The sequence below is a fragment of the Spinacia oleracea genome, chromosome 2 (genome assembly GCF_020520425.1).
Source record: "Spinacia oleracea cultivar Varoflay chromosome 2, BTI_SOV_V1, whole genome shotgun sequence".
NCBI lineage: Eukaryota > Viridiplantae > Streptophyta > Magnoliopsida > Caryophyllales > Amaranthaceae > Spinacia > Spinacia oleracea.
In genome coordinates, this window is record NC_079488.1 from 38,905,598 (window position 1) to 38,977,686 (window position 72,089).

Here is a 72,089-nt window from a genome sequence, read left to right on the forward strand (position 1 = left end):
CCTGTGGATTGGAACATAAGTGTGAGCCACAACCTGTATCTAATACCCAAGAAGTTGAATTAGCAAGTATACAGTCTATAACGAAAATACCTGAAGATGGAACGACTGTTCCGTTCTTCTGATCTTCCTTTAGCTTCAAGCAATCTCTCTTCCAATGCCCCTTCTTCTTGCAGTAGAAGCATTCGGATTCAGAAGTGGGTTGACTGACCTTCCTCTTTACAGATTTGGCGCCAGTTTTCTTAGTTGGGCTGGCCTTGTTGCCACCTTTCTTAGCATTCCTCTTCTTTCCAGATTTCTCGAACTTGCCCCCACGCACCATAAGCACATCCTGCTTATCACTTTTGAGCGTCTTTTCAGCGGTCTTCAGCATACCGTGAAGCTCAGTGAGCGTTTTGTCCAGACTATTTATACTGTAGTTCAGTTTGAACTAATCATACCCGCTATGAAGAGAATGGAGGATGGTGTCTATAACCATTTCCTGAGAAAATTGCTGATCCAGCCGACTCATATTCTCAATGAGTCCAATCATTTTGAGAACATGTGGACTTACGGGCTCGCCTTTCTTAAGCTTGGTCTCAAGAATTTGCCTATGAGTCTCGAATCTTTCGACTCGAGCCAGATCTTGGAACATGTTCTTCAACTCACTGATGATTGTGAAAGCATCTGAGTTGATGAACGTTTTCTGCAGATCTGCACTCATGGTGGCGAGCATTAGACATTTCACATCCTTGTTGGCATCAATCCAACGATTGAGGGCTGCCTGAGTGACCCCGTCGCCTGCGGCTTCGGGCATCGCCTCTTCTAGGACATACTCATTTTCTTCCTGCATAAGAACTATTTGCAAGTTCCTTTGCCAGTCAAGGAAGTTTTTCCCGTTCAACTTCTCCTTTTCGAGAATTGATCGAATGTTGAATGAATTGTTGTTTGCCATATTTAAAACTACAATTGAAAAGACTAAACAAATAAATAACCATTCACAGTTTCTCTTAATAAACTTAAATTCTAGCATACATGCATAATTCAATGTTCATTAAGCATTTTATTCAAGTTATGTGTTCCGGCAGGTGTGAATAAAATGATTCCAAGATCCTAAAATCATTGAAGAACTAAGCACAGTTTGTCGACTTAGTCCTAAAACATCTTAGGTAAGCAAAAGCCTTTTGCTAATAGTCTAAAAACTATTCTTGGTTGATAGGTACGTCTAAGAACTTATTAGGTAAACCTATCGATTTTGCCACGACATAAAAGGACTCCTTACTTATATCGTTGAGTTTCACCAAAACTAACATGTACTCACAATTATTTGTGTACCTTGCCCCTTTAGGACCAATAAGTAACACCTCGCTGAGCGAAAACTATTACTAGATTGATGTAAAGGATATCCAAGCAAGTGTATATTTTGGCATGGCACCTTTTAACTCAATTTTTAAGTTTGGAACTTAAGGCTCTTACTATGTTGGTTAGATTTTAAGTGAACTAAAATCCTTAATCATGCAACATAATCAAGCTTTTGATCTCGTGCATTTTAAGACATATTTAAAAGCAATAAATAACTTAAAACATGCATAAGATAAATGTGATCTAGTATGGCCCGACTTCATCTTGAAGTTTTAACTTCAAAGTCCGTCTTGAAAATCTCCGTGGGAGGCACCATTTTCTTCATATAGGATAAGCTATAATTAAAAACTAATTACAACTATTTGATGGTACGCAGACCATATTTGAATTGAAAAACAACTTTGGTACTTTAGACCAATTACATTCAAATTAATGGTACGCAGACCATATTTTCTATCCTATTTGGGCCATATTAGTCACTTCATAACCTGCAATACAGTACATATACAATATATACCATTCACCCATTCATTATCATGAATGGCCCACATAGCTGGTTAATAAAACACATTATGCATCACATAAACATTTGCAGCAATTAATCAAGGGCACCAATAATCTACAAATTATTCAGTCCTTATTAATTCTAATCAAGTTGTTTTAACCTTAAGGATTTGTAGACCTAATCAAGAGTTTATGAATAAAAAGGGCTCCCACTTAAACCAATAAATTCATATGCTTTACTAATTTTAAACATAAAAATGTATTTCTAGTCTAACCGGAAACATACAAATTTAATTAAAATTTAAAGCTCATATAAATTTATAATTGAATCCAAAAAGTTTAATTTAATTTCAGTCGTATTTAAATTAATTCATGATTTTAATTTTAGTAAAATAATTAGAATAAATAAAATTTATTATAATTACAATATTCAAAATTAAAATCCAAGAAAATAATTTAAATTATTAATTTTAAAATTAATTAAAATTACGTAAACTGAAAATTTCAAATTAAAATTTCAAAACGATCTAATCGCTACGCAACAATCCCACGCAACGCACGCCCATGGGCCACACGCACACAGCCATCGCTGGCCATGTGCGCGCAGCCCATGCGCTGCGTCGCATCGCTGCTGCTCACCATGGCAAGGCATCACGCGAGCTGGTGCTCGCTGCGCGCGCAAGCGCTCGACGCAACAAGCATGCTGCCGCAGCCCATCGTTGGGCGCAGCGCTCGTCGCACGTCGCAACAAGCAAGTTGCTCGCCATCGCTGGGCGCAGCGCTCGTCGCACGTCGCAACAAGCACGCTGCACGCCATCGCTGGGCACAGCGCTCGTCGCACGTCGCAACAAGCATGCTGCACGCCATCGCTGGGCGCAGCGCTCGTCGCACGCACACTAGCGCTCGCTGTGCATGAGGCTCCGCATGCTTGCGCGAGGCAGTGCGCGCTGTGGCGCAGCTCGCTTGCTGCCCACACGCGACTGCTCGTGCCTTGCTCTCGCCCTCGCCCATTCGCCCATCGCACACAGCCCACGACGCAAGGCAGGGCTGCTGCCTTGTGCTCGTGCACCATGGCCTTGCTCATTGCATTCGTACCGCATGGGCGACGAGCTCCCTTGCTCGTCGTCACATGCCCGCACTATACAACACCCCTTAAGGGTAACACGTAGCGTCCATTGCTTTGTGCGTGCAAGTTATATGAGCGAATCGCATAAAAATTTAAAATTTATATTCAAAATTAATGACAAATTAATAAATAATATTAATTTCATAATTTTAGGGCGAAAAATCGAAAATTTATTATTTAATTGATTTCCGATTAACATGGATTCAAGTCTAGGTCATAAAAATTTAAAATTTAACATAAATTTACAATTTTTATGGTGGTTTTTAATCATAGGTGTCTAATTAAATTATAACTAATTATGAAAATCAAATTAATTCTAAATTATTCCAATTTTCAACAAATTAATCATAATTACAAATTAGATTGCATAATTAACAAGGCTAGGCATTCAAACTTGTTAAACATATACACTAGGTCAATCAAAAATTCAAGATTTATCAACAAGAATCGCAAATATTTAATTTAACATCTTAAATTTACGAAATTTTGCATTCGAAAAACTAAAACCTCCGAAAAGTCATAGTTAGGCTTCGAATTTGAGAATTCTGGGTTCGGCCGAAAAAGATTATTTTTGTCAAAATTTTAGAATGCCTTTTACATGCGGAATGGACACAAAAATCACTCGATTTGGATGAGTAACGAAGAAACTGCCGAAAAACTGCGTATGTATAATTAAATAAACGCAATTTGCAATTAATTAACAATTACGAAAATTAATCACCCCTTTTAATTCTTGCAAATTTGTAATATTTAACCATGTTCATGCAATTTAGATTATGAAAATAATAAGAGGCTCGTGATACCACTGTTAGGTTATGATACATATGACAATTCATAAATCATGCGGAAAAACCATAAAGCAAAGAAAGCATATTATTTACACATAATCATTTAGCATAGTTTAGATGCATACACTTTGTTGCGTGCCTTCCCTAGCTGCGCCCGAACCGAACAAGAACAAGTCTTTAGGACTCCAAGTGTCGTCCCTCCGTAGATAGTCCACAGCACGTCCGAATCCGCCTTAAGCTTGACCAACTAGGATCGCCCTTAAGGTACTTAGAATTTTCGGCTAATGTAGGCAATTGTATGACTGAATTTTTGCTCTCAAAAATCACTTTGAATACTTGAATACTCTATGCAAAATAATGACCCTAGGCCTTTATTTATAGAGGTATGGAAAGGGAATTGTAATCCTATTAGGATACGAATTAATTAAACTAGAATCCTAATAGAATTCTTATTTAATTAATTCATCCTTTTAGGTTTAGGAATTTAATCATATGTCGAAACCTTATAGCTTTAGGATTCGTATAGCACACAAACACACACACGCACGCACGGCAGCCCACGAGGGGCGCCATGCGCGCGCACGCAGCCCGCGAGCTCGCAGCCCATTGCCACGAGGCCCACACGCTGCCGCACCGTTGGCGCGCGCTGGGCCTGCCTTGCGGTGGGCCTGGCGCAGCCTTGGCTGGTGCGTTGTGGCGCGCTGGCTTGCTGGGCGATGGCCCGGCTTCGTGCTGGGCCTTCGTCTGGCAGGCCTCGTCCGATGCTAATTCGTACGATACGCTTCCGATTAATTTCCCGATTCCGGAATTCATTTCCGATACGAACAATATTTAATATTTCCGATTCCGGAATTAATTTCCGTTTGAACAAATATTTAATATTTCCGTTTCCGGAATTATTTTCCGATTCCGATAATATTTCCGATTCTGACAATATTTCCGTTTCCGGCAATATTTCCGATTCCGGCAATATTTCCATTTCCGATAATATTTTCCGATACGTACCATGTTTCCGTTTCCGGCAACATCTACGACTTGGATAATATTTATATTTCCGATACGATCCATATTTCCGTTTCCGGCAATATCATCGTTTCCGGAGCATTAATTTCTTGCCTGTGACGATCTCAGCTCCCACTGAAACCAAGATCCGTCGATTCCGAATATCCATAGATGGAGTATTTAATGCCATTAAATACTTGATCCGTTTACGTACTATTTGTGTGACCCTACGGGTTCAGTCAAGAGTAAGCTGTGGATTAATATCATTAATTCCACTTGAACTGAAGCGGCCTCTAGCTAGGCATTCAGCTCACTTGATCTCACTGAATTATTAACTTGTTAATTAATACTGAACCGCACTTATTAGACTTAACATAGAATGCATACTTGGACCAAGGGCATTATTTCCTTCAGACACTTGGAGTCCTAAAGACTTGTTCTTGTTCGGTTCGGGCGCAGCAAGGGAGGGCACGCTACAAAGAGTATGCATCCTAATTATGCTAATTGTTATGTGGCAATTAATTTGGAATCGTGGCATTTATGGTTTTCCCGCATGATTTATATTCGTTTATATGTATCATAACCTAACAGTGGTATCACGAGCCTCTATTTAATTCCAAAATAATTGCTTAACATGGTTAAAATTTTACAAATTTGCAAAGAATTAAAAGGGGTGATTAATTTTCGTAATTGTTAATTAATTGCAAATTGCGTTTATTTAATTATATGTACGCAGTTTTTCGGCAGTTTCTTCGTTACTCAACGAAATCGAGTGATTTTGTATCAATTCCGCATGTAAAAGGCATTCTAAAATTTTGACAAAAAAACTTTTTTTCGGCCGAACGTAGAATTCCCAAATTCGAAGCCTAACTATGACTTTTCGGAGGTTTTAGTTTTTCGAACGCAAAAGTTTGTAATTTTAAGATGTTAAATTAAATATTTGCTATTCTTGTTGTTAAAACTTGAATTTTTGATTGACCTACTGTATATGTTTAACAAATTTGAATGCCTAAGCTTGTTAATTATACAACCTAATTTGTAATATTAATTAATTTGTTGAAATTCGAATGATTTAGAATTTGATTTGATTTTCATAATTAATTGACGATTTAATTAGGTATCCATGATTAAAAAACACCATAAAAATTGTTAATTTATGATAAATTTTGAATTTTTATGACCTAGATTTGAATCCATGATAATCGGAAATTAATTTTGAATTTTCGACTTTTCGCCCTAAAATTATGAAATTAATATGTTTTAGGATTTTTTGGTATTTACTACCTTAAAAATACACCACTTTTGTATTTACTACCTTATGAAAATTTTATTTTAAATTACTACCTTTAAGTTCCATTTTTTTTGTATTCACTACCATTTTATAATTTTCTCATTTTAAAATTGAGATATCTCTTTCGTTTCTTAATCATTTTAAGTGATTCAAAGCCCATTCTTCTCATTTATATGTAAGGATTCCATAGGGATCTTACCTTTTAACATTTCGTAAAAGTTTAAACAAATTAAATATTATTTTTAAAATTTTAAATTATTTATGAATTATCAAACGAATTTATTTGAAATGACATTCTCAATGAAATCCCTATAGAAAAAGGAAAATAATGAACTTCGAATCACTTTAAACGATGAAGAAACGAAAGAGATATCTTAATTTTAAAATGAGAAAACTGTAAAGTGGTAGTAAATAAAAAAAATCTGGAAGTTTAAGATAGTAATTTAAAATAAAAATTTCATAAGGTAGTAAATACAAAAGTGGTGTATTTTAAAGGTAGTAAATACCAAAATTTCCTATGTTTTATTAATTTGTCATTAATTTTGAATTAAAAAGTTTTAATTTTTATGAAATTCGCTCATAAAAGTTGCCCGCACAAAGCAATGGACGCTACGTGTTACCTTTAAGGGGTGTTGTATACTGTGGGCACGCGACGACGAGAAAGGGAGCTCGTCGCCCGTGCGGTACGAATGCAGCGAGAAACAAAGCGTGGAGCACACGCGAGGCAATGATGCCTGGGCGTGTGTGCTGCGCGCATGGGCGATGGGCGATGAAGCGTGGCACAGCATGACAAGGCGCGCGCACGCGAGAGCGAGAGCCGGGTCGCCCAGCGAGCGCTGGCTCACCATCGAGTGATTGCTCGCGCCCAGCGAGTGATGCCTCGCCAAGGCAGCTGCTGCGAAGCGAGCGAGCATGCTGCGCGCAAGCGTGGCTTGACTTGCTGCGTTTGCGCGTGGCTGCTGCTGCTCGTGCCATGGCTTGAAGGAAATATGTCCTTCACCCAAGGTGCATTAAGTCTAATACCAAGGTTCAGATTAATTGCGAACAATTAATTCAGTGAGATCAAGTGATCAGAACAGCTAGCTGGAGCAATGCTTCCGATCAGTGAGTTCTAATGGATATTGAACTCACAACTTACTCTTGACTGAACCTACAAGGTCACACCAATGACATGTAACAGATCTTTGTCGGAATCGTATATCGTATCGCGAATATTCGTAAGCTGGGCGACACGAATAAATCGTATCGTACGACGGTGATTCGTCGTATACGAAACGATAAATAATATATCGGAAATATATTAAATCGCGAATACGAATGGCATCGGAGTTGCCGGCCCGTCGAGCCAAGCATGTAAGCGTGCAAGGCCCAACGAGCCAGCAAGTTCGCGAGCAAGCAAGGCAAGCCCATTGGGCGCGAGCACGCAACAGCACGCATAGCACAGCAGCAGCGAGGAGCGAGCAAGGCCCACGGCCCAGCTGCTCGGCGCGCGCGCTGTGGGCTTCGGCCTGCAGTGTGTCGCTGGGCGCGGGCGTGTGTGTGTCCGTTGCTTGGCTCGCACGGCTTGCTAGCCGGCCTTGCTTCTTGCTTGGTCGGTTAGTAAGGTTAATGATATAACCTTACAAGCTAGTTTCCAACACACAACACAATTCATACACTCAAACCCTAGAGACACAGAGAACCCTAATTCTCTCTGTGCCTCCAAAGTGAGTTCTTCCCAAAAGCAAAGTATCTTGATCAATTGTCTAAGCTACGATTATCAAGACGGATCTGACGTGTCGGTGAACCAAGTAGAGGAACGACAAGTGGAGTTCTTTATTCGTGTTCGTTGACGGATTAACGTGGAAAACACGCTTCGAATGTAAGTTTGTTTAATCTGTGCTTTATACATGTTTCCTGACTTTGGGGATTGTTCCGCACATGTTATTATGTTTAACTGTATTCCCCTACAGTGGTATCAGAGCCTTATGTATTCAAAGCATGAATTAGCATGATTATTATTGTTTTTGCATTGTCGAAATTTTTGGAATTTTTGTTGATTTTTCGGAATTTTTTCGAATAATGGGATTAATTGCGAAATTGGCAGTTCCGAAATCAAAAATATTCGCGTTTTCGATTTTTAAAACCCTAATCTGATGGAAAACGATTTTCTAAGATCAACTCATGAGAATAGAATTGCGAAAACAGGCCTCGAAGTATCGTTTTTTGGGCGTTTGTGTTAATTTTTCATTAAAAATTAAAAGTGTCCGACAGTAATTCAATTAAAAGGTCGACCTAAACTACTCGGAATTGCTTGAAATTTTGACACAATGTTGCTGGGTACATGCTTGATCAATGGTAAAACTTTCAACGCTAATTGAATTTTCCAATAAGTATAAACCCTAACTTTGCCTTTCCCCAATTCGTAAAATTTGCAACGCTAATTGAATTTTAATTAATTTTGGTTTAATAATTCGGTTAATTGGGGAAGGGGGTATAATTTCATGGGTCAGTGGCTAATTTTAAAAATTATTGGATTAAAATTTTGAATGGTTTCGTTAATTTTAATCGCACTTAAACCAAATTATTAATAATCTGAAATTTAATTGTTATATGAACGATATAAAGTTTCGGATTTATTAATTAAAAGTTCAAACTTTAAAGTTGATTCGATCATTCTTGAAAGTTTGAATATTGTTAGCCCTAGATTTATTAATTTTACGAAATTGGATTGTCGTTAAAGTTTATTAAATCGTTAAAAATCGTTGTTTTTCGAAAATTAAATCGTAACTTTTTTTGAAAAAAAAATTAATACAAGTTCGTGAATTAAATTTAATTTTAATTAAGTTGGTCCGTTTTACGAACCAAAAACACGAACATGGGCATGATGGAAGTATGGCTCGTCGAGCCATACGAGGCCATTGTGCTCGCCAAGCCGTGCGACATGGGCAGCAGCAGCGATGCTGTGTGCCTCGTGCGCGCTAGGCAAGGAAGGGGCAGGCGAGGGAGCTTGCGGGGCTGCGACGAAGCAAGGGCAAGCCTTGCAACGTCCAGCACACTCGATGCACAACACACGCAACGCAGGGGCAGCATGGCTCGACGGGATATTTAATTTAATTTAATTTAATATTTTATTTGCATTAATTTGGGCTAACGGGATATTTAATTTAATATTTTATTTGCTTGGGTAGGGCCGCGAGTTTTAATTTAATATTTCATAATTAATTATCCGGAATAATTATTGGTTTGAGTAGGAGCCACTAAATGAAATTAAAATGAAATAATTATTTTAATTATTTCGTAGGGCGCATTATTTTAATTAAATTCAATTTTAATTAGAATAAAGTCTAAGGATTAATAATTTTGAAATTGATTAATCTTTTAGGACGCGTTTATGTGAACGTGAATTTTAATTAATTCACGTAAATACTTGCATATTAACATGGGCAATTCGTTTTAGCATACGAATGGGTGAATGCGTAGAATATATATTTTATGCAATGCAGGTACTCCATGTGACTAGTATGGCCAATTTAGGATAGTTAAATACGGTCTGCGCACCGTTCTATCTTTGAATGTAAAGTTTTAAATATGGTCTGCGTACCATGGAAATTTTGATGTAATTTTATTATTTTCAAGTATTTCTAAGTTTAGAACTTTAAGTTAGCATTTGAACGAAGATTCAAGACGATGCCAAGCTAACAAGGAGGTGATGAAGATTGGATGCTTCAAGACAAAAATTTTGGGCCATACTAGATCACCAATTATTTATGCAATTTAATATATATATATTATGCGTGAATGTATGAATGTATGTATGCTTTGCATGAACAGGTTGTTTCCTATGAATCGATTAGTTTTAAGTTCACTAAATAATCGAACCAACATAGAAACAACTAGGTCCAAGTAATATTGAGTTTTAAAAATTGCCTTCCAAATCAACACTTACAAAAATCTAGGGATCTAAGATAGTAGGTTTACGCTAAAGGGAGGTGCTATTTTAGTTGACTTAGGTGGTAAGGCGTCCTAAAGGAGCACGTTGATTGTGGTTACAACTCAAACAACAATGGCATTAAGTTGTGGCGGACAAATTATGGCATTAATTTATTAACCAAGAGTAATTTGGAGATTACTAGCAATAGGTTTTGCTTACCTAAAATCTTAAACTACATAAGACATGCTAAAGCTGCTTAAGGATTTAGGACTTTTGGGGTCTTGGAATCGTTTCATTCATTTTGGACCATGTTTTTACTTTTGCATGAATGAAATGTTTTAATAGCTTTAATGATTGCATGTTTTTGCTTTTATTTCAAAGTTATTGAATTATATGAATGGTTATTTATTGCAAATTCTTTTCGATTGTAGTAATCAAAAATGGCCGCAAACAATAACACTTTCAACTTGCGTTCAATTCTCGACAAAGAGATGTTGAATGGCAACAATTTCCTCGACTGGCAAAGGAACTTACAAATAGTTCTTATGCATGAGGAAAAAGAATATGTCCTTGAGGAAGAGTTACCGGAAGGGGTTGGGCCGGAGGTAACTCAAGCTGCCCTTAATCGTTGGATTCAGGCCAACAGGGATGTCAAATGTGTGATGCTTGCATCCATGAGTCCTGAACTTCAGAAAATGTTCATTAACTCGGATGCTTACCAAATCATCTCGGAGTTGAAGAACATGTTTCAGGACCAAGCCAGAATCGAAAGATTCGAGACTCAGAGGTTGATCCTTGAGACTAAGCTCAAGAAAGGAGAACCAGTGAGCCCACATGTTCTTAAAATGATTGGACTCTTTGAGAACATGAGAGCTCTAGATTCTGATGTCTCAAATGAAATGGCTATTGACATCATTCTCCATTCGCTTCATAATGGCTATGATCAGTTCAAGTTGAATTACAACATGAACAGCATGGAGAAATCTCTTACTGAGCTTCACGGTATGCTGAAAACTGCTGAAAAGACGCTCAAGCAAGAGAATAAGCATGATATGCTTATGGTGCGTAAGGGCAAGAACTTCAAGAAATCAGGCGAGAACAAGGGCAAGAAGGGTAAGGGCAAGGCTTCGCTCTCATCCAAGTCCAATGGCGCCGGTTTTGGTAAACAGAAAAGGGCAACTCGTTCTCTTGCCGACTCTGAATGCTTCTACTGCAAGAAGAAGGGGCATTGGAAGAGAGATTGCTTGAAGAAGAAGGAAGATGAGAAGAACGGGAACGTTGCTTCTACTTCAGGTATGTATGTTATACATTGTAATCTTGCTAATTCTACTTCTTGGGTATTAGATACTGGTTGTGGCTCACACTTATGTTCCAATTCACAGGGACTAAGGAGAAGTAGAAAGCTTGATAAAGGCGAGATGGATCTACGCGTGAGAAATGGAGCACGGATTGCTGCATTAGCCGTAGGATCTTATTTTATTTCTTTGCCTAGTGGGTTTGTTTTGGAACTTGAAAACTGTTACTATGTTCCTAGTATCACCAGAAACATCATTTCCGTTTCAAGTTTGGATTCTAATGACAATAATTGTTCTTTTTCTTTGAATGGAATGTTTTATGGTTCAGCACAACAAGAAAACGGTCTTTATGTGCTAGATACGAGCAAACACATTTATAACATAAATACCAAAAAAGGCTAAAACTGGTGATTCGGATCCCACATTTCTGTGGCATTGTCGATTAGGCCATATAAACATAAAGCGCATGGAATTACTTCAACGGAATGGAATTCTAGAATCATTCGACTTAGAGAATATTGATCAATGCGAATCTTGTTTACTTGGCAAAATGACAAAGCAACCTTTCTCAAAGGTGGGAGAAAGAGCAAGCGAACTTCTAGGGCTAATACATACGGACGTATGTGGGCCTATGAGTACGAAAGCTAGAGGTGAGTTCAGCTATTTCATAACGTTTACGGACGACTTCAGTAGATATGGCTATATTTACTTAATGAAGCACAAGTCTGAATCGTTTGAGAAATTCCGAGAATTTCAAAATGAAGTAGAGAATCAACATGGCAAGAAAATCAAAGCTCTAAGATCAGATCGAGGAGGTGAATATCTTAGCCACGAGTTTGATGACCATCTAAAAGAATGCGGTATTCTTTCTGAATTGACTGCTCCGTGGACACCTCAATGGAATGGAGTGTCGGAATGGAGAAATAGGACCTTACTCGATATGGTCAGGTCAATGATGGGTCAGGCCGAACTTCCTTTACAGTTCTGGGGACATGCGTTGCAAACTGCAGCACTCACACTGATCGTGCTCCGTCAAAAGCTGTTGAAAAGACTTCATACGAATTATGGACTGGGAAACTTCCAAAGTTGTCTTTTCTGAAGATTTGGGGTTGCGAAGCATATGTCAAGCGATTAATTTCGGACAAGCTACAACCTAAATCTGACAAATGTTTCTTCGTTGGGTATCCAAAAGAAACTATGGGGTATTACTTCTACAACAAGGTATTCGTTGCTCGTGACGGTGTCTTTTTGGAAAGAAATCCTATTTCCAAATTGACAAGTGGGAGAATAATAGACCTCGAAGAGATTCGAGACGAACAACGAACTCAGAACTCTTTAGAAGCAGTTCAAGTTGATGAACCTCCAAGGTCTTTAGAAGAGCTAGTAGGAGTAGTTCCTCAAAACGTTGTTGCCCCTCGTAGGTCAAATAGAACTATTTTTCAGCCGGACAGATGGATAGGCGTCCTCTTGACTGAAAACTTAGACGTTCTCATATTGGATAGTGATGAACCTTTGACTTACAAGCAAGCTATGACGAGCCCAAGCTCCATTAAATGGTTAGAGGCCATGCAATCTGAAATAGGCTCCATGTCTGAAAATCAAGTCTGGGATTTGGTTGATTTGCCGGATGGGTTCACACCTATCGGATGCAAATGGGTCTTCAAGTTGAAGAAAGACAAAGATGGAATTGTATACATATACAAGGCTAGATTGGTAGCAAAAGGTTACAGGCAAGTTCACGGCGTTGACTACGATGAAACCTTTTCTCCAGTCGCGATGCTTAAGTCTATTCGGATAATCCTTGCGATTGCCGCTTTTCATGACTATGAAATATGGCAAATGGATGTCAAAACTGCCTTCTTGAATGGTGTTCTTGAAGAGACTGTGTTCATGACACAGCCGGAGGGTTTTATCGATCAAAAGAACCAAGGAAAGGTATGCAAGCTTAAGAAGTCCATCTACGGACTAAAGCAGGCATCAAGGAGCTAGTTGGAATAAACGATTTGATGAAGCAGTCAATAAGTTTGGCTTCATCAAGAATCAGGACGAATCTTGTGTATACAAGAAGGTCAGTGGGAGTAAAATTGCATTCCTAGTTTTGTATGTTGACGACATACTACTTATTGGAAACGACATTCCTATGTTGGAGTCTGTAAAGACTTGGCTCGGGAAGTGTTTCTCAATGAAGAACTTAGGAGAGGCACAGTACATATTGGGCATCAAGATCTATAGGGATAGATCTAAGAGGATGATTGGACTAAGCCAAATAACTTACATTGACAAAGTGCTAGCTAGTTTCAATATGATGGAAGCCAAGAGAGGCCATCTACCCATGTCACATGGCGTATATCTAAGCAAGAATTAGTGTCCCAAAACATCTGATGAGCGTAGAAAGATGAGTGGAATTCCATACGCTTCGGCTATTGGATCCATCATGTATGCTATGATTTGTACAAGGCCGGATGTTTCGTTCGCACTCAGTGCAACGAGCAGGTACCAGTCAGAATCAGGTGAGGCGCATTGGACTGCTGCCAAGAACATCCTAAAGTACCTGAAAAGGACTAAGGATCAGTTTCTGGTTTATGGTGGTACAGATGAGTTGATTGTTAAGGGCTATACGGACGCAAGCTTTCAAACCGACAGAGATGATTTCAGATCACAGTCTGTGTTTGTGTTCTGCCTCAACGGCGGAGCAGTAAGCTGGAAAAGTGCTAAGCAAAGCACTATTGCGAATTCTACAGCTGAAGTCGATCGAGTACATTGCTGCCTCAGAAGCAGCAAAGGAAGCTGTTTGGATTCGCACACAATCATATATTTCGCTACACATAACTAACATTACATCATGAGGCAAAAATAATATGTCATGTAGTTTATGATAGGCTTCTATGGGTAGTATTTGCGCCTGGCTTGGTACTGCTTCTATCGCAGATCCAACACATGCCCCGATCGAGGTAGTGCCTTCAACAGACGAATTTCGCCCAAGACGCCAATCACGATGTAAGCCAAGGGGGCATGCACCAATGAGAGGGACCTAATGGGCGAGCGATTGGGTTTGGGACAGGTGTACTACTGGCAAAAGTGCCGAGTGGACAACATTCGAAGCGTATGCACCCCCCGGTTGGCGATGGGTATCCTTAGTCCTAACTCCCTGAGGGAGCCAAGATTCGTTATGCGGTTCTGCCCGTTCACATTAATATGCTGATTTTCAGGTCGTCCCAACTTGATGGGGAAATAAACGCAGGGTAGGATCGTTTCACCCTTCGGCTATTTTGATTACCTACAAGCACGAGTATTTCCTTCACTATCCCCAGTGGAGTCGCCATTGTCCCCAGTGGAGTCGCCACTGTGAGGGGGTCGAAAAAGCACGAGGCTAATGCGTGACCTCGTCCCTCGTGGGTGTGACGTTTCTTTTTGTCAAATCAAGTGTAATTGGATTTCCTGTGAGTTTACACCCAATTGACTAGTAATATAGGAGCCGCCATTCAGTTTTTAACGACAATGAGAAAAACTGACAAAACCCGGTTATCGTGACATAAAGGGAGTGCAATTATGTTTGGCCACGACGGCCGTAGGTTCCCTTGTGATCCCTGGTGTGGGGATCTCTCAACATACACCCGCAAGGTAGAGATTGAGGGTTCGGGGGACCGTAACTACCGAGAGGAGTACTCGCTCTTCGATAACTCCAGAGGCAGGATATCCTTACTAGCTCAGCATAAATAATTGAAGGGACATGCGTTAACTATTAAACTAATCTAAGTTGATTTTAACAATATGCAACATATAATACTAGATCGAGCGCGATTATCTGATTTAGATTGTATTAAGGGACCTAGCATGATAATCCAATTTCCTAAAAATGTTATCTTTATTAGGCGTGATTGAACAATCAGATTTAATTAGTTTAACAGTTCATAAAAAAAGGGCGAGGAAAGCAATTAAACCATAGAAAAGGGACACATTACGACGCACCCTTGAGAGGTGCGTCACGGTTCTCAGAAAACTAACCACTTTGACTTTGCTATTTCTCCTTTTATTTAACGAATCTCAAATTACGGGACAGGATCCGTTCTGTTCGATTTTTGCATCGATTGCGACAGAACGCGTGATCAATTTCGAAGCGTGAGGCTTAGGCTTAGGGGTTTAGAGACAATACTCAGAATAATAATTGTGTGTTGTGTTCCTTTCACGTCGAACTTGGGGCTATATTTATAGAAAAGAGTTCGTGGAAAGATAGAATTGTAGAACTCTAATCCACGAAGAATTAGGAGAGAACACGTCCCAGGTATTTTCAGCGCCCAGAGCCAGGCGTTGAAAAATAGGGTCTGGTCCGTTTCTTTGTCAGATTCGGACTCTTACAATCCGGAGTGTATGAGACTTAATCGAGTCTTTTAGAGCGTATGAATTTTATGATGAAATGCATCTGGGCCCGTTACGAACTCTAGGCTCGTTAGGATTTTAATTAATACGTAACTCTTATTTTCAAATCATATTAGGAACAGGATTCTCTCGCAATTTCTATCTCATTTAGGATTTATGTTGGAGTGCAACACCTAATTCTGACATGTTTCTATCTTTTATGACTTGCCACTTTTAACAACTACCCATTACGGCAGTTACTATTTTTAGCAGGTTTCCATAAATAGCAGGTTTCTATAAATAGTAGGTTTCGGGTGAAATGAAAAGGGTGATTGAGATTCGTTATTTTATAGGAGATGCGTTATCAAGTGGAGATTTATGTTCTCATCATCGAACCTTCCCTTTCGGGAACGGGGACAAAAGTAGGTGTCTACAATACCACTGTTAGGTTATGATACATATAAACGAATATAAATCATGCGGAAAAACCATAAAAGCCAGGATTCCAAATTAATTGCCACATAATAATTAGCATAATTATGATGCATACTCTTTGTAGCGTGCCCTCCCTTGCTGCGCCTGAACCGAACAAGAACAAGTCTTTAAGACTCCAAGTGTCGTCTCTCCGTAGAAAGTCCACAGCACGGCCGGATCCGCCTTAAGATTGACTAACTATAATCGCCCTTAAGGTTCTAATATTTTCGGCAATATGGGCAAATAATGTGACTGAATTTTCTGCTCAAAATTCTCACCTTTAGAATACTTAAAAACTCGTTATAATTTATGAGCAACTATCTCATATTTATAGGCTATGGAAAAAGTAATCGAATCCTACTAGGATACGAATTAATTAAATAGAATCCTATCAGAACTCTTATTAATTAATTTATCCTTTTAGGATTAGGAATTTAATCATCAAACGAATACTATAGGTTTTAGGTTTCGTATATGAACACAAACACACACGCACGCACAGCAGCCCACGAGGGGCGCCATGCGCGCGCGTGCTCAGAGCCCGAGCAGCGACGCAGCCCACGCAGCCACGAAGCCCATGCGAGCTACCGCAGCCCACGAAGCTGCCTGCAGCCTTGGGCGCGCGCTGGGCCTGCCTTGTGGTGGGCTTGGCGCAGCCTTGGGCTGTTTGTGTGTGGTGCGCTATTGCTTGCTGGACGCGGGCCTGGCTTCGTGTTGGGCCTTCGTCTAGCAAGCTCGTCCGATGCTAATTCGTACGACGCGCTTCCGATTAATTTCCCGATTCCGGAATTCATTTCCGATACGAACAATATTTAACATTTCCGATTCCGGAATTAATTTCCGTCTCGAACAAATATTTAATATTTCTGTTTCCGGAATTATTTTCCGATTCCGATTATATTTCTGATTCCGACAATATTTCCGTTTCCGGCAATATTTCAGATTCCGGCAATATTTCCATTTCCGATAATATTTTCCGATACGTACCATGTTTCCGTTTCCGGCAACATCTACGACATGGATAATATTTATATTTCCGATACGATCCATATTTCCGTTTCCGGCAATATAATCGTTTCGGGAGTATTCATTTATTTGCCTTGGACGATCTCAGCTCCCACTGAAACCAAGATCCGTCGATTCCGAATATTCATAGATGGAGTATTTAATGCCATGAAATACTTGATCCGTTTACGTACTATTTGTGTGACCCTACGGGTTCAGTCAAGAGTAAGATGTGGATTAATATCATTAATTCACTTGAACTGAAGCGGCCTCTAGCTAGGCATACAGTTCACTTGATCTCACTGAATTATTAACTTGTATAATAATACTGAACCGCATTTATTAGACTTACCATTAAATGAAAACTTGGACCAAGGACATTATTTCCTTCAAATGCAAGTTATGACATGACATATTCCGAGTCGACTATTAGGTTGAGTGCATGTTCTTTTAAACACACGAGTGTTGTGAGTTTGGGAGGGCATTGTTCACATACATATTGGGAGGAGAGCGAACGGGTACATCTTTTACCCGCCACATAAATGAGTGAAGAGTGTGTGAGCACTAGTCTTGAATTCCATTGTGCACTTGTGGTTTGCTCTGTGTGACGATTGTTAGGGAGGATTTATGGTCGAATAGATTTGATTGGTTGACATTGATGCATGCTTGTTGAATTTTACCTTGAATCGTATCCATTGTTTTAACATGTGTTTGGGGTGAGTTGATTTATGTATTCATCGATGATTTCTTTTCTTAGGGACAAGCAAAGATCTAGCTTGGGGGAGTTTGATATGTTCATATTTTATAGTGTTTTTACCCCCGTCCCTTAGTACTTTTTGATCTCAAATGAGCTCTTCGGAGCGATTTTTAGTACTAATGTGCTCCTTGTAGTGTGTTTGTAGTTTCAGGTTCATCATTGTAGGAATTAGCATATTTTTGTGCATTTCCTACTCATTTGAATCAATACAAGAGATTATGTACTTATGAGAGCGCAAACATTGAGTTGGAAGAATTTTCAAGCAAAGCGAATAGTGAAAGAAGTAGAAAACTGAATCCCGTCCACTATTTTGATCATAACTCAAGTTATACAACTCCAAATGCAGCGATTCAAATCGGGTTGGATTCTAGACTTGAAGTTCTTTCCAACAAGTGGTCACTCGCCTAATTCCGACTTATAACGAAGGAGATATGGTATTTTTAAGATACGGGATCGTGTAGTTTGACGAGCAGATCGCCCGATCGGCCGGCCCATTGCCCGATCGGGCGACGACAACCCCTGGGCGCGGTTTTTAGCTTATGTATTCGGTTTTTTCTTCTACTTTTGGGCAAGACTATAAATATATCCCTTAGACATCTTATTTTTAGCATCTTATTTTTTTAGACTCTTACTTTATTACTTAGTTTTATTCTCTCTCTAAACTTTTGTTAATTACCTTTTATTCAATTCAAGTTTCAAGCTTTAAATTTCTATCATTTGTTCTTCAATTTGGTATTTCTTATTCCTCTCTTTCGTTATTCAATTTTAATTATGTTTTCATTAATCATGTTTGCTTTGTTTAAATTAAAATTAAATACGTGTGAGTAGTCAATTTTCTAGGGCTTTGGGGATCCATGAATTAATATAAAGGGATGATTGAATGTTGTTTATTGTTGGTATTGTAGTTAATTCCTATTGATTGGTTTCATTTACTATGCAATTAGATTTGCGCAGGTTTAATTGTATTAGTCAAGCAATATCAAGTTAAGATTCGAGAGATGCAATTTGATGTTTAGGCTTGTTTCAATAGGTAGAATTAGAATTAATACGTAGCGAGAGCCCGTTAATTCTAAGTCTATGATTAGTATCGATTCGAGAGAGCATGCTAGTCTGATTAACTGCTTTATTGATTATTATTGATTGTTTATCATCCTGGATGGTTGTTCATTTGTGAACCTATGCCCTAGACCTTTAAATTCTGATTTATTCCTATTTTATTATCGTCGTAGTTTTAATATCAAAACCAACCAAAATCTTGTTCGCAGTAGTCTAGACCTTAGATTTAGTAATAGAAAGAACACATGTTTCCCTGTGGATTCGATCCCTACTTCCCTTACTATCTTGTTAGTGAACTTAGGTTTATTTTTGATTAAGTGATACGACTTGAGCCTGTCAGTCTTTAATTGCGCAAAATTCTAAACTGTGGTGTGTATAGATTGTCATAGCATCTCATTTTCTGCTTCCCTATTCAACTTCATAACCTTTGTCCAATTTAAAATTTAAGACTAATAGTAACATTAATATGTATATATTTTCTAGTACATAGTGTCCTTTAATATATATATAGTATCGTATGTGTCATTTGTGGAGTTCGAGTTCTTTTTTTTTAAATCATATATTCCATACTTTTTGTTTTACAGCAAGATCTTCAAGATAAGGTGTAGGCCTGCAAAATTGATTGAACTTATTTCTTGTTTATCTGAGAACCAGAAAAAGGCTGTTGTTGACATTGGGTTTGGGGGGTTTCTGAGTATACAACTGACCCGGGCAAAAACTTCTATGTTAGGGTGGTTGGTAGATAGTTTTGACCCCATTAGTTGTATGTTTACAATTGACCAGAAAAGAGATTTCGTTGTTTCAGAATTTGATGTTTATGACGTTTTCTATTTACCTTTGAACCCCATGAAAGAGGTTGTAGAAACTTCTCGTAGTGCTAATGAAACCAACCCCGATTACCCCTTGAAGCTTGAGTGGAGACGTAGGTTTGGGCATGACCTTAATAAGTCAATACCTTTGAATTTGGTTGAGGAAAGGATTCCTCTTTTGACTGACGATCGTATGGATGAGTTCAAACAATTGTTTGTTATGCATGCTCTTTCCTCCTTTTTAGCCCCTACTACAAACAGAACCGTTGATTTGAGGATAGCCAAGAGTGTAGTTGATGTGAATGAAATCAAGACATATAATTGGTCTAAATATGAACTTGACAGACTTTGTGAAGCCGTTGCAAGTTATAAAGGTAACCTTTTTCCGAGTCTCCCGAATGGTGTTGTGGTTGTGTTGTCATGTTAGAAATCATTTATTTCCACCGTTTGAAGTTTAGGAATGTTGCACTAGACTCAACTTTACCACTAATTCAACATTGGACCAATGACCTTGTTAGAAATAGAGTAAAACTTGAGATGAGTTGTAAGAATTTTGGGAGTGGGCTTCTAGATTCTAGGATCTACCCTGTAAGTGAGAAGTTAGTGTTTGTGGATGGACAAGTTTACACGGGAGAAGATGTTGATGCTGCTTTGCGAGCTAACCAAGCTAACCAAGCTTCAAATGAAGAGGGCAAAGGAGATCAACATTCTTGTCAAAGGGAAATATGTTTCCGGCTTCCCCCTTGTTCTATGTCAGATGACAACATTCGTGCAATTGCTGTTGATGTAAGTTCTTTTGTCTATGATTATTTAATTTTTATTTTGTATATATGTTTTACATTTATTATTCACTTTTTCTGTTCAATTTTTTTTTGCCGAAAGTATATGAGAACTTCTTGCTCATGAGAAGGGATATGGAAATTGTCTCAAACTTCTACATGGACCAGATTAAAGAGCTTCTTTGCTCAATGCATCATGAGCCCACCTCGTCGTCTCCCCAAATATCCCAGTCTGATGCATTTTTTAGTGATCCTCGTGTGCATGCAATAGTTGAAGAGATTGCAGAGCTTGTCATTTGGGTGACCAAACTGCCTGGTGGATTGGATAATATTGCAGCTTTTGATAACTGCATGATAACACTCACTTCACCTTTATTTATTCCTATATGTTAACAATGGGTTACTATATTTTAAAAAAATGTTACTATAATATGAAGTTCATATTTAACACTAAAAAGTCCTTTTACTACAAGATAGTGTTCCTTTTTAGCTTTATAATTACCTTTATTTATTGTTTATTTTTTGGTTTTTACTTTGTTTCTTCTACGGACTGATTTGTGTTACTAAATACTTCTTTCAGAACAACAGAAACCAATATCCTAATCTTTTTTTTTTTTTGGCAAATACTAATAATCTTTATTTACCAAGTAATCAGAGTATTAACAAACTCTGAAAACACCAACTGTCCACCAGCCACAACAGCAGCAACAAGCTAACCAACACAAGCTAGCTAAGGCTTACAACAGCCACTACTGACATCTACACTCAACATTAAACATAATGTTGCTAACAACAGTTTTGACTGGATCAACATGATCCCTAAACACCTTAGAATTTCTTTGCAACCAGATACAGTAAACTGACCCAATGAAAGCTATACTATACTTGTAAGCCTTCTTCTTTTTACTTCTGCTTCTCTTTACTGCAATCTGGACCTCTTCTTGCCGAGGCAAAACAGCTCTAGTCACACCTAGATAAATCAGAATATGTCTCCAAATCTCCTTAGAATAAGAACAAGAGAAGAACAAATGATCCAAACTCTCACTTTCCAACTGACACAAGCCACAAGTACCATCAATATTCAGCTGCCATCTTATCAATCTGTCTTTTGTAGCTAGTCTGTTCTGCACTGGTAGCCACACAATGAAAGTACTCTTTGGACTAGCATGGCTATTACAAATCAATCTCTTCCATCCCACCTGAACTCCAACTGGATGAAGAAATTTATACATTTTCTGAATTCTAAATTTTCCAGCCTGCACAAACTGATCAACTCCATTAGCCTGCAGAAAGACTTCTCTATTATGCCAAATTTTCCTTAAAGACCAAGTTAAACCATTAGGAATTGGCATAGTCCAGAAGTCTCTATGCTGAATGTAATAAGCATGAATCCACCTCACCCAAAGCCTATCCTGCTTCAAAGCTAAAGCCCAACAGTGCTTCAAAACTGCTGCTTTGTTCCACACAGTTAGGTCTTTAAGATTCCACCCTCCACAACTCTTAGGAAAACATAATTGCTCCCAAGAGATTGAAGCTTTCCTAGAATCTGCATTAGTACCTGACCACAAGAAACACCTACAAATTCTCTGAATTTCTTTCATCACTTTTTTAGGCATAACAAAAATCTGGCACCAGTAAAGTTTGATACCAAAAAGAACAGATTTCACCAGTTGTAATCTGCCTGCATAGGAGACAAATTTAGAAGTCCAACTCTTGATTCTAGCAACAGTTATATCAATGAGAGGCTTGCAGTCTGTAAATGATAGATTCCTAGTTGTGAGAGGAACACCCAGGTATCTGAATGGAAAAGACCCCTGGGGAACCCCAATTGAGCTAACAATATTGGAAGCAACATGGTTAGAAACTCCAGCCAAGTAAACCTCACTTTTATGCAAATTAGCCTCCGATCCAGAAGCCAAGGAAAACTTGGTAAAAGCATCAAAAAGAGCCTTCACAGCACTCTCATCAGCTCTGGAGAACATCAATAAATCATCGGCAAACATCATATGGGTGAGATCCAGATTTTTGCATCTAGGGTGATAAGAGAACTCAGGATTATCAGCAAGTGCAGCAAGACACCTTGACAGATATTCCATACCCAAAGCAAACAAGTAAGGTGAAATAGGATCACCTTGTCTCAAACCCTTCTTTGCAGAAATTGGCTTTGTGGGGCAACCATTTATCAGAATAGAATAAGAGACAGAATAGAGGCATTGCATCACCCAATTCACAAACTTCACAGGGAAACCTAACTCTGACAGCATAGTTTTCAAGTAAGGCCACTCCAAGGAGTCATAAGCTTTTTTCAGATCCACCTTAATCATACACCTAGGAGAAATATGTTTTCTAGAATAGCACTTCACCAGCTCACAAGCTAACAAAATGTTATCAGAAATAGATCTACCAGGAATGAAGCCAGATTGAGAACAACTTACAACTGTCCCAATAACACTTTGCATTCTAGCAGTAAGAATTTTGGAGATAATTTTGTAAACAACTGAACAGCAAGCTATTGGCCTAAAATCCTTCACACATGAAGCATTCTGTATCTTAGGTACAAGAGTAACCGAAGTGTTGTTCACTTACTTCAACATCACACCAGTTCTAAAAAACTCTTTCACTGCTTCATATACATCTGCTTTCACAATCCCCCAAGCTTTAAGAAAAAACAAACTATTGAAACCATCAAGCCCAGGAGCTTTATAAATATCAATACCTTTGATAGCTGCATCAATTTCTGCATCTGAGATAGGAACCACCAACATTTCTGCATCAGTAGCAGAAATCTGTTTCCCTTTCCTAACCACCCCAACATCCACACCAATCAAGGAACTAGCTGCAGTACCAATCAATTGCTTATAGAAAAGAGCTAACTTCATCCTGAATTTCCTGAGTAGTGCTTAGCTTCTTTCCAGTATCATCATATAAGATATCAATACTATTCTTAGCTATCCTCTCCTTCATTGCACTAAAAAAGAACTTAGAATTAGAATCTCCTACTTGCAACCACTGAATTCATGCTTTTTGTCTATAGGCACTTTCTTGAATATGCAAGAACTTCTTAAGGGTCTCACTACACTCCCTCTCACTTTGCTGCACATTACTATCAGTAGGGCAAGCTGCTAATGGAGTATGAATTTGACCCAAATCAACCCTTAACCCCTCAATTCTCTCATCAAGCTTAGCAAAATCTTTGTGATGAAGCTCCTTCAAGCCTTGCTTTACTGCTTTCAGCTTAGTCCATACCTTCAGCATGGAACCACTCCTTGGACAGGAAACATCCCATCCCTTTCTAACCACATCAAGAAATTGAGCATGATCTGCCATATAGTTAAAAAATTTAAAAGGTCTACTACCTCCTCCCAAATGAATATTACAAGACATAACTAGAGGGGAATGATCAGAAATTCCTGGAGGCAAGTAATCCACCACAGCATCAACAAACTTAGAATGCCACAGTGCATTGGCAATAGCTCTATCTATTCTGGAACATATTCTCAAATTGCCTTGCCCCTTATTGCTCCAAGAGTAGTAACTCCCACAACTTTTAAGCTCAGCCAACCCTGAAGAATCCATACAGCTATCAAAGTCTTTAGTTTCTCCCTCAGTAATTGCATTGCCATTTACCCTATCAGCAGCTAATAAAGCTGCATTGAAATCACCCATGACTAGCCAAGGACAAGTAACAGTACTATTGAAGTTGGTAATCTCTCTCCACATAGGCCTTCTAGTATCAACAGAGTGTAAACCATACACAGCTGAAAAGGTAGTACTAAAAAGGCCATTCTTTGTAGCAACAGTACAGTGAATACAGAACTCAGTTTTGTGAAGAAGCTGAACTAAAACCACAGCATGCTTCCAGCTAATCCAAACCCTTCCCCTAGGAGAGCACTCATAGTTCATAATCCACTGCCACACATTCCCTATTTTCTTCTGAATTTTACTACTATTCTTCTCCTGAACTTTAGTTTCTAACAAAGCTACAACACTAATGTTATTACTAGCCAAAAACTTCTTTATTTCAATCATTCAATCCCCTCACATTCCAGGTACTGATATTCATGGTGGATCAGTTGAGAAGTCCACTCCATCACTACCAACAACCAAATCCTCCCCACTCAAATGAACCTCAGCAAGCCCCACAGTCTGAGCTGGAGTTCTTATATCTCTTCTCTCCTTGAAACAACCCTCTACCCTTCATCAAGAATTGGAGCAAGTGGAGTGAAGGGTCTATCATTAACAGACAACTCTCCATTCTCTCCATCATTCTCTTGAGCAATAATCTTAGTATTCATATCATCAGTGTCTTTTGCTTCAGGAGCTGGTTGCACAGCTTTAGGTTTCCACACCTTCACAACCTTTTTTTCTGAACAGCAGCTGGTCTAAATCTTGTAGCATTGACTTTTATCTGAGTGCAATCATGTCCCACAATCTTACAGTTCTGGCAATATGGTGGCAGCCGCTCATACTCAACCACCTGTTTAACAATGTTACCCATAGGATCCTAAATCTGCACAGATTTAGGCAAGTCACCAGTTACATCCACCTTAATGAGAATTCGAGCAAAGGATATTCTTTGTTGCTTAGAAGTACAATCATCAGCAAATAGAGGATCTCCAAGAAAGCTCCCTATTCTGCTCAATGAATCACCCCCCCAACAGCTTAATGGTAAGTTAGGCAATCTAACCCACACTGGAACTACCCTCAATATTTCCTCTTGGAAATTAAAACTTGCTGTCCAAGGTTTAACAATCATAGGTTTTCCAAAGAACATATGAGGACCAGCCACCAGAACTGATTCCTTGTCCTTCTTTGACTGAAATCTAATCACAAAATAGCCCTCATCATGGAGGAAAATCTGAGGTTTGCTAACTTGATGCCATTCTTTTTCAATGAATCTCAATATAGCACCAATCGAAGGCTTTTCCCCAACCACATACATGACAATTGCATTTCCCCACAGATCATTCATTTTCTAAATCTCATTCTTATCAAGTACAGCTATGAGTGTACCATCACAGACTGTGGGAGCAATAAAATTCAATGCAATACCTTTAGAAGGAAGAGTACTACCTTTAAACAGATTCAACCATGGTTTTGGATCCATATTTAGTCGCCTTTGAGATAGCTGCGCACCACTCACTCCATACTCTGTTTGTGTACGGACATCCCCTGTTTTCTGGGCTAGATCTACACCTGGGTTCTCCTTCAACGCACCCCTATGTTGCATCTCCTTGAGAGCAGCATTGACACTTCTCACCAGCAAGTCCACCCTATCCTTCCCCACCACCATTCGATGGCTATCCTCATAGAACTCTTCCAAAGCTTCAACCAACGATGGTGGTCGATTTACATCAGTGCGCACTGACTGCGACCCACTAATCGAATCCTGATAAGCTTGAAAGTTGTCCAGACGTTCCATCGACGACGGCCCATAGCAAGGATGAGGCGGCGGCACCGGCGTCACCAGACCTTCACTACCCCGAGGTTCATCAGGAATGGGTACTTGTTTTCTGAGTTGGTTCTGGTTCTTAGGCCTCGAAACTTCTTGATGAAGAAGAGAGGAAGCTTCCTCATTAACCTGAGCAATCTCAAGCTTCTGCGTTTTCTTCTTCCTCGCCATTAACAAGGGTGGCGTACGTTAGCAAAGCAACCTTAACGTGCACCACACCATGAGAGAGAGAGGAAGATATCTAAAGAGAGAACATTTTTCAACAACATCCTAATCTTGACGAGCCTAATCTTGACTAGCCTAACAATCATCATATGGATAATGGTGAGAATAATACTGAGGATGTTATAATATCCACAATCGGATTCGAGCATGTTTTGGAAAATGGTGGTGCCAAATGTTCGGCTGTAAATTGGAAGGCTTCTGATGGTGGCAATACTTTAGTTACACCATTTCTGAAGTCCAATATCAAAGATATGAAGTTTCTCTCTGAGTTCGTCCAAGAACTCGTTGACTATTGCCTTATTGATGATGGATGCATGGTTTCCAAGTAAGTACGTTGTTTTATCAGATCATTGCATTTATGAAATCATGACGTTTTGATTGAATTTACAAATTAAATGATTTGACATGTTTTATGAATTGCGGGAATTAAATATGATCGATTTGTTTTGATTGAATTATTTCATGATTATTTATAACCATTAAAATAATAATAATATTTTAGTGATCACATGATCTAAAGGAATTATGTTATTTCAACTGAAGTACAAAGGAAGACGTTCCACCATGACATATTTGCCAACGATTAGCATGTTAATAAAAATGTTATGAATGAATTAATATAATGTTTTATTAAGTGTTTTACATTATTCTATTATCCTGTTTTGTTAACTAAAATGAGTTGAAATGAATTTACATTACTAAATAGTTCGTTACTGTGTCTTCGACTCACCGCCTTGTTTTCTGTTTTAGGTACGGCTGGGGACGACGGAAAAAAGTAGTGGCGAGGATTTTATTTTAGCAATATTTACCTAGTTAATGTTTAAATTATAATAACTCTAGCCGCTCCTTTTCTTTTTTTCTCTCTTTTATCTCTTCCTCCTTCAAAACCCTAATTTTTCTAGGGGCTACCACCAACCATTAGGTTGATAGTAAGCCCCTCTTTTCTTGTTTTTTCTAGCTTTTGATTTCATGTTCGGAATAAAAACTCCATTCTCTCCCTACTGGAGAGTCTTTTTACCCATTTATTGGGTTATCTCTACCCATTTATTGAGTTTTATCTCTCTTTTTGTGAGAGTTTGGGGCTATGATTTTAATTTCACAAGAAAAGTTGATTTATTGATGAAGATTTGTGCTGCGTTACAACGGATGTCAGTCCTACGTCTACTATTAATTGAGTCGAATTTAATTCAATCTCAAAGCTACAACAGATCGAAAAACCCCCTCGTAGAAGGCTGTATCAAACAACGATGTGAAAGAGGGTATTCATCATTCTCAAATCTCATCTACAACGATCGTGGTTTTGCCGGATTAGAATTTCATTTAATCCAAATTGTTTTGTATTTCATAATTTTGATTTCTATTGTAGATGTCGTATGACTTTTTATGAATGAACTAATTTTACCTTTAAAAAAAAAAGGTTATGTTTAGTTCACTTGAATGTGATTGAACTTACTTATCTAAATAGAAACAAACAGAGACTATTTACGGATAAAATTAGGACGAGGAGAGTACATATGTAAGACATTTGAATTGATTTATTAATTTAATGGTGTTAGTTGATAGTGGGGTATTTTTTTAATATTGTTAGTGGAAATGTGTAAGAGGTGGGGAGTTGCGCAATTTAGAAGGTGGACCATGGTGCACACAGAGTATAGTGCACCTTAAGAACACTAGTATATATAATTAAAAGAACATCCGGTTACGTGAAAAAAACATGGATATATATTTTTTATATTTTTAATAAATAGTGAAATAATATGTTATTTTTTATAACAAAAAAGTAAAATATTATATTGCATGTTCTTTTGTTTATGCACATGTGTTCTTTTGGTGCACATGGTGCACCATGCTCACTGTGCACCATGGTCCATAGTCCACGGATTGGGGAGTTGTGAGTGGAGGATGTGAATTTTTAAATATTTTTTTGTAAAGAATAGGGGTGTAGGTGGGGTAGTAGGTAAGTGTGAGAAATAATATATATTGATAAAATTTTCCATTTATAGAAGCGGTACAAGTATTAAGGGACGGCCCGAAAACAAAAGCAGTGCGAGTATTAAAGGAAGGAGGGAGTAGGACTAGGAACTAGGAAGGACAAAAAAGACGGCAATCCTCTCAAAAAACCACAAGTGACAAGACAATTATGACCTTTTGCCTCAACCACAACAACAAAATAGAACGAGAGGAAGAGGGAGAAAGAGCGTGGGAAATCATAGCTTGAAAATGGCAGCCTCAGCTCTTCCAATCACTGGATGCATTATCCCCTCCACCCCGCGTCAATCCTTCTTCACGCAACGTCCTGCTTCTATTTTGCAGTAAGTTCACACTATTTTCACTTCTATTTCTTCCTTCATTATTATCATGTTTCTATGTTCTCAATTCTCCAAATTTATGCCAATTTTTCTGGGTAATTGCCTAATATAATGTTCGATATGATTCAGGGGGGGAATAATTCATACCCTTTTTGAACTTTTCCCGAATTCAAAATTAGATGGAAATTGGAATGATCTACTTAGTTTGAGAAGCCCCAATTCTGGATTACTGCAAATACTTGGAAGTCGTATTTTTTAAAGTTGTACCATGATTATCTGTTTTATCTTTTAGTAGTAAACCCTTACCCCATGATTTATTGTCAGGGATGAAGGAGAAAACTAAGAGTAATTGTGCTGTAAATTGAGTTAGCATCAATTGAGGTTAGTTTTGGAGTTGGGTTTGTTAGATAAAAGACTGTCACTCCATGAAAAACATTAGAAATTTTGAATAGAGCATTTGTATCGAGCTCGGTTTGCACATGCTTGATCACTTGGTTTATTGTTATTGTGCAAGTGAGGTTCGAATGTCTATCCAATTATCCGGATGCCACTCATACTATTTTTTGGGATTGGGAGAGTGATATTACATTTGGTTTCTTAATATAACAACCACCCGGCATAGAATGTGTTGACAGAGTTCTATCTATTCACCTGATTTTCACTTTTTCTGAATTGATCTTATCTGAACTTAATTAAACTTATCTGGACTTATTAGAACTTATCAAAACTTATTTTGGTTATAAATTGTATTTGGTCAACACTTATTTTTCGTGAACTTATCTTATCTAAACTTAACTGAACCATCATGACACAATAAGACACAATAAGAAACAGTAAGTTAGTATACCGATCAGGTAGTGGTTTACCCAAGAACATCTTGTCATGATGGTATTTTTATTTTCCTATTGGACCCTAAATCAAAATGGCTCTTAAAACCTCTTCGCTTCTTTTCCATGAAGTAGAAGATAGTCGTCCCGTTATTGCTTTTGGGTCAATTGGAAACAACCTATCTGCAATTGCAGGGGTAAGGTTGCGTACACCCGACCCCCCCTTACCCCGCTTCTTGCGGGAGCCTTTTTGAGGCAATGGGGTAATGATAATGATAATGATAATGATGATGACCCTAATTGAACGAATTTGATTTAGCACCAATGAATTTCCATCACGAAGCTGATTTGGCAGTATAGTAGCTTGCTAATGAAGCGAATTGTATAGGAATTCTGATAAATTTTTACTTCTATTTCACTAGTTTGGCAACTGCGCTCATCGTCCGTGACTGAGAATAAACCATTTGACATTACTTCATGAATTTGGAGCAAGGTTGCACACTTGCATTTATTTAGAATTTCTCTAAAATTATAGAGAATCGCAGAACTATCCCTTCTGAAACTAAAGTCCAAAATACCATTGACCTGGTTAGCTATAGACCTAGAGTGCAACTTTAGCAAGTGATAAGTATTGAGAAACATTCATTTAATAGTTGCAAGATCTTCTCTGTTGTGATAAACAAATGGCGAGGGGGGTAATGGCCATATATAATAAGGTGATGGTGATATGGAAAAGAACAGCAAGAAAGACATAGACATAGAAACTTCCAAGCTAACACAGCCTACTAAAACTTAATGAAGTTGTTTTCTAAGAGTCTAAGACCGGCATTTTTTACTGCATGCAGCATAGGTGTAGGCGTGTAACCACTAGATTCTCAGATCAGCTGTGTTTTAATTAGTAAATAAGGTACTAGTATTACCTTTCAAGTCCCACTCTCTAAACAACTTCGGGTCAACTCCTTTCTTGGCCACTTTTTCTTATCCTTTAGAAATTGGCAAATAGGTTTTGTCCTCAACCCTGTGTCATACTGGATTTAATATTCTTGTGATAGAAATTAGAAACACTGCTTAAAAAAGGAGCTATAATTGTGCAGCTATAACGGGATCTATTTCTTCCTTGTGCTTCATTAGCCGTATACTTAATGGTCTACCTCATTTTGACAGCTTCATTCAACATGAGTTTGGCACCACTACTTGCAAGATACCAATTATTTATAAGTTTATTAAGTCTTTAGAGTTTGGAGTTATCATATTCACCATGAAGAGTATGGCCTAGCTGTAGATGTAAGGCACTAAAGAGTAATAACTATCACGTAATAGATGTATTCACTCTTTTCTTTGCAACTATCTCACAAATTATCAACAATTGCAAAGATAATTCACACCTATTATAAGAAAGGTGGAGTCTTTGATTAATAAGACACAAAACAGAGCAAACGTTTGGTTACAAAATTAGCAGCTTGAGGCTACAACTCTCCTACAGTGACAATACAACTCTCCAAAGTACAATACAACTCACAAAATGCCTTTTCCTCCCTTTCTCCTCTCTACTTATTTGCCTACGGTAGATGCCAAGTACTCATTAATTTATGCCTTTGTCTTCTAACTCACTCAGGTCTGCTCTGTGCTAGGCTCTGGTTTCCGTGGCTGCTTGTCCCTCTTCTGTGTTCTGTAGTATAATTCTTTTTGAGGGATGGGGGTTCGTTGCTTGTTACCTTACCTATCCCAAAACATAAAGTCATTTGCTTTTGATATCCTTCGTGTTTGTGAAATATTGGTATAGTTAATGTTATGACTCCTAATTAGTGAATTATATTTTGATTCAGATGATTTTCTTTTACTGTTCTTGTGATGGTTGTCTTGAATTGTATATTCTATGGCTATTCTCTTTCAGATGGAATTTGATGGGAAAGCAGCATCCAAGACAAAATGCGCATAAGAGGGGTGCGTTTCAAATGCTAGCCACTCCTAATGTATGCATTAAGTATTTCACTTTATATCATAAGGTTTTAGTTAGTTTGCTTATGATCTGGATTTTATTAAGGTGTGTGATTTGTTGGATCAATTTTGACAGAATTTTGTTAGTTTCAGTTTGAGTTTCTTGTTTAATGCTAGGTTCATATAACATATAGTTTCACTGATTGTTTTCGAGGTTATTATGTAGCTTAGTAATTTTTAGGTTCTCAAGGACATGCACTTGACGTTTTTCTTGATTTGGTTAATAATTGTCACTCTTTCCATCCCTAAATAATACTTCAGCAGGTCTTATTTCTATTATCTATTTTAGGCCATTCCAAAATATTAGGTTACTTACCCTTCACTAAGAAGTCCAAATAAAGACTATATTGGTACTGTGGAAATGTAAGAATATAACTAGTGAATGATAGTTATGTATCCACGTATCCTAATCAATTTCTTCAAAATGGCCCTTATCATAAGTGGCTTATTTCCTAGGGATAGAGGAATTGCATTATAGCTTGAGAGCATCAGTCTTTTGTTAGTAGCCTTCCTTTGGTATATGGTGGTGCCCCATTGGTGTCTTCCTAATATATGCCTTTATTACTTGTCATAGAAATGAAAAAAAAAAAAAAACACAACTTGATTTTCTTATGGATTTTACTTGTATGGTTTCAGATTTGAGGTGTGTTTGTGGCTGTACTATGACTAGTTGACAACAAGATTACACTGCAGTTGGCAAGATTGAGTGCCAATTGTTAATTTGCAACATGGTGCTCTTTGCACAACTTTTCAAAGCTGATTTGTGTTTCTTACTAGATTGCTCAACTTCATAATTTGCAAAAAATAATGTTGTTTTTCTGAAACAAGTTCCACTGTGTAGTTCATGCCCGGCCCGGCGGCCCACACCCCCTCTCCCCCAAAAAATCTCAGCTTTGTTGCATGTCTGACTTTATTTATTATTAGGTTTATAATTTCCTGAATCCTGATATCTCTTGCACATACATACGCTCACCGCCTTTCCCTCCCTCTCTTTTTTCCGGTTAATTAACATAGATGAGGTTATACTATGTATCTATGAGTTTCTCTTTTTCTCCTCAGGCATCTTCCGGAAAGGGGAGTTTTAGGAAAGAAGTACTTATGGTAGATCCATTGGAGGCCAAGAAAATTGCTGACAAGCAAATGGTAGTGATAAAAACAGAAGAGAGATATGAGGTTCGTAATTTTCAGTCTTTGAACTTATTTGCAGCACAATTGGTGCTGCTTTCCTTTGCGACTGACATGTTAAAGCTAAATCTAGGGAAACTTAGTCCTGCGAAACCTTTAAGAATTAAGAGATCTGAAGTCCTTAGCCATGCTGTTTTATGTTTTCCTCCATTCTTGTTTACTTCAGAGGATTCTATAACTGTTTTATCTTGAAGCATTTCACTCTGGTAGGTTTGGAGTTTCGGACCAATTTATAATGGAAATCTAAAATCCACAAAGAACTAATGGGCTTCTATTGATTCCTTTTATATAAAAGGCTCAAATACAGTTCTAAGTTTCTAACTTCTGAAGGGTTGGCCTTATAAGTCAATGAACTAATGCTTGTTCTAATTTATCCACTCATTGACTCGCTACTGTGTGAGCTAAAAGCCTATAGTATTTATAGTGAACTATTCTTGTATTACTTTTGAACCTCTAGCTGTAATCCAGTAATGCAATTCATAATGCATTAATGTTTGATGGTTGATTTCTTAGGACCATAAGTTTAGCACGTTTTAATTGTGTGATTCTGGACAAGCCGAACTGTGTAACTTATATATGGAGTGATTAGGCTTTACCAGTTGCAGTCTTAACTTTTTGTGGTAGATAGTTACTGAAGAAAAAATGGATTTTTCTTTCTTGTTAAAAAGTTAAAACAACTCCGTCCATTCCACTCTTATTACTGATATTTGTAGGAGAATTATTTTAGAAAATGGCTTTGACTGGATTTGGGGTAAAAAAAAATCATATGCTTCTCACATTACACCTTCTCTTTCGAAGAAAATGGATGATTAAGCCCATTAAGGTGGAATACCTAAAATCAAAATGTACAATTAGGATAATCGTGAAACAAGCTAATCATGTATTGGTCACATATGTTTCCACCCATACTTCAGAGTTCAGATATAACCATTTTCCATGCCACAGGGATATTTGACTTATGGAGTTACTGTTTATATTGACCTAAGGGGCTCCATGTTCTTTATCTTTATTCAGTAATTCCTCTCATCTGTGATAAGTATAGCTTATTGGCCTTCAACACTACACTATTAGTTTTCCTTGTGATCTTTTAAATTTATCCCACCTTTCTTTTACCTCGTCACCTTGGGCTGAGCCTTGCCAGTTTTTTCTAACAGAGAATGAGAGACAGAACATCTTATTCTGTAATTCAGATTCAGGATTCATTTTGGTAAAAATCAATAAAGCATCGTTGCTCAATGCTGTCTAGATGGTTGTCAGTGACATACTGCCGCCATGTCATTTGACTTGTTATCACCCTCAATTCAGAAACAATAGTCATGTGGGAAAAATGCCACATGTCCTGCAATTGATTAGGTTTAAGAAATCTCTTCCACTTAATTTGGGTGATGGAGAGAGGACAACTATTATTTGAGGGGGTTTCAGTGAAAGAATGGTGGATCCTTAATTATCAGTGGTTACTGGTTAGGACTTACTACATTTGCATTATCATCCCCTCCCCTTTGGCCCTCCCACGTTAAAAAAATTGTAACAGGAGTTTCTGACTGCAGAGAAGGCGTCAAATTGAAGCGATCAATGGAGCATGGGCGATGATTGGCCTCACAATTGGTTTAGTCATCGAAGGTCATACAGGAAAGAGTTTCTTGGGTCAGGTATGTTTTTCTTTTTTCTTTATTTTTGGTGTAACTGTATTTTAAGACCTTTGAAGTAAGATATTTGAGTGTAACACACTAATGCTATTGTGTGATAGCTCGATGGATATCGGCATGCTGTTCTGAGCTTCTTCGTCTGGTGGTAGAAGTTTTCCCATTCGGGCATTTGAGTTTATAGCCGTAGATTGATGGAGTTTGTACATGTTCAAGAGATTTACATTCATCCCTACCAAATTCGCAAAAAAAAAATCTGCTTACCATCTAATTCTTGTATTTTATTGTTTTTATCATCACATTTAATCAGACAACTCCGTTCATGCTGATTCTTTCAGCAAAAGAAATTCCAATGATAGAAACACATTGAAACCAATGTGATTTGATTTGATACCCTTGTTCTTGTAATGTGACATGATATACTCTTGTACTTCGTATGTTGTACTTTGTATTCTCACGAACTGTAAACGAGGCATTATCGTTACCGACATTTATAACCGATGAAGAAAACCGTGATGGGATAGCCGGAATATTCTACCGGGAAATAGTACTTTGCTTTGGTCATAGGAATTTCTGCATGAAATTCCGCCGGACATTTTTCACCAATCCTTTTTTTATTATTCATTGACTCGATTAAATTTAAGTTACTTCCACCATAGGTTGATATTGGTGGATGCAATTAGAAGAGGATATCAAAATAAATTTGTTCCTGATAATTAGCTTGACATTTCCAAAGCATCATAATTTATTTATTTTTCTTGGGAGTGGCCTTTCTATATAGCAATTTATTCGGAAAAAAAAAATCCAAATTTTAGGTCCAACATCCAACATTTTTTTTTTGGTTCTACTACGAGGAGTTCCCACTGCCTTCGGTGAGTGGACTAATCTCCTGCGTGAGTTTGCATGGGTACTGCGATGGGAGGCATCCCTCCCAGTTGATATTTTTTCCATTACCAAGGTCTCGGATTAGGAGCAAGAGGCCTTTAACCACTCATGCCAAACTCAATTGGTTCCAACATCCAATATTCCAATATTGAGTGTACTATAAATGCAAATATGTAATTGGTAATCAGTAATTGAAACGATATGTTAATTGTGTTTGTAAACCAATTGGTGTGTGTAATTGCTTCGGTAACGTGATGTATGTTAATTGATTGGCTGAAGACTCAATTACTGAAATTAACAGCCAAATTGGTAAGAAAAATTAGGGTTCGTAACATAACGTTTCTATGATCTTTATCGTTAACATGCGGTGATTGCGTTTTTGTAAGGTGATAGAATAAAATTTCTATTAATTTTTTTTTGATAATTTGGGCTTTTATTAATCGTTGCCAAAGGACTTGTTTGCCAATTACAGAGTAGGGCTAAAATCCAAATAAGGAAATTTAGGCAGCTTAAAAGAATGATATAGGGCAGTACCCATGTTACATCCATGCAAGAAATTCATCATCTATGATAAGCCCTTGCTTTGCCAATGGTCTGCTACAAAGTTGGTTACCCTGACTTTGTATATGATTTCGATCCCTAAACCTACCTTTGTTGAGTTTCGGATGGAGTTGAGAATGAAATTGAGATTCCATGGGCCGCCATTACTTTCATTACATCATTTTACCGCGTAGGCTGAGTCAAACTCCACTATAAACTTGGAGTATACAATTCGAGCACTGCTCATGGAGATTTCGATGGCACGGTGGATAGCCAAGACTTTTGCATTGTTGATTTCCATGGTGGGGTTTGGCGAGGAGAATAAACACTTAAAATGCCCATGACTATCCCTCAAAACACCCCCAATGGCCGACTTGGGTAGGGTTTTATTAAGCGATGCATCAACATTCCATTTAAGGACTCCGCATGGTGGGGGCATCCACTCACTGATTTGGTTATCATGACGAAGAGGATCATGGACTTTGAGGGTAGTGCATCGCCAAAGAAGACATTGAGGGCTGCGGAGGATGTCGTCGGAGCTATAAGGAAAAGGCTCCCCCTATCCTTTGATCCACCAACTAAATCTCAATAGAATAAGGTCTTGGGTTTCTCGTACTAAGGTTTTCTTTTGTTCAAAGATCTGCAAGTTTCTTTCCTTCCATATTGACCACATTGTGATGAAGAAAGTGGCCTTCCATATCATCTTTAAAAAATATCCTCGACTTGGGCCTTGCCATTGCTCATATGCGAGTTGGATTAATGATGGGAAGACCCAGGAGAGATCCCATAGGCTCGACCACCACTGCCAATTAGACGCTTATTACATTCTTGAGCTGACTCACATAAAACACAGAGGATATCAGATGGAGGAATAATTCCCAGGTTTGTCAGTTTCATTTTGGTGTTTAGTTTGCCCAGGAGGGCGAACCATGAGAAATCTCGATACGGTAGGGAATGAGACCGCCCCACAGACCTTTTACTGCAGTAAGGTTGCCATTGTTTGTGCTTTTAGCAAGTTCGAGCCCGAAATTCTTAATCGAAAAGACACCCCTTTTGTCTGGGGTCCAAATGTATTGATCGAGGCCATCATATGTGAGAGTGGCCCTACCAAGAATAGCATTCAGTGCTTCCTTTTCATGTAGGTCTTGCGGCCTGAGTGTTCGGCTCCATGATAGGCTCCAAGACCATTGAAGTCCATCCCAAAATCCAACCGAGGATATGAGTGCATCCTTAGCAGTATTAAGGTAAAATAGGCGTGGGCATACTAGCTTGAGAGGAGATGACCCAATCCATAGGTTGTGCCAGAATAATGTTTGAGAGTCGTTGCCCATTTTATTTTGGATTTTGGTCGACAATAGGTCATTCGTTGGCTCATGTCGAAGGATAGTTGTGCATAATAAGCGCCATAACCCTCCATGTGGCGGCGTTGTAAGATCATGTATAGTGAAGGATGGCCTGTATCCATACTTGTCAAGTATCAAATAGATAGAGCGCCAAAGGGAACCTGGTTCAGAGAAGAAACGCCAAACCCACTTAAAAAGAAGGCCCATATTCTTTTGAAGTAAATTTCCCATATTCGACCCACCAAGAGATTTGGGTAATTATATTGTGCTCCACGCAACGAACTAGTGGGAGATACTTTTTGTTCAATTTTCCACTCCATAAAAACTGCCTCTGAATTCTTGTTATTTTATCAATCACTCCTTTTGGGATGAGAAACAAGGACATGAAGTACAGTGGGAGGCTAGTGAGGGAAGCCTTAATGAGTGTTGCTCGCCCTCCTATACAGAGGAGGCTTCCTTTCCAAGAAGCCAGTTTCTTCTCCATTTTTGCTTAATAGGGTCCCATAGACTTAGTCTAGCATCATTGCCTCCTATTGGAAGGCCGAGATATGCTATTGGAAATTTTTCAGTTTTGCAGTGAAGGGTGGCGGCAGTGGATGATAGCCAGCCATATTCTACGTTGACTCCAATGATGGAGGTCTTGTGAAAATTTACCTGTAGGCCCGAAAATGGCCCTCTTGATGTTCATCAGTTTTTCAATGTTTGGAGTACACAAAATAATCGTATCGTCGGCATATTGAAGGTGAGCGATTTTTTGACCTCCTGCGCATACCTAAATGCCTTCCCATAACTGAGTATCTACGGCTTTGTAGATTGAGTGATTCCGCTACAAGGTTGAAGAGGAACGGAGATAATGGTTCTCCTTGTCGTAAGCCCCTTTGGAGCTTGAAGGGGGTGGTAGGAGACCCATTTACCAGTATTGATGCCGATGCGGACATGAGACAAGTCGGAATCCAGTCGCACCATAAGGGAGGAAATTTTATACTGTCCCAGTGTCCAGTCAAGAAAACTCCATGATATGCTATCAAAGCTTTATGAAAGTCAAGCTTTAATATGGTTGATGCGACTTTGTTTCTCCTGCATGACTCGACGAGCTCTCTTGCTATAAGAGCTCCACCTAAAATATGCCTCCCTTTGATGAACGATGATTGGTGTGGGCTAATTAGAGAGCCCATGACCTTTTGAAGCATACGGGCCAAGAGTTTTGTCACAAATTTGTATACACAACCCACTATACTTTTGGGCCTAAAGTCTTTGCAACCGGATGGAGAATCGGTTTTGGGTATCAAAGTGATGAAGATATTGTTACATCCACGGGGGAGACGAGAAGAAGACCAAAATTCATTTACAATATCGTATATGTCATCTTTGATGACCTCCCAGGCACCTTTCATAAATTTAAAATTAAAACCATCCGGCCCCGGAGCCTTCAAGTTGTCGCATGAGTCAACTGCCGCCTTGATTTCTTCCTGGCTAAAAGGCTCAATGAGGGAGTATCGTTGAACTTCATCCAGCTCCCGGAAGTTCAGGTCTCTCAAAGTGGGTCTCATAGTGCGTGGTTCTTTGAAAATACTTTTGAAAAATTTAACTGCCTCATGTTTAATGTCCTTCGGGGATTCAATAATTTGACCATCAATAGTGAGGTTCTCAATGGAATTTTTCCGTTTTCGGATCGATGCAATAGCATGGAAAATTTTTGTGTTTATGTGACCTTCTTTCAACCACTGTGTTCGTGATTGTTGAGCCCAGTAGGATTCTTTTCGCTTCAGCCAATTCCATAGCTCTAGTTGAGTCGATTTTTTGTCTGACAGTTCGAGTGACATTAGTAATCCGTCGTTTGCAATTTCATCAAACTCATGGATTTTATTCTCTAGGCTGTTGATTTTTTCATCAATGGAACCGAACTCCAGAGAGTTCTAGTTTTTTAGCCCTTCCTTTACTACTTCCAGTTTGGCCATAATAGGGAGATGAGAGGATTGGGCCCATAATGTTTTGATCATTTTCATGCATCTAGGGTGTGAGAGCCAGCAATTAAGGAATCTAAATGGGCTTGGGCCCCAATCGTTTTGGTGCGTCTGGGCCAGAAGTGGATAATGGTCAGACTGGGATCTTTTCAGCACATAGACTTTGAGTGATGGGTAGTACGAGAGCCATTGCGAGCTTAGAAATAGCCTGTCTAGTTTTCTCTTCGAGTTCCCTCGAAATCAGGTGAATTTCCCATTTAGAAAATGCGATTTGAATGAGATGAAGGTCCTGCAAAAATGATTTGAAAGCATTTGAACTGTTAGTGCAATAATACTGACTACCTCTGTCTGTTGGGCCAAGTGTTTCGTTGAAGTCGTCGATCAGTAAACATGGCAACTTGGAGGAAAGCTAGAAGAGATTGATGTTCGCCCAAACTTGGGTTCTTGCAACTAGGTAACACGGGTTATATATATTGATGGTATGACATTTGAGGCCTATTGATGGAATGAAGGCAGAGAGGATAGCCCAATGTTGGTCATAATGGGCCGATTCCAGGCTGAAGCATCCAGTTTTCCATATGGATAGAATTCCACCATATTGGCCTTGCGAGGGGATATCAAACCAGTCGAAGTCATTGTCTTTCCAGAGTTGGTTAAGGATTTTGGGATTAATGGACTCTAGTTTTGTTTCTTGGATAAAGACCATATCTAGGTTGTTGTGATGAATCAATTTACGGAGGTGACTCCGCTTTATTTTGGCCCCTAGGCCTCAAATGTTCCAAGAGAGTAAGATCATTGGTCTTCTTTTTGATGGATGGTGGAGGCTTGCCAGCTAGTTGGATTTTTGGGAGATGAGAATTTCATCAATTCTGGGTAGAGATCGAGCCATCGAGGTGGAGCCCTAATTTCTTTCCGAGTTCTATGGTGGACGAGGAGGTTATTTCTGGGTGGGTAGGATCAAGGGGAGATGAAGAAGATGTGGCTTTTGGATTTTTATTATTTTTTGCAGTTTTCTTGCTCTTTTGTATTCATGTATCTTTTGATACTCATGGGTATGTCACCTTCAAAACCAGGAGAAAATATTGGTCCAGAAAATGACGAGGATGAGGATGTTGAGGTATTGGGACTCATGAGGGGCCTGAACCGGTTTGTAAGGAGAATAGGTGGGCTGGGGTATGGGAGGGGATCACCACTGGTATTGAGCGGTAGTGGGCTTAGGCTTGTAGTGGTTAGGTATAGTAGGGGGTCAGTGTTCAGAACATAATTGTCCACCTGGGTTGGTTTGGGGTTACAAGATGATATTATGGATAGGGGGGACGGACTGATGAGGGGGTCATGATTATTGGGCTATTTTAGGCAGTTATTGGAATTTGTGTCGACATGATTTCCTGGGTGGGATGTATTTGGTGGAGCACTGGAGAATGAAGGGGATTTGGATTTCTCGAGAATTGGAGTGTCGTTAATATTGTCCTCCTAGTTTAAGGTGGTAAAAAACAATATGTCAAATTTTTAAGGTGGTAAAAACACAACTAATCCTAAAAGTATTATATCTCTTATCTATCTAAAATTAGTATTTCAATAATTGCATCGATTTACAAATGTTAAATTAAGAACATGATAATTTAAATTAAGAACATGACTAATTTTAGTGATCAACTAAGAAAATCTAAGATAAACCAGTAAAAAAAATGAATTTCAATAGATTTAGTATAGATAATAGATTTTTACAATGAAGGGATACTTCTGTCAAATGAAAAGTAGTATTACCTTCATACACTAAACACCGTGCCTACTGTTCCAAGTATGGAACTGGGAGAACTATCTTGATGAGCCTTGCCCTATCAAGTAGAGCAAACGTAAGCTAACCTCAGGGGTTTTACCGAGAAAACCCCCTCCGATGCATAAGTAAACAAATATATAAGAAATATTTAGAGAGAGAAAGTAGAGAGAAGGTGGGTCAAGTACCGAGAATATTGTGTCCCATCACGAATGATGCGGGAAGTATTTATAGGCGTACTAATTTGTACTTTGGCCTATTCTGATGCCGCCACGCGTATGACGACGATGTACTTACTTTTGTCCTGTAGCTTGCAAATCCTTTCCTTGGACCTATGATGTTCAACGGGGTATGGCCCGCTTCCTGTGAGCTTAGTCTGCTCTGAGGCTTTTGGTCTGCTCTGACGCTTTAGGTCTGCGGGACCAACATCACTTATTTATGGCCTTCAGATCCCGCCTTATGACTTTAATCTGCTCTATGCTGGTAAGACCCCGTACTAGTCCTTCAAGAGCTGATCTAACATAAGAGTTAGGTCTGCTCTTCAATATTTCTCGAGCTTCCTCTGCTTCAGATCGATAATGTTTGCCTTGATATCAAACCCCGTACAACTAGTCTCTCAAGAGTTGACTTGGTCTTATGGCTGAGTCAGCTCATCCTTGGGCCTTGGGGGTGATTGGGCACTCTCAGTGGTGATGTGAACCTTTTTGGCTTTGGCGGTTTTTTAGTGTAAGGGTAAACGATAATTTTTTGGGTCGTAAGTTAGTCGTCATTTCCATGTGCCATGTGTCATCATCGTTAGTGGGTTTTGAATCGTCGATTCATCGTGGGCGTTCGCTTTTGTGTACTCCAGTCTTGCTTCTACTCCGACACGTGTCCTTCATCCGACCTTGGGAACTCGCTGGTCGCTCTGATCCTGACCCTTCATACCCGGGTTATAAGGACTTTTTCACCTTATTTCTTATTTTCACTTCTTCACTCTCTCTCACTCACCTGAAAGTTTCGAAAAACCTTCTTGCGGAATTTTTCTTTTCCAGTTGCTAACTCTTCTCAAATTTTGATTTTTGTGGCATTTTACTTTTCTACTGAGAATTCTGGTTCGATAAGTGGTATTCTGGTTGTGTCTGGTGCTTGCTACTTTCTGGGTTCTCCTTCGCCATTTTTGGGCGAAAAATGTTCTTCGAACTCTATGCGGTTTCTGTAGGGGTTTACAATTAAATACATAACATGATAACGGAGTAACCCCAAGCCAGGAAGCATGTATAAAGTACAGATTAAGCAATACTTACGTTTGTAGCGTGTTTTCCCTAGTTCAACGAATCATGAACACGAACAAGAACTCTAGATGTCGTTCCTCTACTTGGTTCACCGACACGTTTAGATCAGATCGATGGCTTAGAAGTCACTCAAGATTGTTTGCTTTTGGGAAGAACACTTCTAACAGAGGCACACAAAGATTTTAGGTTAGAAACTTATTAGGTTAAGTTATGGAAAAACATAAGTTGTGGAACCGACCAAGGCACAAGGCCAAGACCGTCCAGCACTTACTTGCAAACCCATACACGCACAACCACACAGGCGCTGGGCCTTGGGCCGCGCTGTGTGCGCTGGTGCTATTGCTGATCCACGCGCGCCCAGTTGAAGGCTTGGGCCTTGCTCGTGGCTTTGGCGCGTTGCTTCGCCTGATGGGCCTTGCACGCTTGCGCACTTGGCTCGTCGGGCCGACAACGTCGCCTTCTCGTATTTGCGTCCAATGCCTTATGACGATTGTTTATCGTATAGTACTGAACGACTCACCGTCGTACGATAAGATTATTCGTTTCGCCTACCTTACAAATATACGCCATACGATATACGATTCCGATCCAACGTCATGTCGTATATTTATGTTTTTCCGAACTATATTCCCAAAAAGCTATTAAATGAATTTTCGATTCATTTAATCCGATGATCTGTTACATGCCAATGGTGTGACCTTATAGGTTAAGAGTAAGCTTGTGAGCCTAATATAGATTAGAACTCACTGATTGGAAGCGTTGCTCCAACCAGCTGTTCCGATCACTTGATCTCACTGAATTAATTGTTCTTAACTAATCTGAACCTTGGTATTACACTAATGCACATTGGGTAAAGGACATATTTCCAACAGTGTGCATTCACATTCCTTTGTCGCTTAGTGTTACTTTCTGAACATAAGGTAAGATCCAAGCCATCCTTATTAGGTCCAGAAGTGTTTCTCAGATTACTGAGTTCAACCGTTCAAACTTTTACAGAAGGTTAATCCTTAACCATTATGAGCACGACCATGCATTTTCACAGTATCTAAATCTCCGAGAGGCCTTGTTACACAACAACACCATATCCTATCAAAGATAGGAGGACAATCCAATCTTGCAATCTATGAATACTCACTTTGATACATAGTACGCCCAATAACTGCTTTTATAGTCTCCTTTTACGGTGCGGCGTTTAGCGAGCATCAAAGCGAACTAATATTCAAAAGAGCAATCATAATTACTCATGTTTTGAGGAATGGTTCTAATCACCATTAATGAGAACTACTTATGACATCACTTTAATATCTTAAATTGTTCTCATGGTCAATCCGATCCAATAAGTATCTATGCAAAATATTTCCGACATAACATGTCCATCTAGTTCAAGAAACTGAACTGTAAATCTACTTGCAATCTAATCTTCATTAGTCATTGGTCGTCCTACCTTTCAATGACCTGGATTAGGGATCCTTTGTGACTTCAATATTCAAGTTCACTTATGGGTGTTTCTTTGTCAAAGAATCCATCTTGACATCCATTTGAATGTTTTGAATCACTTGGACTTTTCATTTAATACTAAACAAAAATTAAATGAATATGTAATAAAGAATTTCATAAATATGAAATGGTTAAACCAATTGTTTTAAACACATATCTAACAAATGTTCTAAAACAAAACTTAGAAAATCAAAGCCATTCTCCAACATGCTTGATTCCCATGGTTGCTACATGTGCGTTGTGCTTCACTTATGGCAACGATTTAGTCAATGGATCCGCGACGTTGTCGTTAGTTCCAACCTTGCAAATCTCAATTTCTTTCTGTTCAACGATTTCTCGAAGTATGTGAAATTGCCGCAGTACGTGCTTGGACTTCTGGTGGCTCCTACGCTCCTTTGCCTGGGCAATGGCTCCACTATTGTCGCAATACAAAGCCATTGGTCCTTTTATGGAGGGGACAACCCCAAGTTCTTCGATGAATTTCCGAATCCAAACAGCTTCCTTTGCTGCTTCTGAGGCAGCAATGTACTCGGCTTCAGTTGTAGAATCCGCAGTAGTGCTTTGCTTAGCACTTTTCCAGCTTACTGCTCCGCCATTTAGGCATAACACAAAACCAGACTGTGATCTGAAATCATCTCTGTCGGTTTGAAAGCTTGCGTCCGTATAGCCTTTAACAATCAACTCATCTTTACCACCATAGACCCGAAATTGATCCTTTGTTCTTTTCAGGTATTTTAGGATATTCTTGGCAGCAGTCTAATGCGCCTCACTTGGGTCTGACTGATACCTGCTCGTTGCACTAAGTGCGAACAAAACATCTGGCCTTGTACAAATCATAGCATACATGATAGATCCAATAGCCGAAGCATATGGAATTTCACTCATCTTTCTACGCTCATCAGATGTCTTGGGACACTGAGTCTTGCTTAGATATATGCCATTGACATGGGTAGATGGCCTCTCTTGGCTTCCATCATACTAAACCTAGCTAGCACTAATTTGTCAATGTAAGTGCTTTGGCTTAGTCCAATCATCCTCTTAGATCTATCCCTATAGAACTTGATGCCCAATATGTATTGTGCCTCTCCTAAGTCTTTCATTGAGAAACACTTTCCAAGCCAAGTCTTTACAGAATCCAACATAAGAATGTCATTTTCAATAAGCAGTATGTCGTCTACATACAAGACTAGGAATACAATTTTACTCCCACCGACTTTCTTGTATACACAAGAATCGTCTTGATTCTTGATGAAGCCAAATTCATTGACTGCTTCATCAAATCGTATATTCGAACTCCTTGATGCCCGTTTCAATCCATAAATGGATTTCTTAAGCTTGCATACCTTTCCTTGATTCTTTGGATTGACAAAACCCTCTGGCTTGTCATGAACACAGTCTCTTCAAGAACACCATTAAAGAAGGCAATTTTGACATACATTTTCCATATTTCGTAGTCATGAAATGCAGCAATCGCAAGGATTATTTTAATAGACTTAAGCATAGCGACTGGAGAAAATGTTTCATCGCAGTCAACGCCGTGAACTTGCCTGTAACCTTTTGCAACCAATCTGGCCTTGTATATGTATACAATTCCATCTTTGTCTTTCTTCAATTTGAAGACCCATTTGCTTCCGATAGGTGTGAACCCATCCGGCAAATCAACAAGATCCCAGACTTGATTTTCAGACATGGAGTCTATCTCGGATTTCATGGCCTCTAACCATTTTGTGTAGCTTGGGCTCGTCATAGCTTGCTTGTAGAGTGCGGTAGAATTTTGTGCTTTTAACCTTATTTACCTTATTTTCCCCTTACGGTATGCTTAATTTAGTGCTTTTCAGTGAAGTTTCACTCTATATTGTCATGTTGAATTACTTAAAGAGTACAACAACTAAAACTTTCTACAAGAAAATGTATTAAAGTCTCATAAAGTCTCAAGTCTAGATTTTCGAATTGTGATTTCTGTGCCCAAGTTTCGGGACGAAACTTCTTTTAAGGAGGGTAGACTGTAATACCTCGTATTTTTCGTAATTTATAAATATTTTTTTTTATGTATAAAGATTTTTACAAATTTAATTGCATTTAATTTGAATTAAACGTATTTTATTTTTAATAATTTAATTGTTAATTAATTACAAAAAACGGATTTTCATTAAATAAATTAAACGAATTTATTTATTCGAGAATTGTTGGGTCGTATTTTCAAAGCGGATTTAATTCTAGTCTAAGCCCAATTCAATTTCGTTGGCAAACCCAACAAAGCTTGCAAGAAACCAATTAAGCCCTTAAGCAAGCCCAACTGAAATTCAAAAACCTAACTCATGAGAGAAGGAAAAGTATAAATACAACCCTTCCCCTCATTAAATCCTCACATTAAATTTTTGAATTTTCTCCCTCTCTCTCTCCTCTCCCTTTGCGGCACTTTCTCTCTCCTCTCGTGCCTTGCCTTTGGCCGTAAGCAACGAGCTTGGCTCGCGCAGCCGTGTGCGCACACCCGTGCACCCCTGCCCTGCCTTGTGCGCGTATCTTGCGCCTTCCGTGCCTGCCTTGCCCCGTGCCTCACGCACACTCCCTCACTCGTTTCCTCACGTCCCTCGTTGCCTAGTGTAGACACCTACTTTTGTCCCCATTCCCGCAAGGGAAAGGTTCGATGATGAAAGCATAAAAACTCCACTTGACAACGCGTCTCCTATGAAATAAACGAATCTCGATTCCCCATTTCATTTCACCCGAAACCTGCTATTTATGGAAACCTGCTAAAAATAGTAATTGCCGTAAAAGGTAGCTTCTAAAAGTGGCAAATCATAAAAGATAGAAACCTGTCAGAATTAGGTGTTGCATTCCAACATAAATCCTAAATGAGATAGAAAACTGCGAGAATCCTATTCCTAATATGATTCAGAAATAAGAGTTACGTATTAATTAAAATCCTAACGAGCCTAGAGTTCGTAACGGGCCCAGGCGCATTCCATCATAAAATTGATACGCGCTAAAAGACTCGAATTAATCTCAAACTCTACGGATTTCAGGAATCCGAATCTGACTAAAGAAAACAGCCCAGACCCTATTTTCAACGCCTGGCTCTGGGCGCCGAAATCTTCGGCGCCCAGGCCTGGGCGCTGAAAATACCTGGGTACGTGTTTTTTCCTAATTCTTTGTGGATTAGAACTCTGCAATTCTATCTTTCCACGAACTCTTCCCTATAAATAGGCCCCTAAATTCGACGTGAAAAAACAACAACAACACACAATTATATTCTGAGTATTGACTCCAACCCTTAGCCTAAGCCTCTCACTACGAAACTGTTCACGCGTTCTGTCGCAATCGATCCATAAATCGAACAGAACGTATCTTGTCCCATAATTGAGATTCGTTAAATAAAAAGGAGAAATAGCAAAGTCAAAGTGGTTAGTGACGCACCTCTCAAGGGTGCGTCGTAATGTGTCCCTTTTCGATGATTTAACTACTTTCCTCGCCCTTTTTATGAACTGTTAAACTAACCTAATCTGATTGTTCTATCACGCCTAACAAATATAATATTTTTGGGAAATCGGATTATCATGCTAGGTCCCTTAATGCTATTTAAATCAGATAATCACGATCGAATTAGTATTATATGTTGCATATTGCTAAAATCAACTCAGATTAGTTTAATAGTTAATGCATGTCCCTTCAATTATTTATGCTGAGCTAGTAAGGATATCCTGCCTCTGGAGTTATCGACTCCTATATTACTAGTCAATTGGGTGTATACTCACAGGAAATCCAATTACACTTGATTGAATAAAAAGAATCGTCACACCCACGAGGGACGAGGTCACGCATTAGCCTCATGCTTTTTCGACCCCCTCACAGTGGCGACTCCACTGGGGATAGTGAAGGAAATACTCGTGCTTGTAGGTAATCAAAATAGCCGAAGGGTGAAACGATCCTACCCCGCGTTTATTTCCCCATCAAGTTGGGACGACCTGAAAATCAGCATATTAATGTGAACGGGCAGAACATCATAACGAATCTCGGCTCCCTCGGGAGTTGGGACTAAGGATACCTTTTTTCGCCAATAGGGGGGTGCATACGCCGCACATGTTTCCCACTCGGTACTTGTGCAGGTAGTACACCTATCCCGAACCCAATCGCTCGCTCATTAGGTCCCTCTCGCCTGCATGCCCCCTTGGCTTGCACTTGCGGGTTGGCCTCTTGAGCAAAATTCGTCTGTTGAAGACACTACCTCGACCGGGGCATGTGTTGGATCTACGATAAAAGTGGTACCAAGCCAGGCGCAAATAAACTACCCATAGAAGCCTATCATAAACTACGTGGCATATTTAATTTCCAAATCCATGTTTGTAATGTAGTTATGTGTAGCGAAATATGTGATTGTGTGTGACAAACTATCCTAGAAAACGAACGACCTTAAAAACCGCCCAAACATTCATAGACTAATTTGCCAAAGAGTTATACCGAAACACGTGTTCCGCAAACCCGAATGATCGCCATAAAATACGCGACGCTCGGGATGGCCTGTAACGAATCCCACAAACGCTGTTACGCGTAAAGGACGTTATCAGGCAAGCACGCAAGTCGAAGTCGCATAAACAGAAGACAGAAAACGAGAACCAGCCAGGGACGCATTTTCAACGCCCCTGGCTGGGCGCCAGAATTTCTCACGCCCCTCGCTGGGCGCTGAAGTTGCTGCTTGGCCTTCTGGTCAGGCGCAGCAGCCTCGGTGCCCGAGCCAAAGGAAAATACGTAGCGCAAAAAAAAATGTTCATCAAAAGAATTGCTACGAGGGCGTAAGAAAAGCACTCGATTTCAAAAGCGACTCGTGAAAAATTTAATAACTCTTTGTGTCATTGTTGGGCCTCCTACGACGGCAATGCTCGGCACCAAAACCGAACATGCTAACAACTATGAATGTCACAAGGCCAAGTGTTTCGAAAAACCAAAGAATGACCAAAATAAAAAAAAAACCAAAAGTGTACCGACAAAAGAAAAAGTGAAAAAACCAATTTAGAGAGTCGAAGTCTAGACTAAGTAATGCTTGAAACGTTGGGAACCTAAACTTTAGCTTATCTTATGCCTAGGACTGGTCCTGCCACTTGGTGCCGATCAGGGAATCAATGGTTAGTGCGTCTCGAAGATACATCGCCAACACCAGGTTTAGTAACTCCAAGCTCCGTCCGTCGTCCCTCATTTCAAGGATCTCCGCTTCCCCAACCTCGATTCGCACCTTCAAACATGTCCATCGAAGATTTGCGAGACCAGATGGTCCAAATGACCCAACTTATGGGCCAACTGAAAATGGAAAATGAAGCTTTAGCGGCTGCGCAAGCCAAAAATGACCTCGATAACGAGAAAAGGATTGAAAAAATGGTCCTACAGCAAACCATGGGGAGCAAATACTTCTCCCTCGATCCTGAACCTTTTCCTGGCAAATTACCAGAAAAGTTCAGTTCATCTGACTTACCAAAGTTCAAGGCCACGGGCAACCCCCGTGTTCATCTACTGAGCTTTGTGAATACCATGAACTTGAAAGGCGTGGACAAGTCCATGTACTTACCTGCCTTTCCTTTGTCCTTGGAACCTGTGCCGCTCAAATGGTACTATCACCAGGACCCTAAGCTCTTCCCCACTTGGGAAGACTTTGTCAATGTCTTCATCAAGCAATACTCGTCGAACATGGATTTCCAAGTCACCATGCGCGAGCTGGAAGTTCTCTTCCAAAAGAAAAATGAGGGTTTCACAACCTACTTTGCTAGATGGAGGGACCAGGCGGCCCAGCTAATCAATAGGCCTCCCGAAACAGAATTGGTCCAAAAATTCATTGACAACCTGGACCCGGCTTACAGAAAACACCTTAGGTACCTAGGACTCGACACTTTCAAAAGAGTTTATGATGTGGGAATAAAGATCGAGGACGACCTCGCCAAAACCATACAGAGCAAACCCACATATAAGACCAACACCTATAATCGGGGTAACACATCCCAAGCCCAAGAAGTCCATGCTGTAGAAGAGACTCCCGCCCGAAGAAACCCTGTAAGATGGGTCCGAGACCGAAAGTTTGCCCCACTCGGGTCAACTTTGGTACTAACCAATCAAGGAAAGTTGAGACCTATAGGCCCCACCCGTGACCCTCCTGTCAAAAGCAAATATTGGGTCGAAGGTACTTACTGCAAATTCCATCAAGGAAATGGGCATGACACTGAAAACTGCTGGAGTCTAAAACATACGATCCAGGACATGATAGAGGATGAAGTGATACCTCTCCCTAATGTTGGCAAACCCAACAACAACAAGAGCCCACTCGGCTCTTGTCACATCTCTCTCGACCAACCAGAGAATTTCGACCCCACGGTGTATATTACACCTCAAGGTGCGCCACTCGCTGTGGTCCCTATGGATCGAATCGAGAGGGAAGTGTGCGGTGTGTGGAACGATGATGCTGAAGATATTTACCTATCTCAAGTCTCGGGCCAGGACTTCTTCACTGAAATTGGGCCCGGGTATGCTCTCATTGACACCACCCCTCAGGAGCCCGAGGTCGACAACCTCACCCGATCCGGAAGGATATACCAACCGGATATTCGCCCACCTCCTATGGACGACGTCCCGGTTAGGCAAACTCCTGATAATGGACGGCACGCTACCGTCGCGGAAGTCATTGAAAATCCTCTCCTGAAACAACTAAAAAGAACCAAGGCCGAGATTACCATCTGGGATCTTATGTGTACTTCAAAGGAACATCGCGAAAAGCTTATTCGCTCACTTGACCTCATCTCAGTACCTACAGATATCACACCTGACTCATTGGTTAGCCATGTCACGAGAGATGCCGGAGAAAAGGCCATAGTTTTCACTGATAAACACTTACCCAAAGAGGGGGTTGCTCACAATAAAGCCCTTTACCTAGTGGTTGGATGCAAAGGACAAAACATCCCCCTAGCGCTCGTAGATAATGGTTCGGCGGTTAATGTCTGCCCATTGCGAACCGCCCATTGCTTGGGGCTAGGAAGCGATGACTTCCAAACCTCCACGCAAGAGGTACGAGCTTATGATAACTCCCGAAGGCCTGTATTAGGGAAAATCAACCTTACCATACAAACCGGGCCTGTGGCACGCACCACGGAGTTTCAGATAATCGACATCAAACCCACTTTCAACCTCCTCTTGGGGCGACCTTGGCTCCATGACTTAGGAGGTGTGGCTTCTACCTTGCACCAAATGGTTAAACTTAACCATAACGGGGTAATACTAGAAATCCGCGCCCCTCCTCTCGACGTCAGTTGTACTATGGTTGGAACGGCCGAAACTGCAGACGACCTTTATGGGTTTCAAATGGAAGAAACAATCCAGTTCATCGAAGATTATGATCCAGCATTCCTAGACCCGCATGCATCCCGAGTCATCCCTAGAATGCTGTTAGCTCAAGGTTATTTCCCAGGAACCCCATTGGGCATAAGGAAGAAGGAATACACGTTCCATCCTTTTCCCGACAAATCTACTCCCTTTGGCTTAGGTTATGAACCAACGGAGGAAGATATTGCTGACCGCCTATCTAGGCTACGCCTTAACAAAACCAAACAAACCACCCTCCTTCCCCATTATCAAAGGACCCTTAACGGGATGTTCATTCGGGAAGGAGAAGAACACCCATGCTGTGATTTCCGTGAACCCTTCGTTCAGGATGGCTTGCTAAAACCCGGATTTGAAATTTTCCATGACTGCCACACCTTGGATTAGGCACCCCACCTCACCAAGACTAAAACAGCTGAAATATTGGACAACCAGGCTCTATGGACATTGTTTAACGAATCGAGGCCTATGGAGGACGAGACTGTGATGACTACCCTCGCTTTGCAAGATGAAGGTTTCGATCCAACCCGGTTAATCTCTCCTGCATCAACACTAGAAGAGGTCGAGAACGGATGGGTGAAGACATATCAGTGGGTCAACGCAAAAGGAATGGAATTCAAGATGAGTACCGGTGAATGACCGAAGTTTTATGAGACTAAACCCCAGGCTTGAGCCACATAGAGCACCATTAGTAAAAAGCGCCTAGTAGTTCTTTAGATTTTAGATGGTCTTAAGGCCCTTTAGAATATGGGTCGATTTTATTTCAGTGTGTTTTCCTTACTTTCCGAATCAATAAAGGCGTAATATTTCTCCTAAAAATTTTATTCTAACACTAAATAAACACCAAATGTACTTGCAAAATACAAAAATAAAGAGGCGGCCCACTCTAGGCCCAACAAACAAAGCCCACTCGGTTTTGAAATAGTGCCATGGGAACCAATTCCTGAAACCCACAAAATAGACCACACTATCCCATTCATATCCCCTAAACCTAAAAAGCCAACCAGTATCATCATAAGAGTCAATCCATGCAATCCAGAATCAAAGGAAATCAAAATTTAAAACAATGCAAATGTTACCAAAAAAAAGATTCTTAAAACATAGATTCCATCATACCCTTCACTAACAACCCACCTCCAAAGCCTACACAAAGATCTTCATAACTTTCGCACCCTAACTCCATTTTCAAAACTGCTTCAAGTCACCAATAGAAAAAATTAATCCAGACAAAAGTGCATTTCACGCTAACAGTCAAAAAAGCCTCCAAAATAGCCTCAAAATTAACTTTAAATACGAAGCAAAATATCAAGGCACAAAAAAAAAGGAATAGAAATAAACGCAAGAACATGTGAAGCAAAGCGTCAAAAATCGACCGCCCAAGTCATTTTCAGCGCCCAGGGCTGGGCGCCGAAATTTCTGATACCCCAGCCTGGGCGTTGAAACTCTCTGCCTGCCAAAAGTTTCCTTTTTGAAAGTGCTCGTCATTTTATCCGCACACAACGGAAAAATAACGAACATTTGGGGGGTACAGTACGTATCCAAATAGGTTTACCAAGAATATAGCTACACAAATTAGTCGAATTTTACGCAACCTATGGCAAAAAAACGGCAGATGAAAATAATGATAAATACTTCACTCATTTGACCGACTAAGTAATATGTTTCCACTTCAGGACATATCTACCGAAATCCGGCATACTAGAACTTATTCTAAAGCTAGAACTACGCGCGACCTGATTCTGACAAGATACGTAGGCAATCCTTACCAAGGATTCGGTCCAAATAAAAAAGTAATATATTCTTTGCAAAAAAGTGTTAGACATATAAAATACATAAAAAAGAGGAGAAACAAAAATAAATGAAAACTAAAAATACGCCTTTATTAAAATATAATAAGAAGGAAAACAGAGTGCTAAAAATAAAAACAAACACGACTGAAATAAATAGAGGGCACCTACGCCCTAGCAGGAACTACACTACTCTAGTTCTTCTGGATCATCAAATAAAGTCTTGTAGAGGGCAATATTCGCAGGATCCACTCCCACAGTCCTCTGTGCTGCCCCAATATCAATCTCCATAAGAACCGGCTCCTGGACACTAACTTCCAAAGATGTCAAGGCTTCATAAACATTCTAAATTATAGTCCGCTCAGCCTCGAAGGCACAGGCAATGGTGGGAGAAGGATTATTATCATCAACTAGACTAGCCACTGTTTCTACAGGCGGCTGAACCTTCCTAACCCATACATTGTTCCGTCGACGATCTCCGCGAGAGCTTGCATTTCTTTTAACAACAGCAGGCCCCTTCATGTTAGGCATCTTTTTAGGCCTGAAACTGGAACGGGGAGGAACTTCCTTTCGCTTTCGATCAGGACGAGCTTTCACAGTCTTAACACTATAGGTACGAGGTTTGGCAGAATCAGGACCCTCATACTTAACACGAATACGAGGTATCAAAAGCTCAGCCGGCTCCCCATTACGAGCCTCGGTCCTCACATCTTTGTCATCGAAGCTCATCCACAACTTGTAATTTTCAGAAAGACCCACAAAGCCATTTGTAGCTACGGCCCAACGCGGGAGACCATCATAATACTTAGCGCACGCTAAGACCCGTGTTTGTGAAAAGGCCGCTACCTTAGGTGGTACCATATCAGAAAAGGGGATAGTCTGCCTTAAACCATATTGACGCATGACTCGGTAAGGGAAAATATAAATGGGACGAGATAGCCCCAACAAAGAAACATAAACCAATACACCAGAACCCCTTGTCATAGTAGTCAAACCCCACCATGGTACCACCCACTTAATAGAACAAATGCCATAAGTAAAAAAGGAGGTCCACTCGGCCTCGTCCTGGCCTTGGTGCAAGTATTTTCGGTTTCCCAAAGCTATAGGGCGATAATGTTTAGGATCGGCAGGAGCTTCCAAAAGTCTAAGCCGTTCCGCAAGCCAAATCTGCAAAAACAGGTACCATCGAATCAAAAGAATGAAAAGAAAGAAAAACGGTTCCTGGGGCGCAGTTTCATCGCCCAGGACCAGGCGCCGAAAATTCCAGCGCCCAGCCCTGGGCGCTGAAACTCAGCCCCAGGCAAAAAGAAATATATGCAAAAGGGACGTGTATGCGCGCAAAGAAAAAAAATCGATTACCTGAAGTAATAGGGGGCTTCCCTTAAAATGTTCGGATTTGGCATCCTTTTTCAGCTCATCCGCACTCAGCAAAGTCTCGGCAACAACCAACGGCATGATAGAATAGCAACTTTCCATCTGGCTAATCAAGGGGATCAACCTTATGTCACCGAACTCACCATTATTATTCGACAGCAGATAATGATTCAACAAGCAAAATACAAGGGCTCGAATGTTCAATTTTTGTTCGGTCATATTCTTACTAGGCCTAAAGTGATGTTTTACAAGTTTCGCCAAGTTAACCTTATCATCCACAACAATTTCAACAAACATGTTATCATCTAGCCCTAGGAAAGCCCTTATGGTTGTTTTACCCTCTTCAATAGTGCCAGGGGTAACAGGAGTAGCATTAGTAGGATAACCAAGGATCGCAGCAAATTCATCAGGCAATGGGCATATGTCGTTGCCCCGAAAGGCAAAAACATGATGATCGGAGTCCCAAAAGCTTAGGGCAGCATGCAAAAAGTTATAATCAATATTAATTTGTTGTAAACCTAAAAGTGCCTCTAAGTGGTATTCTTTTAACAAAGCTTTTTCTGTGGGAGTAAGCGCCCGCATCCAACGCCTAACAGTCCGTTGGAGTGAGAAAGTAGGGATCGACATGGCAAAAGTAGTGAATAATTAGAGCACAGCAAAAGGAGAGAAAGAATTTAAGAGTGGTGGAAAATAAGGACGTATCTAACCCCTATATATAGCTGAAGATATCAAGTGACTTTGTGATCCCATTCGGAAACGCGTTAAGAAATCCGAAAACCAAAAATCGCCAGGAAAAGACTTTCAATGCCCACGGCTGGGCGCCGAAATGATTAACGCCTAGCCTTGGGCACTGAAAATGCAGCCCAAGGCCCAGATTTCACAAAACACGGAACAGGAAAGGACTTAAGACCGTGTTGCTAAACACGAGGCCCTATTGCAAGTAGGATCAAGCCCAAAGCACCTTTAGCTCCCAAATAAGCAAGAAAAAATAATAACATTAAAACTTGGTCGAAACTTAGACTCGTCTCAAAAAAAGAAAAAAAAGCAAGTTAAATATCATGGTCATTCTTCGAAACACCAAAAATATGTGTCGTCAAGTCATTGGTTTTCCAAATAAAAAATGTCTGTCTGTCAAAGGGTTAATCCGGGCCAAGCTAAAACCGGATGTCGCCTGAAAACTAAAGTCGCACTCCACGGCTTCGCTAAAATAGCACACTACTATAAGAGGTCGCTCGCACATACGAGCATGACCCCAAACATGATTACAAGATGCAAAAAACAACCGACGAGCCCCGTGCTTGGGGGCTAGCGAAAAAAATAGACTCCAACGAGAAGCTCGCGATCAAAATCACATTCCAAGACTGCGCCATACACCATATCATGTTTGGATATCTCTAAAAAGAACAATAATAGGTTCGACCTCATCGAAAGGACATCACTGACACTTGTGCACGGTCCTCTGATCAAAGACCAAGTCGAGCCGTAAAGACTAGCTCAAAATCACGGAAGCTGACGGTCGCAAGACAAAGATCCGTCTGAACACGTTGTCAGCCCACGTTCAGGTTACAACTAAATTCGAGCACCCCTCGAAAGAATTCGCTCTTGCAAGAATGAAAAAAAAGAAATTCTCAAAAGAAATCATAAAGAAGCAAAGAAATGGGAACTTGCCCATCTTCAGTCGGCAAGAATCGCATCACAAACCGCGCGAGTTCCCAAATCGAAAAGAAAACGAATTCAGGGACGTCCACCCTCAGCGGACTGGGCTCGCCCACCCTCAGAGGGCGGGGTCCGCGTCACTAGCCGCGCAGGTCCTCAGTTTTCGACAAAAATAAAGTCTTCAAATTTAAAATAGGCTCGCCATCTTCAGCCGGCGGGGTCTACGGCGCAAACCACGTAGGTCCTTATTTTCAAAAAAAAAGCAAAATAAAATTCAAAATAGATTCGTCCACTTCTATCGGACGGGGTGTCCACCCTTAGCGGACAAGGTTCGCCATCTTCAGCCGGCGGGGTCTACGTCACAAACCGCGTAGGTCCTTATTTTCAAAATTTCAAAAACAGATTCGTCCACTTCTATCGGACGGGGTGTCCACCCTCAGCGGACAGGCTCGCCATCTTCAGCCGGCGGGGTGTGCGCCATTAAACCGCGCAGGTCCTTAGTCGCTGCAGCGATAACTTTTGCTGTATTTTCCTTCGTTTTACGTCCTATAAAAACAAGGGTGCTGGATTTTCCTTCGTTTTACGTCCTATAAAAACAAGGGGGTTTTCTCGTTTAGCTAGCCCTGAAAATGAGAATCTTAAAAAAACATTTTACCTCGTGATTGGGCTTCGCCGGGCCCAATTACACTTTATAGCTTTGATTTCGAAAAACTCTGTAGCTACTCCCAATGACAAAGTGAGGGAGTTTCTACGCACCTTTAGATTCTTCCAATGACAAAGTGAGGAAGTTTCTATACTATCAGTTGACAAATCCCAATGACACGTAAGGGATATGTCGACACTTCAAGTGATGACCCTTAAGTCAAATGTTATCACTCGGGGGCTCGTGAGACCCTCGCAAAACAGGTCACAATACACCGTGGCTTGTGTGACGCACTCCGTCTAATACTTTGACCATCGTCTTACTCCAAGACTCAGTCAAAGTGGGGGCTAACTGTAGACACCTACTTTTGTGCCCATTCCCGCAAGGGAAAGGTTCGATGATGAAAGCATAAAAACTCCACTTGACAACGCGTCTCCTATAAAATAAACGAATCTCGATTCCCCATTTCATTTCACCCGAAACCTGCTATTTATGGAAACCTGCTAAAAATAGTAATTGCCGTAAAAGGTAGCTTCTAAAAGTGGCAAATCATAAAAGATAGAAACATGTCAGAATTAGGTGTTGCATTCCAACATAAATCCTAAATGAGATAGAAAACTGCGAGAATCCTATTCCTAATATGATTCAGAAATAAGAGTTACGTATTAATTAAAATCCTAACGAGCCTAGAGTTCGTAACGGGCCCAGACGCATTCCGTCATAAAATTGATACGCGCTAAAAGACTCGAATTAATTTCAAACTCTACGGATTTCAGGAATCCGAATCTGACTAAAGAAAACAGCCAAGACCCTATTTTCAACGCCTGGCTCTGGGCGCCGAAATCTTCGGCGCCCAGGCCTGGGCGCTGAAAATACCTGGGTACGTGTTTTTTCCTAATTCTTTGTGGATTAGAACTCTGCAATTCTATCTTTCCACGAACTCTTCCCTATAAATAGGCCCCTAAATTCGACGTGAAAAAACAACAACAACACACAATTATATTCTGAGTATTGACTCCAACCCTTAGCCTAAGCCTCTCACTGCGAAACTGTTCACACGTTCTGTCGCAATCTATTCATAAATCGAACAGAACGTATCTTGTCCCATAATAGAGATTCGTTAAATAAAAAGGAGAAATAGCAAAGTCAAAGTGGTTAGTTTTCTGAGAACCGTCACGCACCTCTCAAGGGTGCGTCGTAATGTGTCCCTTTTCGATGATTTAACTGCTTTCCTCGCCCTTTTTATGAACTAAACTAACCTAATCTGATTGTTCTATCACGCCTAACAAATATAATATTTTTGGGAAATCGGATTATCATGCTAGGTCCATTAATGCTATTTAAATCAGATAATCACGATCGAATTAGTATTATATGTTGCATATTGCTAAAATAAACTCAGATTAGTTTAATAGTTAACGCATGTCCCTTCAATTATTTATGCTGAGCTAGTAAGGATATCCTGCCTCTGGAGTTATCGACGAGCGAAGTACTCCTCTCGGTAGTTACAGTCCCCCGAACCCTCAATCTCTACCTTGCGGGTGTATATTGAGAGATCCCCACACCAGGGATCACAAGGGAACCTACGGCCGTCGTGGTCAAACATAATTGCACTCCCTTTATGTCACGATAACCGGGTTTTGTCAGTTTTTCTCATTGTCGTTAAAAACTGAATGGCGACTCCTATATTACTAGTCAATTGGGTGTATACTCACAAGAAATCCAATTACACTTGATTGAATAAAAAGAATCGTCACACCCACGAGGGACGAGGTCACGCATTAGCCTCATGCTTTTTCGACCCCCTCACACCCAGCAACGCACACCTGCAGTGTGTTGTTACAGCGTCGCGCCAAGCAGCGCACCCCACTCGCCCCTGCTCGCAGCGCCCCTCGCCCCTGCCCGCAGCACACCCGCGCACCTCACTCGCCCTCGAGTGCTCCTGTTGCCGCTGTTGTTGAAGGAAACATGTCCTTCACCCAAGGTGCATTAAGTCTAATACCAAGGTTCAGATTAATTGCGAACAATTAATTCAGTAAGATCAAGTGATCGGAACAGCTAGCTGGAGCAATGCTTCCGATCAGTGAGTTCTAATGGATATTGAACTCACAACTTACTCTTGACCGAACCTACAAGGTCACACCAATGACACGTAACAGATCACCGGATTAAATGAATCGGAAATTCATTTAATAGCTTTTCGGGAATTAAGTTGGAAACGTATTATACGATACGACCTTGCATCGGAATCGTATATCGTATCGCGAATATTCGTAAGCTAGGCGAGACGAATAAATCGTATCGTACGACGGTGATTCGTCGTATACGAAACGATAAATAATATATCGGAAATATATTAAAACGCGAATATGAGGAGCGGCCCACGAGCCGAGTGCACGAAGCACTCAAGGCCCATGGGCGCGCGCGCTAGGCAAGCAAGCAACACAACGCAGCAGCGAGGCCCATGGCCGAGGAGCTGTGCGCGTGCGGGCCGAGACTACGACACAGCAGCAGCAGCGCGGCCCACGGCCCAGCTTGCTGTGCGTGTCCGTGTGATGGTGCGGGAGGCTTGCTAGCCGGCCTTTCCTCAAGGCTTGGTCGGTTAGTAAGGTTATGTAAATAACCTTCTAACCTCTCTCCAACTAATCACAACACAATACACACTACCCTAGGAGAAAACAGAGAACCCTAATTCTCTCTGTGCCTCTAAGGTGTGTTCATCCCAAAAGCAAAGTATCTTGATCGATTGTCTAAGCTACGATAATCAAGACGGATCTGAATGTGTCGGTGAACCAAGTAGAGGAAAGACAAGTGGAGTTCTTTGTTCGTGTTCGTTGACATATTATTGTGGAAAACACGCTCCTAATGTAAGTTTGCTTAATCTGTGCTTTATACATGTTTCCTGGCTTTGGGGATTGTTTCCGCACATGTTATTATGTTTAACTGTATTCCCCTACAGTGGTACCATAGCCTTATGTATTCAAAGCATGAATTAGCATGATTTTATTGTTTTTGCATCTGTCAAAAATTTTGAATATTTTGTTGAATATTTTGTTGAATTTTCGGAATTTTTACGAATTATTGGATGAATTGCGTAATAATCAGGTCCAAAATAAAAAATATTCGTTTTTTCGTGTTTTAAAACCCTAATCTGATTGAAAAGGTTTTTCTAAGATAAACTCATGAGAACGGAATTGCAAAAACAGGCCTCAAAGTAACGTTTTTTGGGCGTTTTTGTTAATTTTTCATTAAAAATTAAAAGTGTCGGACAGTAATTCAATTAAAAGGTCGACCTAAACTACTCGGAATTGCTTGAAATTTTGACACAATGTTGCTGGGTATATTATTGATCTATGGTAAAAATTCAGATTTTTCAGATAAGTATAAACCCTAATTTTGCCTTTCCCCAATTCGTAAAATTTGAAACCCTAATTGAATTTTAATTAATTTAGGTTTAATAATTCGGTTAATTGGGAAAGGGGATATAATTTCATGGGTCAGTGTCTAATTTTAAAAATTATTGGATTAAATTTTGAATGGTTTCGTTAATTTTAATCGCACTTAAACCAAATTATTAAAAATCTGAAATTTAAATGTTAATGAACGATTTAAAGCTTCGGATTTTATTAATTAAAAGTTCAAACTTTAATGTTGATTCGTTCATTCTTAAAAGTTTGAATAATGTTAGCCCTTGATTCAATAATTTTACGAATTTGGATTGTCGTTGGAATTTATTAAATCGTTAAAAATCGTTGTTTTTCGAAAAATAAATATCGTAACTTTTTGAAAAATAATATTAATGCAAGTTCGTGAAATTAAATTTATTTTAATTGAGTTGGTCCGTATCACGAACCAAAGGCACGAACACGATGTGTGGTGGACGTATGGCTCGACGAGCCATACGGGTTGCTATGCATTGGTCGAGCGTGCTGCGTGCCTCGTGCGCGCTGGGCGAAGAAGGGGCAGGCATTGCTTGCGGGGGCTGCGACGAGGCAAGGCACAAGGCCATACGACGTCCAGCGCACGAAGGCACAACGGCGCAGCGCAAGGGCAGCGACAGCTACGGGCATGCGCTTGCGAAGGCCTGGAGTGTGCGAGCTTGCTCGTGTGCCTCATGGGCCATACGCAAGGGATTGGGCTGGGCGCAAGCCAAGTCCAAGTACGTAATCGGACTTTTTTCGTTGAAAATTGTTTATTTCGTTGGGCTTCGTATATTTGCATTAATTTGGGCTAACGGGATATTTAATTTAATATTTTAATTGTTTGGGCCGGGCCGCGAGTTTTAATTTAATGTTTCATAATTAATTATCCGGAATAATTATTGGTTTGAGTGGGAGTCACTAAATGAAATTAAAATGAAATAATTATTTTTAATTATTTTCGTAGGTCGCATTATTTTAATTAAATTCAATTTTAATTAGAATAAAGTCTAAGGATTAATAATTTGGAAATTGATTAATCTTTTAGGACGTGTTTATGTGAATATGAATTTTAATTAATTCACGTAAATACTTGCATATTAATAAGGGCCATTCGTTTTAGCACACGAATGGGTGAATGCATTGAATATATATTTTATGTAATGCAGGTACTCCAAGTGACTAGTATGGCAAATTTAGGATAGTTAAATACGGTCTGCGTGCCGTTCTATCTTTGAATGTAAAGTTTTAAATATGGTCTGCGTACCATGGATATTTTGATGTAATTTTATTATTTTCAAGCATTTCTAAGTTTAGAACTTTAAGTTAGCATTTAAACGAAGATTCAAGACGATGCCAAGCTAACAAGGAGGTGATGAAGATTGGATGCTTCAAGACAAGAAGTTTTGGGCCATACTAGATCACCATTTATTTATGCAATTCTATATATATATATATATATGTATATATATATATTATGCGTGAATGTATGAATGTATGTATGCTTTGCATGAACAGGTTGTTTCATATGAATCGATTAGATTAAGTTCACTAAATAATCGAACCAACATAGAAACAACTAGGTCCAAGTAATATTGAGTTAAAAAACTTGCCTTCCAAATCAAGCACTTAAAAAAATCTAGGGATCTAAGATAGTAGGTTTACGCTAAAGCGAGGTGCTATTTTAGTTGACTTAGGTGGTAAGGCGTCCTAAAGGAGCACGTTGATTGTGGTTACAACGCAAACAACAATGGCATTAAGTTGTGGCAATGGGATAAATTATGGCATTAATTTATTAACCAAGAGTAATTTGGATATTACTAGCAATAGGTTTTGCTTACCTAAAATCTTAAACTACTTAAGACATGCTAAAGCTGCTTAAGGATTTAGGACTTTTGGGGTCTTGGAATCGTTTCATTCATTTTGGACCATGTTTTTGCTTTTGCATGAATGAAATGTTTTAATAGCTTTAATGATTGCATGTTTGGTTTTATTTCAAAGTTATTAAATTGTATGAATGGTCATTTATTGCAAATTCTTTTCGATTTTACGTAGTAATCAAAATGGCCGCGATCAAAACAAAACTCACAGTAACTGAAATTCTGGATGTAAAATTGAACCTATCAAACTTTCTTGATTGGGAGAGGAACCTTCGGCAAGTCCTCAGGTGGAACAACATTGAATATGTAGTTGACCATCCCATCCCCAGCTATTACTCAAAGGATATGACTCCGGAAAAGAACTGTGCGTGGGCGAACCACATGTCGCTAGTAATGGATCTTATTCTTGGCTCTATCCCCAATGATTGGAGTGCAAGGTTCGTTGCATACGAGCCATGGGCACTCCTAAGGCATCTTAGGGATATATGTCGTGGTAGATTCCAACATGGTGGTCAACACGTTGACCAAAATGTTTTTGAATTGGTAAATTCATTTGAGGATCTAAAGCTTAATGCTCCACTGGGTTGTTGCTTTGACGTCGAAAGGCATAAAGCAAGGGAAAGGGTCATTGATCTTGAAATGACAGAGCGGACGCCAATCAGAACTCATACAAAGAAAATGGTTGGGCTTCTCAACCGGCTTGAGTTACTTGGTGATCCATTCCCAGATTCTGCAGCTGCGGGAATACTTTTGAATTCTCTTCACCCTAGATATAAGAAATTCAAACTACTCTATTTCTCCAAGAAAAGGGAGAATATTCTTAGTGAACTAATTTACTTGCTTCATCAGTATGAATTGGACTTTGTAAGTGATAAGCAAGCATCGCTAAAAGTAAAGAGTAAGAAAATCAAGAAAAAGGTTTCGGGGAAGATCCAAAGCAAGGGTGCATCTCCATCTGCTTCAGGAAGGCAAGTGGCGCCATCCAAGAAGAAGATGAAGAAGGATCGTTCTCCATCTACATCGCAATGCTTCAATTGTAATGAAATTGGTCATTACAAACGAGATTGCCCCAGATTAAAGGAAGAGAAGAAGGACGGAAACGTTGCTTCTCCTTCAGGTATGTATGTTATACATTGTAATCTTGCTAATTCTACTTCATGGGTATTGGATACTGGTTGTGGCTCACACTTATATTCCAATTCGCAGGGACTAAGGAGAAGTAGAAAGCTTGATAAAGTTGAGATGGATCTACGCGTGGGAAATGGAGCACGGATTACTGCATTAGCCGTAGGATCTTATTTTATTTCTTTACCTAGTGGGTTTGTTTTGGAACTAGAAAACTGTTACTATGTTCCTAGTATCACCAGAAACATTATTTCCGTTTCAAGTTTAAATTCTAAAGGTTTTAGTTTTCAATTTAAGGACAATAGTTGTTCTTTTGCTTTGAATGGAATGTTTTATGGTTCAGCACAACAAGAAAATGGTCTTTATGTGCTAGATACGAGCAAACACATTTATAACATAAATACCAAAAAGGCTAAAACTGGTGATTCGGATCTCACATTTATGTGGCATTGTCGATTAGGCCATATAAACATAAAGCGCATGGAATTACTTCAACGGAAAGGAATTCTAGAATCATTCGACTTAGAGAAGATTGATCAATGCGAATCTTGTTTACTTGGCAAAATGACAAAGCAAACTTTTTCAAAGGTGGGAGAAAGAGCAAGCGAACTACTAGGGCTAATACATACGGACGTATGTGGGCCTATGAGTACGAAAACTAGAGGTGAGTTCAGCTATTTCATAACGTTTACGGACGACTTCAGTAGATATGGCTATATTTACTTAATGAAGCACAAGTCTGAATCGTTTGAGAAATTCAGAGAATTTCAAAATGAAGTAGAGAATCAACATGGCAAGAAAATCAAAGCTCTAAGATCGGATCGAGGAGGTGAATATCTTAGCCACGAGTTTGATGACCGTCTAAAAGAATGCAGTATTCTTTTGAATTGACTGCTCCGGGGACACCTCAATGGAATGGAGTGTCGGAACGAAGAAACAGGACCTTACTCGATATGGTCAGGTCAATGATGGGTCAGGCCGAACTTCCTTTACAGTTATGGGACATGCGTTGCAAACTGCAGCACTCACACTGAATTGTGCTCCGTCAAAAGCTGTTGAAAAGACTCCATACGAATTATGCACTAGGAAACTTCCAAAGTTGTCTTTTCTGAAGATTTGGGGTTGCAAAGCATATGTCATGCGATTAATTTCGGACAAGCTACAACCTAAATCTGACAAATGTTTCTTCGTTGGGTATCCAAAAGAAACTATTGGGTATTATTTCTACAACAAGTCAGACAACAAGGTTTTCGTTGCTCGTGACAGTGTCTTTTTGGAAAGAAATCATATTTCCAAATTGACAAGTGGGAGAATAATAGACCTCGAAGAGATTCGAGACGAACAACGAACTCATAACTCTTTAGAGGCAGTTCAGGTTGATGAACCTCCAAGGTCTTTAGAAGAGCCAGTGGGAGTAGTTCCTCAAAACGTTGTTGCCCCTCGTAGGTCAAATAGAACTATTTTTCAGCCGGACAGATGGACAGGCGTCCTCTTGACTGAAAACTTAGACGTTCTCATATTGGATAGTGATGAACCTATGACTTACAAGCAAGATATGACGAGCCCAAGCTCCACTAAATGGTTGGAGGACATGCAATCTGAAATAGACTCCATGTCTGAAAATAAAGTCTGGGATTTGGTTGATTTGCCGGATGGGTTCACACCTATCGGATGCAAATGGGTCTTCAAGTTGAAGAAAGACAAAGATGGAATTGTATACATATACAAGGCTAGATTGGTAGCAAAAGGTTACAGGCAAGTTCACGGCGTTGACTACGACGAAACCTTTTCTCCAGTCGCGATGCTTAAGTCTATTCGGATAATCCTTGCGATTGCCGCTTTTCATGACTATGAAATATGGCAAATGGATGTCAAAACTGCCTTCTTGAATGGTGTTCTTGAAGAGAATGTGTTTATGACACAGCCGGAGGGTTTTGTCGACCAAAAGAACCAAGGAAAGGTATGCAAGCTTAAGAAGTCCATCTACGGACTAAAGCAGGCATCAAGGAGTTGGAATAAACGATTTGATGAAGCGGTCAATAAGTTTGGCTTCATCAAGAATCAGGAAGAATCTTGTGTATACAAGATGGTCAGTGGGAGTAAAATTGCATTTCTTGTCTTGTATGTTGACGACATATTGCTTATTGGAAACGACATTCCTATGTTGGAGTCTGTAAAGACTTGGCTCGGGAAGTGTTTCTCAATGAAGGACTTAGGAGAGGCACAGTACATATTGGGCATCAAGATCTATAGGGATAGATCTAAGAGGATGATTGGACTAAGCCAAAGCACTTACATTGACAAAGTGCTAGCTAGGTTCAATATGATGGAAGCCAAGAGAGGCCATCTAAGCAAGAATCAGTGTCCCAAAACATCTGATGAGCGTAGAAAGATGAGTGGAATTCCATACGCTTCGGCTATTGGATCCATCATGTATGCTATTATTTGTACAAGGCCAGATGTTTCGTTCGCACTCAGTGCAACGAGCAGGTACCAGTCAGAACCAGGTGAGGCGCATTGGACTGCTGCCAAGAACATCCTAAAGTACTTGAAAAGGACTAAGGATCAGTTTCTGGTTTATGGTGGTACAGATGAGTTGATTGTTAAGGGCTATACGGACGCAAGCTTTCAAACCGACAGAGATGATTTCAGATCACAGTCTGGGTTTGTGTTCTGCCTCAACGGCGGAGCAGTAACCTGGAAAAGTGCTAAGCAAAGCACTATTGCGGATTTTACAACTGAAGCCGAGTACATTGCTGCCTCCGAAGCAGCAAAGGAAGCTGTTTGGATTCGGAAGTTCATCGAAGAACTTGGTGTTGTCCCCTCCATTAAAGGACCAGTGGCTTTGTATTGCGACAATAGCTGAGCCATTGCCCAGGCAAAGGAGCCTAGGAGCCACCACAAGTCCAAGCACGTACTGCGGTGATTTCATATACTTGGAGAGATCGTTGAAAGAAAAGAAATCGAGATTTGCAAGGTTGGAACTGATGACAACGTCGCGGATACATTGACTAAACCGTTGCCACAAGTGAAACACAACGCACATGTAGCAACCATGGGAATCAAGAATGTTGGAGAATGGCTTTGATTTTCTAAGTATTGTTTTAGAACATATGTTAGATCTATGTTTAAAACAATTGGTTTAATCATTTCATATTTATGAAATTTATTATTTCAAATTCATTTAATTGTGGTTTAGAATTAAATGATGAGTCCATGTGATTCAAATCATTCAAATGGGATGTCAAGATGGGTTCTTCGACAAAGAAACACCCATAAGTGAACTTGAATATTGAAGTCACAAAGGATCCCTAATCCAGGTCATTGAAAGGTGGACGACCAATGACTAATGAAGATTAGATTGCCAGTAGATTACTTAGTTCTGTTTCTTGAATTAGAGTGACTGGATATCAGAATCTTTTGCATAGATACTTATTGGATCTTGTATCGGATTGACCATGAGAACACTTTAAGAGATTAAAGTCATGTCATAGGTAGTTCTCATTAATGATGATTAGAAACCGTTCCTCAGAATATGAACGATTATGTCTGCTTGTTTGAAAATTAGTTCGCTTTGATACTAGCTAAACGTCAAAGGAGGCTATAAAAGCAGTTATTGGGCGTAGTATGAATCAAAGTGAGTGTTCATAGATTGAAAGAATGGATTGTCCTCCTATCTTTGATAGGATATGGTGTTGTTGTGTAACAAGGCCTCTCGGAGAGTTAGATACTGTAAAATGCATGGTCGTGCTCATAATGGTTAGGATTAACCTTCTGCAAAAGTTTGACAGTTGAACTCTGTAATTCGAGAAAAAATTCTGGACCTAATAAGGATGGCTTGGATCTTACCTTATGTTCAGTAAGTAACACTAAGTGACAAAGGAATGTGGATGCACATTTGTCTGAATGACAAGTGGGAGATTGAAGGAAATATGTCCTTCACCCAAGGTGCATTAAGTCTAATACCAAGGTTCAGATTAATTGCGAACAATTAATTCGGTATGATCAAGTGATCAGAACAGCTAGCTGGATCAATGCTTCCGATCAGTGAGTTCCAATGGATATTGAACTCACAACTTACTCTTGACTGAACCTACTAGGTCACACTAATGCAACGTAACAGATCACCGGATTAAATGAATCGGAAATTCATTTAATAGCTTTTGGGGAATTAAGTTGGAAACGTGTTATACGATACGACCTTGCATCGGAATCGTATATCGTATCGCGAATATTCATAAGCTAGGCGAGACAAATAAATCGTATCGTACGACGGTGATTCGTCGTATACGAAACGATAAATAATATATCGGAAATATATTAAAACGCGAATACGAGGAGTGGCCCACGAGCCGAATGCACGAAGCACTCAAGGCCCATGGGCGCGCGCGCGCTAGGAAAGCAAGCAACACAACGCAACAGCGAGGCCCATGGCCGAGGCGCTGTGCGCGTGCGGGCCGAGACCACGACACAGCAGCAGCAGCGCGGCCCACGGCCCAGCTTGTTGTGCGTGTCCGTGTGATGGTGCGCGAGGCTTGCTAGCCGGCCTTGCCTCAAGGCTTGGTCGGTTAGTAAGGTTATGTAAATAACCTTCTAACCTCTTTCCAACTAATCACAATAAAATACACACAACCCTAGGAGAAAACAGAGAACCCTAATTCTCTCTGTGCCTCCAAGGTGTGTTCATCCCAAAAGCAAAGTATATTGATCGATTGACAAAGCTACGATAATCAAGACGGATCTGAACGTGTCGGTGAACCAAGTAGAGGAACGACAAGTGGAGTTCTTTGTTCGTGTTCGGTGACAGATTATTGTGGAAAACATGCTTCGAATGTAAGTTTGCTTAATATGTGCTTTATACATGTTTCCTGGCTTTGGGGGTTGTTTCCGCACATGTTATTATGTTTAACTGTATTCCCTTACAGTTGTTGCCTCGTGCCGCTGATGTTGTTTCGTGCCGCTGGCCCACACGCAACACAATCGTGTTGTGTGTGTGTGTGTGTTGTTGTTAATCGAATTCCGTATACTTTTAAACTTTTTCCTAATTCCGTTTTTAAATTATTTAATTATGATTATTTAATTGTTTTGGATTATGTAAATTGCTGGGAACGGTTATGAACACCGTGTTTTAATGTTTTCGTATTTGAATTGATGAGATTGATTTTTAATCAAAAGAACTATTATTTTCAGATTTAATGATTAAATAAAGTGTCAATTTTTAAGGTCAAGGCATGGTTATATTAATGACCTATTGATAGGATTTTAATTCCAATTGTTCAAGCGATTGATTCACATAATTTAATGACGATTTAAATTATGGGAATCAACTTAAATTTTCAGATTTATTATAAAGCTTAAAGTGTTGATTTTTAATGATTTTAATGCCAAAAAGTCAATGTTTTAATGCTAGGACTTGAGTTGACTATTTGAGACTATTAAATTAACGAATAACGATTAATTTCTAAATAAACCAAAGGTTTTAGATTCTTAAATAGTTGCTGGAAATTTAGTAAACATGGATAATACAGTTAAACATAATAACATGTGCGGAAACAATCCCCAAAGCCAGGAAACATGTATAAAGCACAGATTAAGCAAACTTACATTCGAAGCGTGTTTTCCACAAAAATATGTCAACGAACACGAACAAAGAACTCCACTTGTCGTTCCTCTACTTGGTTCACCGACACGCCAGATCCGTCTTGATAATCGTAGCTTAGACAATTGATCAAGATACTTTGCTTTTGGGAAGAACTCACTTTGGAGGCACATAGAGAATTAGGGTTCTCTGTGTCTCTAGGGTTTGAGTGTATGAATTATGTTGTGTGTTGGAAACTAGGTTGTAAGGTTATATCATTAACCTTACTAACCGACCAAGCAAGCCGTGCGAGCCAAGCAACGGACACACGCCCGCGCCCAGCGACACACTGCAGGCCGAAGCCCACAGCGCGCGCGCCGAGCAGCTGGGCCGTGGGCCTTGCTCGCTCGTCGCTGCTGCTGCGCTATGCGTGCTGTTGCGTGCTCGCGCCCAATGGGCTTGCCTTGCTTGCACGCTTACGTGCTTGGCTCGACGGGCCGACAACTCCGATGCCCTTCGTATTCGCGATTTAATTGTTCGCAATTAATCTGAACCTTGGTATTAGACTTAATGCACCTTGGGTGAAGGACATATTTCCTTCAATCTCCCACTTGTCATTCAGACAAGTGTGCATCCACATTCCTTTGTCACTTAGTGTTACTTGCTGAACATAAGGTAAGATCCAAGCCATCCTTATTAGGTCCAGAAGTCTTTCTCGGATTACAGAGTTCAACTGTCAAACTTTTGCAGAAGGTTAAGCCTAACCATTCTGAGCACGGCCATGCATTTTACAGTATCTAACTCTCCGAGAGGCCTTGTTACACAACAACACCATATCCTATAAAAGACAGGAGGACAATCCATTCTTGCAATCTATGAACACTCACTTTGATTCATAGTACGCCCAAGAACTGCTTTTATAGCCTCATTTTACGGTGCGACGTTTAGCTAGTATCAAAGCGAACTAATTCTCAAACGAGCAGACTTAATCCCTCATGTTCTGAGGAACGATTTCTAATCACCATTAATGAGAACTACCTATGACATGACTTTAATCTCTTAAAGCGTTCTCATGGTCAATCCGATACAAGATCCAATAAGTACCTATGCAAAAGATTCTGACATCCAGTCACTCTAGTTCAAGAAACAGAACTAAGTAATGTACTTGCAATCTAATCTTCATTAGTCATTGGTCGTCCACCTTTCAATGACCTGGATTAGGGATCCTTTGTGACTTCAATATTCAAGTTCACTTATTAGTGTTTCTTTGTCGAAGAATCCATCTTGACATCCCATTTGAATGATTTGAATCACATGGACTTATCATTTAATACTAAACCAAGATTAAATGAACTATGAAATATAATTTCATAAATGATAAATGTTTAAACCAAATGCTTACCAATTTGTGGGCCTCAAACCCAAAATCGAGCATTTAATGTTTTACAGATATAGGCCTTTCACCCAATACTTAAAACATTCATGGAACTCAAACTTGATTCCATATCTGAATATGAATGTTGTGTATCATTCAATGCAGAGGTTTAGTTTATCATACTTTGCTATCCTTAGCATCTTTTCTATCGAAAGCCTTTCGATGTAAAATGAAAAGATCTTTGAATATGTTTCTAGAATGATCTAGTCTTTCGTTGCTGTTTAGAATGATAATCATATCTAAAATAGAAAATCATCCATGTAGCAGACTTGTGATCAACCTGAGTTCATTGAAGAAATCCCACTAAAAACAATTCCCTTTCATTGCTTCTTAGGCAACAATGAATTTATTTCAATTATGTAGAATTTCAAATGATGCTTCCTTTTGGAATGCTCCAACCAGTTCACATAGATGTGGGAGATACATCTTTCAACTGAGAACTTGGAAACTAATCATTGATTCAGTTTCCCATGCATCACATATGGTTTAGAACCTATGTTACCACCTTTTAATCACGACGCCTAATTGCCCGTGTATGTTTGTGGTTTGCCTAACAACAAGATTCAACTTTTGCTTAGGCAAATGCATGTAGCATCAAAACTTTAGTTATCTTCACTTCCTCTTATCAAGTGCTCATCCTACATCTCCAAATGTATTGGATGTTCTTGATACTGTTCCAATGATCTTTGATACAGATCAATAGAGATTAGTATAAACTCGTCACGATCCAATGTTCACGAGTTATCTTGGCGATCTATATATCACATTATACATGATTGATTGTAATGCAAAAACCATTCGCATTTTAAAATTCATCCATCTAACTTTTAGCTTCATTCTGTTTCAAGAGACACTGAATCTTGCTAAAATCTTGGCATTGCCATGTGTAGACACCTACTTTTGTCCCCATTCCGGAAAGGGAAGGTTCGATGATGAGAACATAAATCTCCACTTGACAACGCATCTCCTATAAAATAACGAATCTCAATTCCCCTTTCATTTCACCCGAAACCTGCTATTTATAGAAACCTGCTAAAAATAGTAACTGCCGTAATGGATAGTTGTTAAAAGTGGCAAGTCATAAAAGATAGAAACGTGTCAGAATTAGGTGTTGCACTTCAACAAAAAACCTAAATGAGATAGAAATTGCGAGAGAATCCTATTCCTAATACGATTCGAAAATAAGAGTTACGTATTAATTAAAGTCCTAACGAGCCTAGAGTTCGTAACGGGCCCAGATGCATTCCATCATAAAATTAATACGCACTAAAAGACTCGATTAAAGTCTCATACACTCCGGATTCTAAGAATCCTAATCTGACAAAGAAACGGCCCATACCCTATTTTCAACGCCTGGCTAGCCGAAATTACCTGGGACGTGTTCTTTCCTAATTCCTCGTGGATTAAAGTTCTACAATTCTTTCTTTCCACGAACTCTTTTCTATAAATAGGGCCCTAAGTTCGATGTGAAAAGAACAGAACACACAATTATTATTCTGAGTATTGACTCTAAACCCCTAAGCCTAAGCCTCACGCTGCAAAACTGATCACGCGTTCTGTCGCAATCGATCCAAAAATCGAACAAAACGTATCCTGTCCTATAATTTGAGATTCGTTAAATAAAAGGAGAAATAGCAAAGTCAAAGTGGTTAGTTTTCGGAGAACCGTGACGCACCTCTCAAGGGTGCTTCGTAATGTGTCCCTCTTCCATGGTTTAATTGCTTTCCTCGCCTTTTTATGAACTGTTAAACTAATTAAATCTGATTATTCTATCACGCTTAATAAAGATAACAGGTTGGGAAATTGGATTATCATGCTAGGTCCCTTAAAACAATCTAAATCAGATAATCGCGTTCGATCTAGTACTATATGTTGCATATTGTTAAAATCAACTCAGATTAGTTTAATAGTTAACGCATGTCCCTTCAATTATTTATGGTGAGCTAGTAAGGATATCCTGCCTCTGGAGTTATCGAAGAGCGAGTACTCCTCTCGGTAGTTACAGTCCCCCGAACCCTCAATCTCTACCTTGCGGGTGTATGTTGAGAGATCCCCACACCAGGGATCACAAGGGAACCTACGGCCGTCGTGGTCAAACATAATTGCACTCCCTTTATGTCACGACAACCGGGTTTTGTCAGTTTTTCTCATTGTCGTCAAAAACTGAATGGTGACTCCTATATTACTAGTCAATTGGGTGTAAACTCACAGGAAATCCAATTACACTTGATTTGACAAAAAGAAACGTCACACCCACGAGGGACAAGGTCACGCATTAGCCTCGTGCTTTTTCGACCCCCTCACAGTGGCGACTCCACTGGGGATAGTGAAGGAAATACTCGTGCTTGTAGGTAATCAAAATAGCCGAAGGGTGAAACGACCCTACCCCGCGTTTATTTCCCCATCAAGTTGGGACGACCTGAAAAT

At 39.8% G+C, this 72,089-nt stretch overlaps 3 protein-coding genes across 3 annotated transcripts; 1 reads left to right on the plus strand and 2 right to left on the minus strand.

Annotated features, from left to right (window-relative positions):
• Nucleotides 1-21,242: 21,242 nt before the first annotated feature.
• Nucleotides 21,243-23,372, minus strand: LOC130467360 (uncharacterized). The gene is made up of 2 exons (XM_056835857.1): nucleotides 23,080-23,372; nucleotides 21,243-22,953 (listed from the first exon to the last, which is right to left on the minus strand). The coding sequence occupies exons 1-2, from the start codon at nucleotides 23,370-23,372 to the stop codon at nucleotides 21,243-21,245; spliced, it is 2,004 nt and encodes a 667-aa protein (XP_056691835.1).
• A 136-nt stretch (nucleotides 23,373-23,508) lies between these two features.
• On the minus strand, nucleotides 23,509-24,522 carry LOC110774860 (uncharacterized). The gene has a single exon (XM_021979451.2). The coding sequence runs from the start codon at nucleotides 24,520-24,522 to the stop codon at nucleotides 23,509-23,511; it is 1,014 nt and encodes a 337-aa protein (XP_021835143.2).
• A 3,787-nt stretch (nucleotides 24,523-28,309) lies between these two features.
• On the plus strand, nucleotides 28,310-34,523 carry LOC110774861 (uncharacterized). Its single transcript, XM_021979453.2, has 5 exons — nucleotides 28,310-28,482; nucleotides 31,201-31,279; nucleotides 32,364-32,477; nucleotides 34,037-34,138; nucleotides 34,237-34,523. The coding sequence occupies exons 1-5, from the start codon at nucleotides 28,391-28,393 to the stop codon at nucleotides 34,282-34,284; spliced, it is 435 nt and encodes a 144-aa protein (XP_021835145.1). The 5' UTR covers nucleotides 28,310-28,390; the 3' UTR covers nucleotides 34,285-34,523.
• The last annotated feature ends 37,566 nt before the right edge of the window (nucleotides 34,524-72,089 follow it).

What these genes read in the sequence shown, in the direction of transcription:
- LOC110774861 (XM_021979453.2), top strand. Translation starts at nt 28,391, where the DNA reads ATGGCAGCCTCAGCTCTTCCAATCACTGGATGCATTATCCCCTCCACC. An exon ending in AAACAGAAGAGAGATATGAG is followed by an intron (nt 32,478 to 34,036) that starts GTTCGTAATTTT and finishes TTCTGACTGCAG; the next exon opens with AGAAGGCGTCAAATTGAAGC. An exon ending in GAAAGAGTTTCTTGGGTCAG is followed by an intron (nt 34,139 to 34,236) that starts GTATGTTTTTCT and finishes ATTGTGTGATAG; the next exon opens with CTCGATGGATATCGGCATGC.
- LOC130467360 (XM_056835857.1), bottom strand. Translation starts at nt 23,372, where the DNA reads ATGAAGTTAGCTCTTTTCTATAAGCAATTGATTGGTACTGCAGCTAGT. An exon ending in AGAACTGGTGTGATGTTGAA is followed by an intron (nt 22,954 to 23,079) that starts GTAAGTGAACAA and finishes TCTTACTGCTAG; the next exon opens with AATGCAAAGTGTTATTGGGA.
- LOC110774860 (XM_021979451.2), bottom strand. Translation starts at nt 24,522, where the DNA reads ATGATTGAAATAAAGAAGTTTTTGGCTAGTAATAACATTAGTGTTGTA.